The 72089-nt window shown below is 43.1% G+C and overlaps 2 protein-coding genes across 5 annotated transcripts in view; both read right to left on the reverse strand.

Annotated features, from left to right (window-relative positions):
• The window catches only part of LOC138789595 (dual specificity protein phosphatase 10-like), an 8509-nt gene extending 7343 nt beyond the window's left edge, over window positions 1–1166 (reverse strand). The window contains exons 1-2 of the mRNA XM_069968320.1: window positions 1009–1166; window positions 1–368 (exon numbers count right to left, since the gene is read on the reverse strand). The exon at window positions 1–368 is cut by the window's left edge and continues 321 nt beyond it. Of these exons, the coding sequence (XP_069824421.1) occupies window positions 1–364 (364 nt within the window). The 5' untranslated portion in view covers window positions 365–368; window positions 1009–1166. The remainder of the gene's footprint in view (window positions 369–1008) is intronic.
• Window positions 1167–11850: 10684 nt separating this feature from the next.
• CDHR5 (cadherin related family member 5) lies at window positions 11851–53778 on the reverse strand. 4 transcript variants are annotated; one of them, XM_069965597.1, is made up of 15 exons: window positions 53619–53778; window positions 38483–38646; window positions 37756–37806; window positions 36106–36198; window positions 33987–34079; window positions 32920–33030; window positions 32515–32685; window positions 30369–30459; window positions 29358–29455; window positions 28711–28917; window positions 27331–27447; window positions 22315–22381; window positions 20859–21512; window positions 17456–17619; window positions 11851–12436 (listed from the first exon to the last, which is right to left on the reverse strand). In XM_069965597.1, exons 1-15 carry the CDS (start codon window positions 53677–53679, stop codon window positions 11969–11971), a joined length of 2610 nt encoding a protein of 869 aa, XP_069821698.1. In that variant the 5' UTR covers window positions 53680–53778; the 3' UTR covers window positions 11851–11968. The 4 variants fall into 4 exon arrangements, with proteins under 4 accessions (XP_069821698.1, XP_069821697.1, XP_069821696.1 ...); XM_069965596.1 differs by having other exon boundaries at window positions 20619–21512; XM_069965595.1 differs by having other exon boundaries at window positions 20421–21512.
• Between the last annotated feature and the right edge of the window lie 18311 nt (window positions 53779–72089).

The following is a 72089-nucleotide window of genomic DNA, read 5'->3' on the forward strand; positions in this document are numbered from 1 at the left end:
ACGTCACTATGGGGTCACAGCTGCAAGATGAACCCACAGACTTCCTCGGAGGGCGAAGCAGCCGCCAGCAGCCTCGGCAGCCACATTTTAGAGGGTGGAGAGCCCAACGGAAGCACGAAGGTGATCGGGGGGAAGGTGATGGGGGTGAAGCCCTCCGACGAGTACAAGGTTCCCGAGGCCAGCGAGGAGGTTGGAGTTGGGGTAGCAGTCCAGGCAAAGTGAGGTCAGCATGGGATGGAGCCCTATGTCCCAGCTGCAGACCTCGCACCTCAGGGGCCATTCTTGAAGGGGCAACAGAATGTAATGGAAGAGAGCGAGGACGAGGCAGGGGGACAGAACGGTCTTCTAGAGGCACTGGGGGCATGATGCTGAGAAGAAGAGAAAAGAAGAAAGAATTACAGACACATTGACATGGAGCATTGCAGTCTGCATTACGTCCTACCTTATAAAGCCTAGCAGTGTTTTGGAGCCCGCTCGTCTAGATCAGCGCAGAACGCAATGCTGCATCTCATAGGCAAATCCAATTTATAGCAAAAACCAGGAGACGACATAAGGCTGCTAGGTGGGATCTAGATACCAGTCAATGACTACGAGCAGGCGTGTAAAGTGTGGTGTAAAGAGCGGCTGGATGAAGTGCAATGCCGGTCCCTGTGTCCCTTCCTCTCCTTCCTATTTGGAGCTCTGCAGTAGATGCTTCTCCTCCTCCTAAACGTGAGCTCCATCTAATCTGTAGATCACATAACATAATGCGGGGTGTCCGCCATATAACTGCCTCCAAAAATACAGCCCCCCAGAGCATGAAGCCCATAGAGACATATGCATCACCTTACACAGCATGCACACAGTAGTATGTAGTACATATATACAGTATGCTCATAAATCTGCTATATACACTGCTGCACTGTGATGCTATGGAAGTTACAACTACTGCAATGTGCAGCTCCCCGGTCATCAATAACCCAGTCCATAGAGCCAGTGCCACCACTACTGCTGCTGCACACACCGTACCTGTGTCAGCTGCTCCCCGGCTCCTCGGCACACCCCGGCTGTGTACTCGCCCTCATCTGTGCTTGTCGCCTCCCGGGTGTCACGTCCTTTGTGTGTGCGCCCGTGTCAGCGCGTGTGCCTGCTGTGTGCACGGGGTGACACTGAATGGCGAGCCCCGCCCCCTCCACACGAGATGACATCACCGCCAACCAATCAGCGATCGCCCACATTATACGAACAGACAAACCGGCCCCGGCTAATTACTACCGTACACATTCTGCTGATTGTAGGAGAATAGAGCGGCGCAAAGACTGCCGGGAGCGGCGGGGAGACGGCAGCCGGGACCACACTGATAAGGGCCGGGGAGCCTACTGATCAGCAGCTAGGGACCCCACTAATAGCAACCAGGGACCCCACTGACCAGCAGCTAGGGACCCCACTAATAGCAACCAGGGACCCCACTGATCAGCAGCTACGGACCCCACTAATAGCAACCAGGGACCCCACTGATCAGCAGCTACGGACCCCACTAATAACCAGGGACCCCACTAATAGCAACCAGGGACCCCACTGATCAGCAGCTACGGACCCCACTAATAACCAGGGACCCCACTGATCAGCAGTTAGGGACCCCACTAACAAGTGCCAGGGAGCCTACTGATCAGCAGCTAGGGACCCCACTAATAACCAGGGACTCCACTGATCAGCAGCTAGGGACCCCACTAATAACCAGGGACCCCACTGATCAGCAGCTAGGGACCCCACTAATAACCAGGGACCCCACTGATCAGCAGCTAGGGACCCCACTAATAACCAGGGACCCCACTAACAAGTGCCAGGGAGCCTACTGATCAGCAGCTAGGGACCCCACTAATAACCAGGGACCCCACTGATCAGCAGCTACGGACCCCACTAGTAACCAGGGACCCCACTGATCAGCAGCTACGGACCCCACTAGTAACCAGGGACCCCACTGATCAGCAGCTAGGGACCCCACTAATAACCAGGGACCCCACTGATCAGCAGCTAGGGATCCCACTAATAACCAGGGACCCCACTGATCAGCAGCTAGGAACCCCACTAATAACCAGGGACCCCACTGATCAGCAGCTACGGACCCCACTAATAACCAGGGACCCCACTGATCAGCAGCTAGGGACCCCACTAATAACCAGGGACCCCACTGATCAGCAGCTAGGGACCCCACTAATAACCAGGGACCCCACTGATCAGCAGCTAGGGACCCCACTAATAACCAGGGACCCCACTGATCAGCAGTTAGGGACCCCACTAACAAGTGCCAGGGAGCCTACTGATCAGCAGCTAGGGACCCCACTAATCACCAGGGACTCCACTGATCAGCAGCTAGGGACCCCACTAATAACCAGGGACCCCACTGATCAGCAGCTAGGGACCCCACTAATAACCAGGGACCCCACTGATCAGCAGCTAGGGACCCCACTAATAACCAGGGACCCCACTAACAAGTGCCAGGGAGCCTACTGATCAGCAGCTAGGGACCCCACTAATAACCAGGGACCCCACTGATCAGCAGCTACGGACCCCACTAATAACCAGGGACCCCACTGATCAGCAGCTACGGACCCCACTAGTAACCAGGGACCCCACTGATCAGCAGCTAGGGACCCCACTAATAACCAGGGACCCCACTGATCAGCAGCTAGGGATCCCACTAATACCCAGGGACCCCACTGATCAGCAGCTAGGAACCCCACTAATAACCAGGGACCCCACTGATCAGCAGCTACGGACCCCACTAATAACCAGGGACCCCACTGATCAGCAGCTAGGGACCCCACTAATAACCAGGGACCCCACTGATCAGCAGCTAGGGACCCCACTAATAACCAGGGACCCCACTGATCAGCAGCTAGGGACCCCACTAATAACCAGGGACCCCACTGATCAGCAGATAGGGACCCCACTAACAAGTGCCAGGGAGCCTACTGATCAGCAGCTAGGGACCCCACTAATAACCAGGGACTCCACTGATCAGCAGCTAGGGACCCCACTAATAACCAGGGACCCCACTGATCAGCAGCTAGGGACCCCACTAATAACCAGGGACCCCACTAACAAGTGCCAGGGAGCCTACTGATCAGCAGCTAGGGACCCCACTAATAACCAGGGACCCCACTGATCAGCAGCTAGGGACCCCACTAATAACCAGGGACCCCACTGATCAGCAGCTAGGGACCCCACTAATAACCAGGGACCCCACTGATCAGCAGTTAGGGACCCCACTAACAAGTGCCAGGGAGCCTACTGATCAGCAGCTAGGGACCCCACTAATAACCAGGGACTCCACTGATCAGCAGCTAGGGACCCCACTAATAACCAGGGACCCCACTGATCAGCAGCTAGGGACCCCACTAATAACCAGGGACCCCACTAACAAGTGCCAGGGAGCCTACTGATCAGCAGCTAGGGACCCCACTAATAACCAGGGACCCCACTGATCAGCAGCTAGGGACCCCACTAATAACCAGGGACGCCACTAATCAGCAGCTAGGGATCCCACTAATAACAACCAGGGACCCCACTGATAAGCAGCAAGGGATCCCACTAATAGCAACCAGGGACCCCACTAATCAGCAGCTAGGGACCCCACTAATCAGCAGCTAGGGACCCCACTGATCAGCAGCTAGGAACCCCACTAATAGCCGAGAACCCCACTGATCAGCAACTAGGGACCCCACTAATAACCAGGGACCCCACTGATCAGCAGCTAAGGACCCCACTAACAAAAACCGAGAACCCCACTGATAAAAACCAGGGACCCCACTGATAACAATCTGGGACCTCATAGATAACAACCAGGGACCCCAAAAACAGCGGCCAAAGACCCCTGTGATAACAACCAGAGACCCCACTATTGCAGCCACGGATGGTCTATCCTCAGGATAACTTTGTAATATAAGGTTATTTTAAAAAAATAATTATATATATATATATATATATATATATATATATATATATATATATTCATTCCTATTTTGAATGTGTACATTGGCAGCAGTAGGGGGCAGCACAGTGTAATAGGGCCTAGTGATACTGACCCTCCCCTATGGCTATTGTAATGTATGTCAGCAAGTTACAGATGGCAGAGACTGACAGCTTCCCCCACTGTAATGTGTATTCTAATGCTAATAAGCTTCAGGGGGCGCAGTATCGTTAACGACAACAAAGCTTCTGCAGCCCTGCAGTACCCAACACAGCCACTGGTGGCAGCAGAGAGGCCATGCTGCCCCTTACTGCTGCCAGTCAATAAAAACATGAAAAAAAAAATTCTTTAATAGTCTTTAGCTAGTCTCATGCACTTTTTTGCAACCTAAGGTGTAACTGTACTTGCCATGCATGATATCACATTCAATTTTATTATAATCCTATGGGATTGCAGGAAGATTGCATGGGATTCGACAGTAGTGAAAACCATTTATTTTTTGAAGGGATCTGATACTGCAGCCGCATGGAATCACATAGGCACATGCAATTTCACACAACCCCCATAGGAATACATGACATGCAAGATCGCATCATAACATCATCACGTTAGAGAAACAGCTTAGCTAGTCACTTTTACAAATGTTTCTAAAACGGTATGTGTGATGTATGTAACGGCAGATGGATTCCACAGTGCAGCCACAAAGGCTTAGGACCCTGTCCGTGTTTTCTCATTTTATGTTGCAGCCTTGTGCAGCCCCCATCATTCTGCGTGCAGTACCCCATATCATCATAATGGAAACAGAAGGGTAAAAACCTTTGCTGATTTATTGAACAGGAAAAACTGAAATATTGCATTGACATAAGTATTAGGGTCCTTTACTGAGTTCTTGTGGTTGAGCCACTTTAGGACATTCAGAGTTATCTCTAAGGGCAGGGGCGGATTAACTTTACCATAGGCCCGGGCTGTTCACCAAGCCTGGGCCCCCCCACCCCACTGTAACTATGGCGGCACTAGCGTGGTGTTCATAGTACAGGACAGATAATGTCATGATGTCCTGATTTGTGCAAAATTGCCATAAAAAACAGATTTTTTGCAAATCATGGCGGAAGTGTAGCCGGGAGACAGTACACCACTGAAAGTATAAGTCTTTTTGGGTGTTATGGGCCCCCAGGAGCTCAGGGCCCCGGGCTGCCGCCCGAAACGCCCCTATTATAATCCACTGCTGGCTAAGGGCCCTATTACACAGGACGATTATTGTGCGGAAAATCATTATATTGTTTGAATTTAAGCGATAATCGCCCTGTGTAATTGCAGGCAACAATCGAAAAATCGTTAATGTGTTGTTGATCGTTGATTTAGATCTGACCCTAAAATCGTTATTAATCATTCGGTAATCGTTTGCTGTAATTCCACTTACGTTCACGTTTGTAACTAACGACTGTCGTTCTGTGTAATATGCTGAACGGTTTCAGGTTAACGATAAACCGATCTCGTTTTCGATCATTTATTGTTAGTCGTTAATGATTAAAAATCGCTTAGCTATGTTCTTAGGGGCGGGGCTTATGGCACAATTGTGGGCGGGGCTTAGTGACACTGAATGAAGCCCTGCCCAGGTGGCAATATCCGCAGATGATAAAAGGTCACTCTTAACTGGAACAAGCACCATGGCGTATAATACAAAATAAGGTATAAAAACTGCATAATCTACCCTTTACACCTGTGTGGAGAAGTCATAATGCAAAAAGGGGGTGACTGTGTCAATTTAAGGTCAATGGTGAGCCTATAGTAGGACCGTAGTAGCTACTATTTAAGTATGTTTTTCAAAATGCCTTAGGAGGGGGTGAGTACCTCCCCGGCTCCATTGATGGTGCCATGCCGAGATTGGTAATCTGGCGGACCGAGCAAATGCCTGCTGGGCCACCAGGAGTACCAATCCGTGGGCCGCCATAATTGTCCCTTTGCAGCGCTGTTCACTCAGCCGCCCTGCCAGTCCCCTAGCCAGCCCCCGCACTGAGGCCCCTTTAAAATTCTGTGTAGTAGACATGCCGCGCTACTACAGGCAACCCCTGACAGCTGACGTCACTTCCTGGACACGCCGCAGAGGAACCTGGAGGGCAGAGAAGAAGAATCTGCCGGGAGCTGGAACAGGAGGAGAAAGAGGACGCCGCTGCTGGGGAGCGATGTGACAGGTGAATGTGCTTTTTGTTTTGTTTCTGTTTCATACAGGGGCTGGACAATGTGGGGCTGGACAACAAATATGAGAATCTGCCAAATGTGGATGTTATAAAGGGGGGAGGGATGATTGCAAAGGAGGGGCCTTTATATAGGGATGTTACAAGGCGGGGGGGGGGGGGCTATTACTATTACAAAAGGAGGGGGGATTTTTCTATATGGGGATGTTACAGTGGGAGGGGAACTATTCTATATGGGAATATTATAAAGTAGGGAGGGGGGTTTGGGGGGGGGGGTGTTACAAAGGGGTGGGGTGCTATTCTATATCTTACAATAGTGGGGCCTATTGTTTATGGGGATGTTACAAAGGTGTTTGTGCGTGTGTGTGTGTGGGGGTTATTCTATATGAGGATGTTACAAAGGGGAGGGGGACTATTCTATGTAAGGATGTTATAAAGGGGGGAGCTGATTCTTTATGGAGATGATACAAAGGGGGGAGGACTACTATTTGGAGGCACAAACTGGGATTAACTGGTTATATGGGGGCACAGAGGAAGCAAAGGTTACTTTGTAAAGCAATACTCTTGGGGAGTTTGAATATAGATGTGGGTGATGCCGGAGTAAGGAGCCTTAAACGGGTTATCCAGCGCTACAAAAACATGGCCACTTTCCCCCTACTGTTGTCTCCAGTTTGGGTGGGGTTTTGAAACTCAGTTCCATTGAAGTAAATGGAGCTTAATTGCAAACCGCACCCGAACTGGAGACAACAGTAGGGGGAAAAGTGGCCATGTTTTTGTAGCGCTGGATAACCCCTTTAAATGTTTGTCTGGTAGATCCTGCAGAGAGAAGTCACAGCCAGAAAAGCCTTCATAATAGCCAAGCAAGAAAAAGCGAACAACTTCAGCAAAAATGGCACTTGCAAGTCATGCAGAGAAGACGCCTCCTATGAGTCACTGGATGAAATGACACTATAGTCACTCCATTTATAATATTTTTTTTCATTACCAGCTGAAGTGTCACAGCAACAGCCGCAGCCCCGCCATGTATGTCAATCAGTTAGAGCAGGAAGGAGCAGGAGGTGCAGCCATGGCTTAGCTCCTCCTCTGACACTTCAGCTGGTAATGAAAAGGAAGATTATAAAAGTTTACAGTGGAGTAAAGGTCCTGTCACTTATACTGTATCTCCCCCACACCTGGTATAGACTTTACAGATTCCCTTTAAGGGCATGTACATACCTAATCCACTGTGACTTTGATGCTGCTGTAATACATAAATATGCAATATCAAATCCACATTAGCCTATGTTGTATCATTATTTTTATGCGTTGATGATGGGGTTCACATATTTAAGGAAGTCGTGAGGAACATGGTGAATTAAAGCAGAATTCGTTACAGCGTTTAAAGTACACTGCTATCTATAAAATATCAAGGAGGATACACTATGTGGGCTGATAGGGGTTGAGTGCTGGGGCTGAATTTAAGTCCCAATCCGGCCCTGGATGGTGCCCAGATTCCACTGCTCCTGTCCCTGGCCACTTTTGGTCTAGAGATGGGATTTGGGACATAACATCGCAGGCCCGCTCAGTCAGGCCCCCTTCACACGTCCAGTTTTTACTGTCAGGAAATCCTGATCAGGAGACCTCAAATGTCATCAGGAAAGTATCAGGATTTCCTGACATTAATCCGTTTTTACCATCAGGAAAAACCTTCAGGATTTCCTGATGAGAAAAAAAAAAAAGTTCTTAATATGGTCTAGTATGCCAACACACATCACACGTACCCACACAGCCCCTAGTGTACCTAGATGGCCACAGGCTGCAGAACTACAACTCCCATCATGACCTGTCAGTAGGGCATGATGGGAGTTGTACTTCTGCAACCTGGATGGCCACAGGCTGCAGAACTACAACTCCCATCATGGCCTGCCAGCAGAGGCATGATGAAAGTTGTACTTCTGCAACCTGGATAGCCACAGTCTGCAGAAGTAAAACTCCCATCATGAGTTTTAGTTCGGGGGGGGGGGGGGTGCCAGTAGCTGCGGGGGCTGGCGGGCTCTCAATAATCCGGAATCGCGGGCACATGTACATCAGGAAAGTGCCCGTGATTCCGGTGCTCCCATAGACTTCTATGGGGCGTCCAGGCTGGAATTCTGGATAAAGATAGGACATCCGGAAGGGTGTCCGTGACTAATTAAAGTGTATGGGTCCGGACGTGTGAAGGGGGCCTCAGTCAGTAGCAGAGGTGAGACACTGCTACAGCCACTGGCTGGCTGCTACACGGCTACAGCCACTGACTGGCTACTTTACCATTACAGCCACTGACTGGCTTAACGGGTTTGCCACGTCATGTCCAAAGTCACGTCTCTAGACCAGAAAGTGTCTGGGGACTGGAGAAACCAAATGCGGGCACTTTTTACATATGGCTGCCTCACATTAAAACATTTGCAATCTGCAATATTAATTCCTCCATTCATTTTCAGATTTCCTGCTCCTAGATTCAGAGTTTTCTCAAGCAGATGTGCCCTCCCTATGATGCCTGCTAGGTGGAAGGTCTGTGTGTCCAGGAATGTAGAGATTGCTGTGAGCGCTCTTCTCTCTCTCTACACTTGTACACAGTCTATGTGATTTTCCCTCCTACCCCTGTAAAATGGCTGTTACATTGCTTACCACCCTATCTAAAGCCTAAGTGAGCTGCCTTCCATGTATGTTCTTCCTATTCTCCACATGTTTGTCTTCTCTATATACCCCCTCCTTGCCATTGTCTCTAACACTGAATAAGGAGAAGGACAGACTAGAAGGCCAACTCTCTCGTAAAATTTTCTACACTCTCAGGAGGGCAGACAACCTTATGCCCCTATTCCACGAGTCGTTTGGAGGAGCAAACGAGCGCTATTAGTGCTCGTTTGCTCCTCGTTCCCCGCTCGCTGCCGCCGCTATTCAACGCGGCTGCAGCGAGCGGGTGAGTGCGGGATGGGGCGGCGGGGAGCTGCGGGGGGGCTGCCCGGGGGATCGCTGATCGTCCGGGCAGCCCATAGGATATAGCAGCGACTGCAGCCGATGCTCCTATTCAACGGAGCGACGGCAGCAGATCGCTGCTATATCAGTCGCTTGTTTTTCAACATGTTGAAAAACAAGCGACTGCAACGATCAGCCGACATGAACGATGTCGGCTGATCGTTGCACTCTATTCCACGGGACGAATATCGTTCGTAGCGGCCGATATCGTCCGAATACGAACGATATTGCTCCTCTAAACGACCCGTGGAATAGGGCCTTTAGGGTCCTATCAGAAGGCCTGATCATCAACTCTAAACGAGAGCCGATCTGCTAGATCAGCACTCATTTACTGAGCAATTACACCTCAGGCAGCAAGGGCTGCACAAACATTGTTAGCGATGTCCGTGCAGCTCTTGCCTTTAGTGTAAAATAATAAAGTGTTAACTTACCTTACCATGTTTCCCCGTGTCCTCGGGCCTTCCCCGGCGTCTGCAGCTCTGCCTTCCGGGCTGGTGTCTCGGCCAGCGATTGGCCAAGCGGCAAGGCCTGTCAGTGCAGGGGCCGGAACAGAAGGCAGAGCTACAGACGCCGGAGGTTTCAATTTTTGATTTAATTTCTTTTTTTTACATTACTAGTGATGAGCGAATAGTGAGATATTCGAATATTCGATATTCGTATGAATATCCCGCAAATATTCGAATATTCGATTGAATATTCGATCCCATTAAAGTCTATGGGAACAAGTATTCGATTAATGAAAAACATCTATTTGACCATTTGGAGGGTAAAACGAAGCTGGGGGATTTGAACGCTTATCGAATATTTTTCGAATATTCACGGGATATTCGTACGAATATCGAATATCTATTCGATCGAACAGTATTCGCTCATCACTATACATTATTATAGGGGTGACCATATTGTCTGAGCTGTTTTAACAGTATATACAGATGTGCTTTACAGCAAGCCCCATAAACATAGGCAACAATGGACAGGAGCAGTCCCATTGACAAGTATAGGAAATGATCACTTTCCAGCAGCCTCTTCCCTATCATCACAAAGAGTACAAGAAGTGTAAAATGGCAAGAGAATTTAAAATATAGATAGTAAAATGGGAAAACAAAAACAAAAAAACACCAGAAAATATGTTTTGCATAAAAACTTGGTTCAAAGGGAAACTAACGGAAGCTAGAAGTCTCTTTTATTACCTTCATGTTCAACACTGTTGAAGGGGTCAGTAAGGGGGTGTGGGGGGAAGGGGGCACTACGGCCCTCAGTACACCAATTTTCCCAGCCAATCCTCACAAATATTCATCTGGCGCTCATCCCTGCATTGATGAGCTCTGGAGTGACGTCAGTGAATATTAATGAGGAGGTGGTGGATTGGCGCATTAAGGGTGGTACTAGGAAAAAAGGAGAGGTCCGCAGCACACACTTCTAAGCTTGGAAGGGAAAGATTCCACAAAGGTAATACACATGAGGAACTAAGTGCACAGTGAAGTTTCTTTTTTCAGAAGGAGAGGTGACCAGATGTAAAGAAAAAATTCTGATTGTTTCTATATACTGTATATTTAGCACAGGCATAAGGCTGACTCAGAATAATTAGAATTTTACATTGCTCCTTTACATACAGTAGTTTGTAAACTTTTCAGTCTATACATGGTTAATCTCACTATTTGAACATTTCCTTAGAACCAACACTTTATACTTACAACTATTATTAGCACAATACCCAAGATGCCTGTTACAAAATCAGAGAGGGGGGAAAAGAATGGAATTATTTATTCTCTGGTGATCCTAGAATCCCCATGTTATTTACTGCCCCCTAGGGGCCCACACTGGTATAACACTTGCAGTGTTACCTTGAATCTTTCTGTATACTCTTTATTTCAGATTAGATTTCATATTACTAGGTGTTTAAAGCGAATGTACCACTAAGTTGATTCTAATGGAGTTGCCTGGGGTGGGCTGGTGCTCGAAATAGAACATCGCCGTGCACGGGAACCCGGGAAGATGATCGAACAGGGCCGAGGTTCAGGTCCGTATGAACCCGAACCACCGGCATTTGATCCCGCTGTCTTCCCGTTCCGTGGGGAAGGAGACAGCCCAACTACCGCCTGGAAAACAGGGATACAGCTTGGTAATAGTCAAATGCTGATGATTCGGGTTCATACGAACCGAAACCTCAGCCCTGTTTGAAAACCTCTGAAAAAAAAAAAAAAAAAAAAAAAAAAAAAGGGCATCTGCATCTTTGTGCCGGTCTATATTTGCTACGTACAAAGCAATGTACGTAGTGGTACACTTGCTTTAAGTATGTTAAGTTGATGGCAAATATAATATGACTTAAAGGGGTACTCCGGCCCGGGGGTTCGGCTGCTGAATGACTAAGCTGCCTTGAGACGTCACATCTCATGCCGCAGCTCACACCAGGAAGCGGCCCCAGGACGAGGGTATGGGGCGGCGCGATCCGGGACCCGGCGCTGGAACCAGGGAGGTAAGTTACTGCCGCCGTCTATAACCACCCCCTCCACGGCAATAGCTTAAAAATACCCCTGGGCCGGAGTACCCCTTTAATATTTTTTTTCTTTTTTTATGATAACTTTGGCCATGATGGACAACAAGTTATTACTTTGTCAATAGCAACCAGATGAAGAGTTCCTCACAATCTTATGCTATGTAGGTAGATGTGCCAACAGAACGGTATGAAAATTCATAATGGAGACTGCATGATCATCAGTATTGTTCAGAATTGTCAATCCTTGCAATGTACAGTCTGCAATTTGACACCAATAATCTTATATTTCCATATTTTTTGTCATATTATTTACAATGGCTTAACAGATGTTTAGAGAGCAGTGAAATTATTTGAGTCATTGTTTGTATTACTGAATGTTGGATCAAGTTCATCATTATCATCGTCGTCCTCATCATCACCATCATCCTCATCATCTCCTTCAGTATCATCATCATTTGCTTCCCCGTGTTCAGCTCCCTCAATCACCATTACTTCTGGGGCAGCATCCTCCCTAAACCACACCGATTTGTAACCTCCTTCTTCCTTCAAGTCTTTAGTTAGGATGGACTTCACCTTCTTGCCATCTGAATCGGACTCCCCATCTTCTTCCTCCAGTGGTGTACCCTGTGCTGGAGCACTACTTGTCAGGACTGTGCTTACTCCTACAGCTGAATATAGGTCATTTCCAGAGGACACGTCAGAATAGACACCATTGATGCCAGATTCCAGATTTGAAGGTATTGTTATACTCTGGTTATCATCATCATCTATAAGCTGATCTCCAGAGTCTCCAGAATTCTAGAATAAATATGGAATATCTGTTATTTAATTTGAAATGATATCCATGAACTACAATCCTCCCTGTATCTTGTATAAAATAGAATTTGTATGCATAGCTCATAAAGGTGAGCACTAAATCCACTTCATAAACAAAATTCTAGTTGCTTATAGCCACCACTAGGGGGAGCTTAAATGATTACAGCAGAGCTGTCCAGTCCAGTCAGGAGAATCGAGTAGGGAGAAGTGTACAGTACCGTATTTCATGATCTCTGTCCAAGCGGCTCCATTATAAGACTATGGGGCCACTGGATGAATAATATAAAATTTATACAAGAAAAAGGTCCTATGTATCACAGGAAAAAGATAAATGGGATCCAAAAAATGGAACACGAAAAAACATCATGGTATTATACAAACCCATATGTACAAAAAAAAAAATTGTTTCTAGTCATTAACAACAGGAAACTGTTTGGTCTTGGACTGGTTAAAAGAGATATTCCGATCATAACTTGCATAGTTATACTTGTAGGACTCGTCAAGTTACATATCTTTACAAATATATTCATTTAGCAGACTTACCTCCTTTTCCTGATATGGCCGCTCTTTCCCTTCTATTGATTACAGCTTGTTGTCTAGGTTACCGACCACCACTCAGTGTATCTATCCCTATAATGTAATTTTTCCTGTGTGTTTCCTTTGGCTTATCTGACCTCTGCTACGTTAGAGGTCATTAACAAGTCCGTAAAATTTCGTCCGTACACTAGTGTGAACTTTTTAGACTGTTCAGGACCTTCCAACATCATAATCATGATGCAGGGACCTCCCTGGTCCAGTCTGCAGAACACCGTCTGTGTACTGTTGGAATTCTATGGGCGTGTGAACAACCCATAAATTTGACTTTCCTGGTTTTTCACCTGTCCTGACCTTTTGGCTTGCGGCTCAACTTTTGTTTGGATTACATTTTTGTACCTCTGCTGCCTGCTTATGTGAACTTGCCCTGTTTTACCATCCCTACTTTTTTGTCTGTTCTGTCTGCGTTCTGTGTTCACACATACCTTAAGTCAGGGACGGTCACCCAGTTGTCCTCAGTGGCCTAAAACTGATTATTGCAAGTAGGCAGAGACAGTGGATGGAGACAAGTGTAGGGTTCACTGTCAATGTCTTTCCTGTCCCTAAACTCCAGAAGAGGTAACCGTCCGCTGGGTTCTCCCTTGTCCACGCCAGGGATCCTTCTCTTCAACAGTCAGGGTAGTTACCACAGCAAGGAACTGACCACCAGTAGGACAAAGAGCAGGAAGCTAAGGTATCCGACTGAAAGTCCTCGGTGATTTCCAGGAAACCTTGGAATGTCTGCTTCATCCAGTGGTAAAGGCCTGGGGCTCATACTACCCAACCTGGAACTCGTTGAACTAGGTAGGGCAGAAGGTGGACAGATATTTATCTAAATGTGAGTACGAGTATTCTTCAACTTCTTCTTCTACAAAACACTATCCCGGCGGAGTACAATAGCTACCTGGACAAGGCCCTCAAGATGGTCCCTACATGTCCGAAAAGCTACTTCTACTTCTTCCACCTACTCTCCACTTTCTGTCACCGGCACCTGCTCTCAGAAGTTGTCACCACTGCTGTTTTTGAGTTGTATTGCACTGAAGTTATTTCAAGTAAACTGTCATCTGGACTCTGTCCTATTTTTGTGTCGCCGCACCTAGACCTACACTTGGGCTATCCTCTTTTTCAAGTGCAGTGCCCATGTGTCCAGGGATGGGTACTAACACCACTCCTGGCCACTGTGACAAGTGCCCAAGTGAACCCCAGCCCGCCTTGCTAAACCAACACCTAACAGCTAACCCCAGGCCACAGCAACAAGCTGTAAAACGATGGAAAGAAAAGAGCAGCATATCAGGAGAAGGTAAGTTTGTTAAATGTATTTGCAATAATATTTAACTTGATAAGTCCTACAAGTATAATTATGTTAGCTGAGATAAGGAAAACTGAATTTGCTCTTGTCATGGTTGCAAGCCTGAATTTTAACATTTAGCATTTGACTCATGCAGGGGATTCGGAGCTCCAACCACAATAAGGATATCTAATGACATTCATTAGCACAGACCTGTTTTGTTAAAGTGATACTGTCACTCCAGTTTTACAATTGTTGGACAGTTGTCAATCACTTAGCATCCATTGAGCCCCCTCACCCTGTCTTGGTCCAATGCTGTTATCCACACTCCCCATGTGATAAGGCAGCGAGACAGGGTCCAGCAAACGTTAAGCCCCGCCTTAGTGACACTGCCCGACAGTCATAAAAGCACACAGGAAAATTGGAGTGACGGTATCACTTTGTAGAAAAGACACTTGCCGTTTACTTAACTGCAGAATGAAAGAGGTACTCTGGTGAAAAAAACAACAAATCAAGTGGTGTTAGAAAGTTATACAGATTTGTAAATTGCTTATATTTAAAAATCTCCAGTCTTCCAGTACTTATCAGCTGCCGTATGTCCTGCAGGAAGTTGTATTATTTCCAGTGTGACACAGTGCTCTTTGCTGCCACCTCTGTCCATGGCAGGAATTGTCCAGAGCAGGAGAGGTTTTCTATGAGGATTTACTACTGTTTTGGACAGTTCCTGTCATTGACAGAGGTGGCAGCAGAAAGCACTGTGTCATACTGGAAAGAATACACAACTTCCTGCAGGACATACAGCGGCTGATAAGTACTGGAACACTTCCAGTACTCCAGGCAGTTTTTTTTAAATAGAAGTATTTTACAAATCTGTATAAATCTCTGACACCGGTTAATTTTGAATAATTTTCCCCCAGAGTACCCTTTTAACTTTTCTATAAAGAACATTGGTTTATTACAGAGACAAGACACAGCCAGCAGCCCTTGTCATTTTCCTATATATTTCCACAAGGACATGAAATTGGATTTTGTCTATTTTGCATGTATCTTTCTGTCTGTACTGCCTGAGGATGTGCTCCAGAAGAAGCTGGATAGACAATAAGCTGCTTCTTCAGTGCCTATCCATCTGACGTATGGTGTTTGTTATACACACTGATAACCAGGCCCGCTTCTGCCATGAGGCGGAATGAGTATTCCGCCTCAGGCGGCAGATTTTGCGGTCCTGCAGGGGGCGGCATGCCCAGCTGATAATCTGGCGGACCGGGCAAATGCCCACTGGGCCGCCCAGATTATCAGTTGTAGGGCCGCCTGCCAGGCCCCTCCAGAACATACACTACCGCCCCACCTCCCTGGAACACCCAGGGGATGCGGCCGCCGAAGCTCTTCAAGGCGGATCTGCCCCTTTAAAAGCAGGGGGATCCGCTACCACTAGCTGTTCTAACCAGTCCATTGAGCTTCCGGGACAGGTCACCTGATGCACGCCGGCCCCGTAAGCTCACAGCTCCAGCCCCGTGCGCCGCACCTCTCCCGCGGTCCTGTGCGGTCAGCTGTTACATGTATGCCACTGAGCAGGAGACTAGAGAGGTGCGGCGCGCGGGGCTGGAGCTGTGAGCTTACGGGGCCGGCGTGCATTAGGTGACCTGTGCCGGAAGCTCAATGGACTGGTTAGAACAGGTAGTGGTAGCGGAGCCCCCTACTTTTAAAGGGGCAGATCCGCCTTGAAGAGGTCCGGCGGCCGCGGCCCGTGGATGTTCCAGTGAGGTGGGGGCGGTAGTGTATGTTGGTGATGGGCTTGCTGCGGGCCCGCACGCGCGCGGGGGGGGGGGGGGGGGTTGAGTGCCAGTGAGGGGGGCGGCAGCCTGAGGTTTGCCTCAGGCGGCACAGACCCCAGAATCGGCCCTGCTGATAACAACACTATGGGCTCTTTTTAAAGAAAAATGGTTGGAAAGGTTAGATTACTTTAGAAAGATAAATATCAAAGGTTTTTGCTATGAAAGTACACATGGTCTTTCTATGGGGCATTTTAAATTTTTTGTGGGGTCAATTGGCCACTTAACAGGGTTTGTATGTTTCAGGAAAAAAAGCTTATTCATGTTATAGTAGAAGAAAAATGTTAAATGAACTCATTAAGTATGTTCTTGTTAGACAGTCATTGTAGCCCTCATTGACCATGTGATTATAACAAAAGTCCACATCTTAGTAGAGATACATTACTGTCCTTCCAAGAATATGTTTATTCCTCAAACCTCTGTTTTAGAGAGCAGCGTCGGACTGGGGTATCTGGGGCCCACCAGAGGAAATGATCCTGGGGGCCCACCAATGAAGAACCATTGAAAAACAACATGTCAGTCAGTGTTAGTGCAAGTCCTTAACCTGGGGGCCCACCGGAGGATCCTCTGGTACTCTGGTGGGCCAGTCCATTACTGATAGAGAGGGTCCTCCAACATTTCTCTTTATATAATGTACATATTACAGGCAGGCATTAAACAATGTGGGGGAAATTTATTAAACTGGTGTAAAGTAGAATTGTCTTAGTTGCCCCTAGCAACCAATCAGATTCCACTTTTCATTCCTCACAGATTCTTTTAAAAATGGAAGGTGGAATCTGATTGTTTGCCAGGAGCAACTGAGACAATTCTACTTTACACCAGTTTGATAAATCTCCCCCCATGTTCATCCACCAATAGGGTTTCCTAACAATACAATTTTAAACAAACAAAAAAAAATTCACCTATGTGTTACTGCTGCTGCTCAGACATTGCCTGGTCCCCATTGCTCACCACTTCCTGTTCTCTTTCTTGAAGCAAGGAATTAGCTGCTGAATGAATACTGGGCTGAAGTGATTACTTACTTCGTCCTCACCTGAGCAGCCACTTCTTTTAGTTTAGATGGAGACCATGGTGGACATGGTGAGCAGAGGCAATTGGGCACTGTCTGAACAGCAGCAACAGGGGATCATGCCGGATGAGTAACTTGTTTTATTTATTTATCCCAGTCTCTGCTTCCTCTCTCTGGCTGTACAAGTAGAATTGTTAGTGACATATATGTGTCATCTAAATAAGCGCAGCATCTACTTACCATATTAGGCCAAACAAATATCACACAAAAAAGATGAGGAGTCTAAAATATGGGATACTCACACTTCCTGGCCTTTTAGTAATTTTACTCCATATTGTGTTTCCATAATTCTTATAAATAAGGAAAGCCAATCCAACCAAACACACAGCAAGGATGGCTCCCAGAGTTGCACCAAGTATTGCCATGTCATTCGCAGTGTAATATTTAACTTGTGCTCCTTCAATCCCTGTTGAATAAAAACATAAAGATATGTAAAAAAAACCAAACATGATGAATTGATGTAGATATTTGATAAAATTGAATATAATGAAGAGTTACTTTTTTAAGCAAAACAATCACAAAAACAAGATATGAATAACAATTATAATAAGTAGTAATAGTTTTAAATTAATTTTTTTTTCTAGGGAGGCATTTTCTTCCCCAATGGAGCCAAGGATGAGTAAGACATTTGCTGCAGTGTCAACGTGTAACTGGTGGGGGATCGGGGCAGGTCATTATGCTTTGTTTTTAACTTGCACTCTGACTGCATTTGAAAAACACAGTCCCAATGGGATCATGTTGTCATAGGGACTTATTGGTTAAAAAGAAAAGCTGTAAGATGCCCATAGTTATCACAACAATGTTTAAAAACACATCTTTTTGAGAATGCCACTAGGTCTGATTAGTCAAGAGGCACCATGTGGTTGCAGCTGAGACTACATGAGGTTGTGTGCCCCCCCCCCCCCAGTGAAAAATCTGGCGCAGGAGGAGGCAACGCCTCCTCCCTGCCTTGACGCCCCCCTCCAGCCGCCTTTCAGGCGAGTGGGGATTGCTGCTGGCGTATGCCAGGGAGAAGGCAAGAATTTGCCCCTTTTCCCTGTCATCCTTGATAAATCTCCCCCAGAGAGCACACTTTTAAATGCTACACCATGAAGCACAGTACTATGAGCGAGAGGCATATATGAAGTTTCTGGCCCCAGTGCAAAATCTGTAAATGCCTTTTTTAATATGTAGCTCATCAAGTACTAAAGCTAGATATGACTGCTACATCTGCACCCCCTGCATCTATTACCCTGCTATGATCATCTTCTAGATTGTCTTCATTAAGGGATTTCTAGGGGCTGGCTAAGGGCCCTATTCCACGGGCCCGATCAATGATTTTAGGTTTGGACCTAAATAAACGATCAGCTGATGACACGATCGGCTGATCTTTTTCTCTATTCCACCGAGGCATAATCGGCCGAATTGGGACGATTTGGCCGATTATCGCTCCGTGGAATAGGCCCCTAACCCTGGGCTTGCCATCCTGGGGAACGCACTCTGGGCACCTTACATATGAACAAAAAGGCTTGTATCTTGGTGCTGGATTTGACTATGGAGAAGATAAAGGGTATGGCTGGAATCCTAATGAGAAGTCTTATGTAGCCACCAACTTATTTTTACTCCTTTTTTATCTTTACAGGACAAAATATAATCAACTTATACTTAAAGGGTCCAGGAAATTAATTGAAACTGCTGATTGCAAGGGAAAATCTTTTTATTTTTTTTATTTTTTTTTTTTATTTTAACCATGTACAGCAATACCTTCATTAGTACACAGTACACCATCTACCAAATGGTTAATTGATTTGTACCAAATTCTGACGTCCACTCTACAGGGTGCAGCAGAAATCTGGAATCATCTGACCAAGCAAAGGCTAGGCCCCTCCAATGAAGTGGCCATCCGGTGTAGCCAGATGGGAAAACAATACATATGAGGACAACAGCTAAAGCACCACTAATGGGACAGCCACCACTGCTCACCAATGTTCAGGGCAGAGTCTGGTATTTGCTTTGTGCAGTATTTTTTATTACATAGCACAGAATTCCTCTGTTGGTCTCTGGTACCATCAGAATTTAGTATACTGAAAATTCCTCTTTAGTGTGATTAATATTTCATTTTTTATATGGTTGAAAATAAAAGATGGGTTTCAGAATGGTTCATGATAGACGTTGTGATTGAAGGAATGAGTGTATAGAAGTAGTGCAAAGTGGAGCAGTTGCTTATAGTGTCCAAGTAGATGGCTTATAGTGTCCAGGTAGATTTTATTCATAGTGAATTGTGTTTTTTTTTTCTTGGTGACTATGGACACATGTAACATAAATTATATTAGTTTTGAATGAAAAGTAAGAAATGATAAGAAAAATAAAATGATACAAGGCCAATGACAGGCCAAGAGTATATTCCAAGCCTAAGAAAACTTTATGTGAGTTCATGTATTTCTATTCTCAGACCAATCATATTCCAATAAAAGAAGCAATCTTAGGGGTTGCTATAGGCATCTGTTTCGCTGTTCCTTTGCATAAAGTTAGACAAATCTCCCCTTTTGAAGGGAGCATTTGGTGCCTTAAATAATAGATTGCTTGGGGGGGTCTACCTGCTGCCAATATGCAGGGGAAATATTAGCTAAAAACACGATAACTTAGTTTCGTTTCTGTGTTTTTGTTTGTGTCTAAAAAAAGAAGCTGAATAATGGGGAAAATGTAAGTGTAACTGTGTTGTAATGTCCCTAAATTTTTTTAAGGCTCTTGGTAAAAGTTTCCACACCACCTCTTCCCCATCTTCCTTGTCTGGTTTACATTGCTCCTACACCGTCTTGAGCGACCCCACGATCCGCCACCAGTCAGACACAGTGTTAGAGCGCTCCCCAGGGGAAATGCTTATGTTATTGACATGGTATGGCCCCCCAACCCCTCTACCATCCCTCAGAGGGGAGTGTGGGGGAGTCATTGCCCTGCGAATCCCTCCTTGCCTATCAGTCTTTGTGACCTCTGGCTGTTTATGACCTCCAGTCCCAGCAAACTTGTAGGTGCATTATCTCCTCCATAGCTAGTCCCTCGTCTGAGCACTGAGCATTTAACCCCTTATTCAGAAAATTCACCTGGAATGATAGGTATGCTCTTTTGTGGTGTGAGATGTATTATTACTGTTTGTGCTAATAGAAAAATGTGTAGCGATGTCTGTTGAAAGATAAATGTGTATTCTTTTCTGAGAGTTATAGGTAATACCTGACTCTGGGTTTTTAGTTGTATTGCCTGACCCAGTAGTTGTGCTTGTAGTGGGGCTTGTACCACTGGTAGTAGTCCTTGTCCCTGTGGTGGTACTTGTTGTCATCCCAGTAGAGGCAGTTGTAGTTGTAGTGGTACCTGTTCCTCTAGTGGTGCTTGTTGTTGTCCCAGTAGAAAGAGTTCTAGTTGTAGTGGTACCTGTTCCCCTAGTGGTGCTTGTTGTTGTCCCAGTAGATGGAGTTGTGGTTGTAGTGGTACCAGTCCCTCTAGTGGTGCTTGTTGTTGTCCCAGTAGATGGAGTTGTGGTTGTAGTGGTACCAGTCCCTCTAGTGGTGGTTGTTGTTGTCCCAGTAGATGGTGTTGTGGTTGTAGTGGTGCCTGTTCCTCTAGTGGTGCTTTTTGTTGTCCCGGTGGATGGAGTTGCGGTTGTAATGGTACCTGTTCCTCTAGTAGTGCTTGTTGTTGTCCCAGGAGATGGAGTTGTGGTGGTAGTGGTGCCTGTTCCTCTAGTAGTGCTTGTTGTTGTCCCAGTAGATGGAGTTGTGGTGGTAGTGGTGCCTGTTCCTCTAGTAGTGCTTGTTGTTGTCCCAGTAGATGGAGTTGTGGTGGTAGTGGTGCCTGTTCCTCTAGTAGTGCTTGTTGTTGTCCCAGTAGATGGAGTTCTGGTTGTAGTGGTACCTGTTCCTCTAGTAGTGCTTGTTGTTGTCCCAGTAGATGGAGTTGTGGTTGTAGTGGTGCCTGCTCCTCTGGTAGTGGTTGTTGTCGTCCCAGTAGACGGTGTTGTGGTTGAAGTAGTGCCTGTTCCTTTAGTAGTGCTTGTTGTTGTCCCAGTAGATGGAGTTGTGGTTGAAGTAGTGCCTGTTCCTTTAGTAGTGCTTGTTGTTGTCCCAGTAGATGGAGTTGTGGTTGAAGTAGTGCCTGTTCCTTTAGTAGTGCTTGTTGTTGTGCCAGTAGATGGAGTTGTGGTTGAAGTAGTGCCTGTTCCTTTAGTAGTGCTTGTTGTTGTGCCAGTAGGAGGAGTTGTAGTTGTTGTAGAACTTGTCAAAAGAGTGTTTCTTGTTGTTGTGCTTGTAGTGGTTGTAGTGGTGGGTACTGTACAAAAATAAATATTCCAATTATCTCAATATCATTTTGTTTATTGTACTTTAAAGTTCTGCAGTGTATTATAATACAGTATATTACTATTCATAACACAAAGATCAAACCTTGTTCTATTATACATGAAGCTTTGTAATCATTTATTATATGTATTCTGCTTTGTTAAAATTATGTGATAAGTATCTGTCCTGCCGTAGCCAACAAATCTGTTATAAGACATGTGCTGGGCAGGGATATAGTAGGTATAATAAATGAAGCCTTAACCACTTTTATTCTATGATCCCACTTTGGGAACATAGTGAGGAATGGTGTCTTGGTATAATAATAGTGGAATTCTTTTTTTCACCTTTCTTATTGAATCAATTCTTTTTTTATTGAAAGTTTTGAATTGGTTGAACCTTTCTAGTTTAGGGTAGAACTTTCCCTTTCTATCTGAATATTTGGAAATGGATTCATCAAGATGCTGGAAACATTCTGTAGAGATATTGGTTCATATTTATATGATTTATTTATTTGCCATTGGCAATACAGCAGCCATCTATGTGCTGCAGCACTGTTCATAAACTCACTTTCAGTTATGGTTTTGGTGGAACAATCCTGGGAACCAGGAAGCAAAAGGCACCCTGATTATATCATGTTTACTTGACACAAGGTATTCTTTACACCATGCTACATGCTGGACTTTTAATTTCACAGAAAATATTAGATATGTAATAAAGAAGACACTGAATACATTTTTTACGATATCTCAATAAATTTTCCAGCAACCTCACATAGAACAGTGATAGGCACTTACCTGGGGTGATCTCAATCGTCACTATGGTGGTGGTGCTTTCAGATGTCGTGCTATCAGTTGCATTGACCTTTTTTGAAAAAAAACACAGTATCTTTATAGAATAATCGCAAGACTGCAACAAGAAACATCTTATACACTTATACTTCAAGATAAAGGCATGCACATTGTCCAGTCAGTGGACATAGCCCTGTGTAAGTGAACATTGCCTTTAGGGTCTAGTGTTTTTATTAGAGCAGGAGTCATAGGTAGTAGATCCTTTTTTTAAAGCTTTTTTCCCTCATTGAATCCTATTTAGCACCTGTTCTGAGGTTTCTTATGGACCTGTACAGACAGATCCAGTTTTTCCACACTTGATATAGGTCTATTGGAGAAAGTTAGCATCCATAAGGAACACAGCTAATTGTTTAACATAGAAGAACTTGGCCTACGTATAAAGAAAAAAAACCTTTGCAAAAAGATAACCTTACACAGAGGTACAGCAATCTAAAAAGGATAATATTATTGTCATATTATGTACTTATGCTATATATTTTTGCTATGAAATTCTATGCAAAATGCCTTAAAGTAAATGTACTATCAGGCCTGGGCTGAAGCACTGGAGGCGGAGGGGGGGGTGGGGGGGGGGCTCCATTAGAATGAATGGAGCCGTATCACAGAGGGGCAGGGGTTTCCTCCCACTGGGAGTGGGTCAGCCCGCCTCCAGTGCTTTAGCCCAGGCCCGATGGTACGATACCTTTAACCCCTCCTCAGCCTGTTTTGGCCTTAATGCCCAGGGCCTATTTTGCAAATCTGACCTGTCTCTCTTTATGTAGTGATAACTCTGCGGTGCTTTTAACTATCGCGTTTATTCTGTGATTGTTTTTTCATGACATATTCCTCTTTATGTCTGTGGTATACTTTGGTTGATACACTCAGTATTTTTTTTGTAAAAATCACAACATTAGCGCAAAAATTTGAAAAATTTACAATCCTTTATATTCAAAGTTCTCTTTTTCTGAGAAAGACAGTCATGCCACATGAACTAATTATTACTGCAACATCTATGACATGTCTACTTTATAGTGATGTAATTTGGTGAACGTCTTTTTACTTGTTATGATGTTAGAGGGCTTGAAAATTCTGCAGCAATTTTTCTAATTTTTAGGAAAATTTCAAATTCAGACTTTTTTAGAGACCAGTCCAGTTCTGAAGTGGATTTGTGGGGCCTGTATGTTAGTTATCCCCATAAACCCCTCCACTGTAAAAACTGCACCCCTCAAAGTATTCAAAGTGACATTTCATAAGTTTATTAACCCTTTAGGTGTTTTGCAGAAATTTAAGCAAGTTGGAGGGGAAATTTTTAATTTAAATTTTTTTTGGCAGATATTACATTTTAAATATTTTTTTCCTCTAACACAGCAAATACTAACTGAGAAATATCACTCACTATTTATTCCCCTTATTCCAGTGTTTCAAGAAATCCCCCATATGTGGCCGCAGTGCGTCACCTGACTGAACCACAGGCCACAGACATGACAAAGACCTGGTGAATTTTGGGGCCTTTTTTTATTTCAGGTTTTTTTTAGCCATTATATCATGTCACAGAGGCCTTGCGGTGCCAAAATATTTGTGTTGACAAGTTGACGTTTCCATCGGTACCATTCTTAGGGACATGTTACACCCTGATCATTATTTATTTTATTTTATTATGAGGTGGTACGAATAAAAAACACAATTTAGCAGCTGTTTTTCACCATTTTTTTGTACGCCCTTTACTATACATTACTTATTACATGTTAACTTCATTCGTCAGGTCAGTACGATTACAGTGATATACATTTTATACAGCTTTTGTTATACTTTATGGCATTTATACTATAAATACTGTTTGTGTCTTGCATAGTGTAAGAGCAGTAATATTTTTATTTTTTCGCTAATGAAGTAATGTGAGGGCTCTTTTTTTGCGGCATAAGCTGAGGTTCTTAGTGGTACACCTTTTGGGTACATGTGATGTTTTGATAGCTTTTTTCTATTTTTTTTAAGGGGCGGGATTAACAAAAAAATCGTCATTTTGGTTAGTTTCTTATTTATTTTTTGAATGGCGTTAATGGGGTGGTATAATTAATGTAATGGGTTAATAGACGGGGTCAGGTACGGACGTAACAATACCAAAAATGTGTATCTTATTTATAGGGGATCATTTATAAAGGGGGATAGGGAATGTGTATATTTAATTAATTAATTAATTAATTAATTATTAAATTATTTAATTTATTTGTTTTAATTATTTATTTATTTATCTATCTGTGTGTGTGTTGTTGTTTTTTTACTTTTGCAGGTACATATATATTGCATTACAGCACATAAGCTGTGCTGTAATGCATTATAGAGTGAATGAGTGTCAGTGCTGCACACTGACACTTATTCAAACGATCAGGTCCCTGCATCTGATTCAAATGATCTTTGCAGGGACCGGATCGTTCAGCAGTAAAGGGAGGGTGAGTGTATTGAATCCGGGGGGTTGGGACGACAAGGGGAGGGAGAGGACGCGAGACCAGGAGGAGAGGAGAACGGGGAGCACGGAGGGAGCTAACATGGGGGAACATGGAGGGAGCTGACACGGGGCAGGCACGGGAGGAACACGGGGGGGGGAGCACGGAGGGAGCTGACACGGGAGGAACACGGGGGGGAAGCACAGAGGGAGCTGACACAGGGGAGCACGAAGGGAGCTGAATCGGGGCGGAGGCAGCTGGATCTGGCGGGGGGAGCTGGATCGGGACCAGGAGGGGGCTAGATCGGGGCGGGGGAGCCTGGACACTACATCGGGAAGCAAGGGGGGCTTGAGGGGAGCATTACAGCAGTGGCGGCAGGAGGAGGCAACGTGCTGCAGCCTCTGTCTGTCGCCCGATCACGAGGACACAACAAATCTTCCCATAGACGCTGCGGTCACAACGACCGCAGCGTTTATGGGGTTAACTGCCCGGGGGGGAGCACTGCTCCCCTCTGGGCAGTGGCAGCAGGAGGTGGCTGTGTGACACAGCCTCCTCGTGCTTCCGGATCGTATATAGGGACAGCAGGGGAAGGCAGAGAAGGCATGACGTCCAGGGACGTCATGTTGCAGAATGGCACTGCTTTTCATGACGTCCCTGGACGTCATATTGGGGGAAGGGGTTAAAGAGTCACTGTCATTAATTTTTTTTTGCAGAAATCAATACTCCAGGCGATTTTAAGAAACTTTGTAATTAGGTTTATTAGGCAAATATGCCATTATCTGCGTGTAAAAAGCCTTTTCGGAGGGCTCCCCCCCCCTCCTCTCCTTTCTGTCAGCCACTGCTCATTATCAGGAAATCTAGACTGTTTTTTCATCATTCAGATCTGTCTGTTCTATGAAGAGGGGAGGGGGGAGGAGGAAGGAGTGAGATTAGGGGCAGCTGAGAGCCTAGGGGTCACTAGTGACTGCAGAGGAGAGAGCCTGTGATGTGAATGTAAATTAACTCTTTGTTGTCCTGTTTTGCTGCCTCTACTTTCTCTCTCCATGGGAAAACCATAAAGTCTGTCATTTGGAGTAACTTTTGACATCAGATAAAAGGTACTGATTACACCTGGTGTCACTCCTGAAACCTCCTCTGCTTCATTATAGTCTATAAATCATAAGAAGAAGATATTCGGCCTGAAAACATTTTAAGAATTTAAGAGCGTCAGCCTTTGATTTCAAGCTGGAGAGACATTGGGTGATACAACAATGACCAAACATGTCAAATAATGGCTGAAAAAAGGTTTGTGTTTTTGAACGGCAAAGTCTACTACACGGCACAATAATCCAGGGGAAGCGAGAACTGACCTGTCAGCTCAGCGCGCACTTCCCTCTCGCTGCCTGTGTTATAAGATGCACATTCAGCAAGCAGGGAGGAGTGTGAGGGGCTGCCTGAACAATCCTTAGATATTTTGGGCTGTCCATGAACATCAGTGGCAGTCTGCTGTCACCGATCCTATTACACAAAGCATATTGAAAGACAACAATCAGCCACATTTCAACATGTCCTATTACATGGACATGTTTACTTAGTTGTTTACTAAGGATGTTTACTTAGTGTGCCTAATTAACCCTTTTAGGACCAAGCCCAAAATGACCCAGTGGACTGCGCCAATTTTCATTTTTGCATTTTTGTTTTTTCCTCTACCCTTTCTAAGAGCTCTAGCACTTTCACTTTTCTATCTACAGGGCCATGTCAGGGCTTGTTTTTTTTCAGGAACAGGTGTACTTTGTAATGGCATCTTTCATTCTACATACCATAACATGTATGATGGAACCCCAAAAATATTATATAAATATAAATTGATGAAAGCGAAAAAAAAAGTGTATGAATGCAATATGGTAACTTTTGGGGGGTTCTTGTGTCTACAATATGCACTATATGGTAAAAGTGACATGATACCATTATTCTATAGGTCAGTCCGAACACAACCATATGCAGGTTTACACAGATTCTATTATGTTCTTTTATATATATATATATATATATATTTTATGAAATCCTTTTTTTTTGCAATTAATTATTAATAAAATGGGGTTTTAGTTTTTCATCTATGAGGCTATATGGGGTGTCATTTTTTGCGCCATGATCTCTAATTTTTATTAATACAATAGTTGTGAAGATTGGACGTTTTGATCACTTTTTATTAAGTTTTTTTTATATATATAATGTAACAAAAAATCGGTAATCTGCACACTTTTTTCCCTCTTTCGTTTACGCCGTTCACTGTTCATGATGACGACTGATATATTTTAATAGATTGGACAATTATGGGGTTTATGCTCATAAATATCCAGGACTACTGGGCTTATAATGGAGAGGACTACTTATTGTTCATATTATTCAGGAGGATATCTCTGGGTCAGCTGCACAGAACAATGTAAGTGATACATCATTCTGTTAAGCTTCTCTGTCACTACTTTATGCTACTTGCTGAGCCTCTTAAAGGTAATTTCAATGGGTTCACTTACTTTGTCTTACAACTGTACTTTACAGAACTTACTAGTAAAACGGTGGTGCCAGGAGAGGAGAATACAGAGTTAGTTAAAATGTATCCATCACGAAGAACAATAAAATCTGTGCTGTTTTCTATTCTATATGTGACCACTGGATTGAAACCCTGAAAAACAAAGAGAGTTAACATATAAATATACGTCTGATAAGTGTCTGATCAATTATGCCTAATAGATTAAAATATTTAAAGGACGTTCTCCCACAAAAAGACATATGAAATAACACGTGTCAAACAGTCAAATGTTGGGCCTGGTTGTATGGTCGCATTATGATGCTGGTTGCTTAACCCAACCGTCGTCGCACTTAATAGGGACAACAACGTCTAAGTAACTAATAGACAGGTGCCGATCTTGTTAAGGCCGTGGTGCTGCACCCCTGTGATACAACTGGTTGTCATGGCAGCCAGCGGTCTTTATAAGCAGGTTGTGAAAGGAAATTGGAAAGCCAAAAATACACAGCTATACAAAAGTATTTTATCGTACTCTACCAGCAGCCCCTCTGTTGCCTTCAATGGCTGTGTCAGAAACTGCAGGGCTGCATATCAATATCTATTCTATTACATGTCATAATTAGAATAGACAGTACAGTTGGGTAAGCTGTCTGCGTCACAAGCGCGGCAGCATTGGCAAAGTGTAGCAGAGCTGTGATTAACTGTTCGCTATGCTAAAGGTTGCTGCTCCTGTTGAGTTCTACATAGCATTGATCTAAAGTCTAAAGTTTGCTTATAATAATCCCCCACAGGGGAAAAAAAATTCTAAAGAAATAAAACATGAGAAAAAAAATCTATTCCCTAATAAAAGTTCAAATCACCCTCTTTTCACATTTCTCTTTTAAAAAGAAATGTTAAAATAAATATAAGCATGTTATTGCCATGTGTGGAATTGTCTAAACTATTAAATTATAACATTCCTGATTGGTGAATTTTGGAGAAGAAAATAGAATAAAAAGTGATCACATCTTTGGAAATGTAGTACCAACAAAAACTACAAATCACACAGTAAAAAACTGGGCCCGATATATCCCCATAGACCCCCATAGAAAAATATCAACATTATAGGGTTCAAAATAGAGCAGTTTTCATGAATTTTTAAGAACAATATTTACATAATTAAAAGTAGTATAACAAAGAAAAAGTAAGGCTGGAATCACACATGGCAGTCTTTTGGATTCAAATAGGATGGAAAATGTAAAGAGAGGACTTGTACTTCTCTTTCCTGTTAGATCCTCTTCAGGTTTTGGCACAAAAAAACTGCACTGGCAGCTTTACCTAAAAACTGCCATGTGTGATTACAGCCTTGTAAAAGTTGAAGATCATAATCGTAGTGTAATCATAATTTTAATTTGAACAACTAGGAGATACTGTCCATACATCCAGAAAATCCAGATCCGCAGCAAATACTTGGAGTTGTCTAGTCTGGTCACCAGAGTCCAGGACAAAGCTTCTCAGTCCTGCATTTGTGGGAATGGTTCCATAGTAATTGGACTGCTGAAATGTTGGTGGGAAATTGTTCTTTTCCTTTACTTCAATCTGGACGGTGGTGGTGGCATATTTTGTATTATCATCGGCCTGAAATGCCTGGAACAAAATTTAATGTTCTTTTTACTTATTGGCCAAATACAAAAACAGAATGCATGACTATAAACTGTATTTAAATATGTAATACATGATACTTTATTGTATATGCCTATATAAAATATATTACCACTATACTGATTTCATTCCTTTTTCTACTTATCTGGATTAATTCTATAAGTTCACTATGTTCAATTTATCGGAATGAACACAATTGATAATTTACCCCATCAATCTTTATCGATCATCCTGTGATGTGTCATGGATGGTGATGTGACATCACATGGCCATATCACAATGTGAAGCTACCAAGGGTACTGTATGTGCAAGTTTTCCAGAACACCATTTTCAGAACATATTTTATAATTTGTCTATCACACTGTCCTAAAATCTTTCTAAAATGGTTTAGCATTTCTAGTGCTCTGCAGATTATCAGTACCTACCATAACTTGCAGCAGGATTGTTCCCAATGTTTCTACTGGCTTGTTCATTGTAATGCTTCCATTTGCCATGTCCATATTAAATACACTGTTATCATTCCCTGAACAAAAAAACGATCAAATGCCTTTGTAAAAGATTCAACTATAATAACAAGGAGAATGATTAAATGCTAAAGGATCCCTACCACAGCTGCTGCATAAGAGATTTATGATAAAAGTTTAAAAAAACTATTTTTCATAGGTTATATCTTATCGGACCTTATCTACTTATCACCAATGTTCCCATAACATCTTTTACTCTTATCGCTTATAGAAACAAGTTTGTTGATATGTTGAAATTCACAATGCCCAGTCCACAATTCCCGTTATACCTTACAGTTGACACAACCCCCCACCCCCCTCCAGCCAGGCATAGGTGTAATTAGAGGTATTCCACTCAAGTAAAATACATGCTGAATCATCCCCCCTCCTGGAGACTAATAAATCATTCCATACATGTCATTAACTTTTCTGTTTCTTTCTTCTAGTTCCGAGCTTGCTGCTTTGTGCTGAAGACGCAGAAATCTATATCTGAGCTGTTCTCTCTGTCTCCTCCGAACTCTCTTACGAGACGGCTCATGTAATCAGTTTCCCTGTCTGTCTGTCTCTGCACTCTGTAATGCCGGGAGGGCTAATCTAAGGTCGACCTACTTTTTGCTGGGATTAACCCTTTTCGCCTTGCAGAGAACAGAAATAGTGCAGATACAGCCAGCCAGGGGGCTGTTTACATGATGTTTTCTATGTCTTCAACAGAAAGCAGCAGGCTCAGAATTGGAGGAAGGAGATGGAAAAGATAATGACATGTATGGAATCAAATGTTAGTTTCCAGGAGGAGGGTAATTTAAAATGTATTTGAACTGAGTGGAATAACCCTTTAAGTTTTTTTTGTATGGCCACCTAGAGGTGCCGCGGACATTAAACTAATGACATCATGCCATTTGTCACCATATTTATTACATTCAGATTTTTACATACCACCAATAAAACTGTAGAGAATAGTGGCGCCAATGCCATAATCCCCATCCACGGCATATAGAGGGCCAGGCAACAACTGTAGCGGATGGGTCTAAAACAAAAAGGCAAATAAATTATATTATTCTGGTGGTCATCTGCTGACATTCTGCTTGCATCTCTTTCATACGTGGAGTATCTGTCTTTAAGGATTATCTGCATATCTTTCAAATGTAAGAATCTTCTGGTGTAAACGCAGCAACAATGAAACATGAAACGATGAACGAACATTTGTATGAAAATCATTCATCCCATCTTTTGAGCTGACCTTAAAATCATTGTTCAACATTCTCAAGTCTTTCAGTGTAAACACTTATTGTTCACAGTATATAGATACAAACGCAATTACTATCATTCACAATATATATATATATATATATTTATATATAAATGCAATTACAATTATATTTACAATTGCAAGGACGGTTCTATTAACGACTTTCATAGCAGTTTATCTTCTTGTCTAAATGCCTATCATTTAAAAGTAAAAAAATCATTGCTTGTTGTTAAAGGATTTATCTGTATGTGTAAAAGGACACTTATCCACAGTATAAGCTACCAGTACCTTCTAGATTTGTGTCTTGTCATTACATAACTCCATATATTGCTACATTATCTGGCTCACCATCCACCAATGTAGTTCCCAAGCCCTGAGTGTCACAACTCACAAAATAGAATAGTAAGATTTTGTTATGACAAAACCTTGAAGGTATCTGATAAGGGTAAAGCTCTAAGTTCAATCTGAAACATGACGTTAGTTGCGTACAGTTTAGTTTATTGCCTTCCCGGTTGACGTACATGTGTGTATGGCATCAAGGAGCAAAGTCGCACTCATTTACTCCAGCTTATCACCCATACTACAGTGACACAGCAACCACCCAGCATAGCATCCCTGCTCTAGTAAATCAACTTTACACAGGATTGAAATATGGTTGCTTATTAATGGTGGCTATGTGTGGGGTGGGTTTAGTTTTGGTCATTTGTTTTTTTTATAGGATTGTTGTTAGTTTGTTCGGATATGCTCTGAGAAAGCACTCTGCAGAGCTCGAAACACGTCTTCCATAAATACAACGTGTACAGTAACTCACAGAAGTGGGAGCACCCCTCACATTTATTATATTTAAGTATATTGTTTGAAGACCTGACATTTGATACCATGTAAAATAGTCAGTGTATACCTTGTATAACAGTGTCGATTTGGTGTGCCCTCAACACAAGACCATTAATTTCTTAACCCCTGCAAGAAAAGTAAGTACACCCCTAAGTGAAAATTGCCCAACTGTGCCAAAAAAGATCAACATTTTGTGTGGCCACCATTATTTTCCAACACTGCCCTAACTCTCTTGGGTTTGGAGTTCACTAGAAGCCCTCTTTCCCTCCTACATAACAAAATCTCAGAGCTGGTGGATGTGTGAGACCTTAGAGACCATACATATAATAGGGTTTAGGTCTAGAGACATGCTTTACCAGCCCAGCACCTTTACCCTCAGCTTATTTGGCAAGACAGTGGTGGTCTTGGAGGTGTTTGGGGCGGCTATCATGTTGGAATACCACCCTGTGACCTTGTGAGGGGATCATGCTCTGCTTCAGTATGTAACAGTACATCTTGGCATTCACGCATCCCTCAATAAACTGTAGCTCCCCACAGCCGGGAGCACTCATAGAGCCTATTCCTTGTGAGCCCTATACATATGTACACTGGTCATGACCAAGGGGGCCAAGGTCACTAGTGGGAGAGGTAACTGGCAGCAGCATATCTCTCTTGAGAATAAAAGAATTAGGCATCTGGAAATCCAACTGATCCTTCCTTCCCTTTTCCATGTGACATTGGGACTTGCCCATACACATTACCTGCAGAGATGGATAGGTTCACCTGGCATTTATCTAATGTGTATGCATGCAATGTGTTCTTCAGAGTAAATTGGACACATGCCTGTGAGACGCTTATGTATATTCCATGGACATGCCATTAATGTTTATCATGATCTCACATGTATTCACAGTCACTTTGTGTATATATGAAACATAAGGAAGTATATGCGAGGTACTAGATTCACCGATGTGTAGATAAAATTCACACTACATTTCCTAATGCCATTCCGTCACTTACGGCTTGCTCAGAGCGATTCACGCTGCCTCTGTAGCCATTGTTGATGCAGATCTTTGTCCCGATGGGGGTACAAGGCTGGAAGAAAGGCGGCTTATCATCGGAGTCCAAAATTTCAATAACTATTGATGTTGTGGCTGTGAAACTAGGATAACCAGTGGTACTTTCATTGTCCTGAAAGAAAGAAATGATGACATGTTCAGGTAACATATCCACAGGATGAAAATGAAGATATGTCATGCATATGAGAAAGGTAAGTGCTGTACATGGGGGCACTCTCTGCTGGGTAGCCTTATATTTGAGGAGGACTGATAAGATAACTTGCTATATCTGGCTATGGCACCAGTTCACCTGGCCCTTGTACAAAGACTGTGTCTGATTTTACCCATAAGCATCAATACAACTTACCCGTGCAGTGAGATTTAACCATATGAAGGGGTATAGGTCATAATCCAGAGCTTTATTCACTACTAGAAGTGGATTAGTTACAGACGTCAGTCTAAAATAAGCCGAAGCGTTCTAATTGGGGCAGAAAAAAAAAAAGAAAAGATTAGTATGTTAAAAAAAAGAAGAGCAGTAATTGTTACATTTTTAAAAAATCGGCTAAAAAAGGGGTTTTCCCCCTTAATCAATAGATTGCATGTTGCTCAACTAACCCATCACTTGCTATTGGGGTTTGGACTGTCAGTCCATAGGGTGGTATCACACAGGCAAACCGCTGCCCAGTGCAAGCACCAGTCAGGTAGATCGCTGCTTATGTATGGGGAAGTCTATAGAGCTCGACCTCTTACTTCCATCATATTATACAGGGAGATGTATGACTTGCAAATTTTTAAAGGGGTTATCCAGCGCTACAAAAACATGGCCACTTTCCCCCTACTGTTGTCTCCAGTTTGGGTGGGGTTTTGAAACTCAGTTCCATTGAAGTAAATGGAGCTTAATTGCAAACCGCACCTGAACTGGAGACAACAGTAGGGGGAAAAGTGGCCATGTTTTGTAGCGCTGGATAACCCCTTTAACTAAATTAAAAGATGTGATCTGCTGACAAATAAGAATATGTATATTTATCAGCCGATTGCAGATGATATCAGCCTGTGAGTGAAGGGGCTGTAGCACTGGCCGAGCATTACAGCCCATTCACTGATGTCCTCTCTGCACAGTGACACTGCAGACTTCAGCAGGGGACAATGAAGTACAAACAGCAAATTTAGAAGTAAGCAAAGGAGTAAATGTTTTTAGATATTTTACCTTGGTCCCAGCCCCTGTACAATTTTTTTCCTTTGACATAGAACTATATATGGGACTTAGATGTGTGATACGGGCTGGCCGTTTTACTATACCCTGTTTCCTTTGACTAGTATAACCAGAAACAAGCAGCAAACAATGCAATAGAACATCATGAAAATGAGACACTAACCCCCCCCCCCCCCAAAAAAAAACAAACAATAACAATAGTAAATATTTGTTTCTCTTACTGTGTCATTGGCAATCAGCTCATAGTAGAGGATATCCCCATCGGCATCTTCAGCCACTATTGCAGTACCAACGCTGCTCCCCACTGTGGCATTCTTAGGAAGTAATTTATAGACATGTAAAATGGTAGCTGAGTTATGACCTATATCATATATCATACAGTCTAATTGTTAATGTCTCATTCCAGTCCTGGAATTTGCTAACCCATATGTCAATAGATCTGTATGGGTCTATTGGATCTTCTATAGCTTCTGGTTTGCAAATGTACAGAGGCAACAATAATAGTTTTTGATTTGTATGAATAATTCCCAACATGCAACAGTAACAATAAGGATACGTCCTGTCTGTTATATGGCTGTTATATGTTTAAAGAGCATTTTTAGATTTTAGATTTAGGTTGTTCAGGTAATGGTTAGAGATGAGCGAACCGGGTTCGGGTTCGAGTCCATCCGAACCCGAACGATCGGCATTTGATTAGCTGGGGCTGCTGAACTTGGATAAAGCTCTAAGGTTGTCTGGAAAACATGGATACAGCCAATGACTATATCCATGTTTTCCACATAGCCTTAGGGCTTTATCCAACTTCAGCAGCCACCGATAATCAAATGCCGAAAGTTCAGGTTCGGATGGACTCGAGCATGCTCAAGGTTCGCTAATCTCTATTTAACATCCATCCAGATAAGCTTATAAGGAAGTTGCTGTCTTTGTGGCCTTTTAGTGTAAATTTGAAGCCTTAAAGGGAACCCGTCACTATGAAAATGCTACCTATCAGAACTATGTTATAGGGCAGAAGGAGCTGAGCAGATTGATATATATCTATATGGGAAAAAATTCTGCATAACTTGAAATTTATTGTGTGAAATCTCTGATGTTTCCATGCTAAAGAGTCCAGTCCATTGGGTGACACCGCCCACTGGACTCCTTACCACAGAATGAGCAGGGATTTCAATTAACATGTTACAAGTTATACAGAATCTTTTCTCACAAAGATATATATCAATCTTCTCAGTTCTTCCTGCTCTATAACATGGTGGCGATAGATTAGATAGCATTGTCTTGGTGACAGGTTCCCTTTAATGTCATTTGGATTAACTTTTGACATATCAAACATGTCTGAAGTTACTGATTGCATACGTTCTCACTCTTAAAACCCAGGAGTGAGACCTTGTGTGATCAGTAACCTCTGATGAGATGTCACAAGTTATTCCATATGACATTAAGGCTTTAAAGTGACACTGTCACCCCCTTTTTGCATTTTGACTGCTCTCCACAGGTGTAAAGGGTAAATTTTTCCAGCTTTCATTACTTATTTTATATTATACGTCATGGTGCTTGTTCTGGTAAAAAGTGTTTTTTATTATCTGTGAATTGGGATATGTGGGCGGGGCTTCGCGGCGTAAGCGCCACTTAGCCCCGCGCCATCCGTGACATCATCGTCTCATAGGCCCCGTCCCCTAAGTGGCCATTGATGTGGGTCAATCTAGGGGGTGGGGCCTAGATCTTTTGGCTGGCCCTTCCAATGGCTGTTGTGGGGGCGGGGCCTATGCGGCGATAACGCCACAAATGGGGCGGGGCTAAGTGGCACTAGGGGCGGGGCGATGTGGCGATGTGGCGCCCACATATCCCAATCCACAGATAATAAAAAACACTTTTTACCAGAACAAGCACCATGACGTATAATATAAAATAAGTAATGAAAGCTGGAAAATTTACCCTTTACACCTGTGGAGAGCAGTCAAAATGCAAAAAGGGGGGGACAGTGTCACTTTAAGTACAAAATTCTCTCTTAGCTCTGGGCTATGTCAAAGTTTCTAATAATTTTATGGGTGCCAGTTCACTTATGCATATAATACAAATTTAAAGGGGTATTCTGCAAAGATGTATTAATGGCCTATTTTCAAGATAGGCCAACAATATGTGGTTGGTGCAGTTCCAGCACCCAGCACCCTTGCTGATAAGCTATTTGTCAGGCTCTGTTAAACAGCTAACTGGCAGGGGTGCTCAGCGATGGATCTCCACCTATCAGATATAAGATTGATCCAAGACCTCATTGCATACATGTTCCCAGTATTTGTGCTAGGTCTTTGTTTTAACATAAAAGAAGTGTTAATTATATCTCACCTCGGAAGCAGTTAAATAATATCTCTCTTCCTTGAAGATTGGAGGATTGTCATTTACACCAAGAATTTCTACAATAACTGTGTCTCCGGGAACCTAATAATAAAAAAAAAATACATCAACATATATCTAATTTGACAATCAGTTACCTGTGTCATCATTTTTACCAAGCCCCCTGTGATAGTCTATGGAAACCCCAATAAATTAACAAAAAGTACTGAATTAATAAAAAACATCCAACATTTATTGTCACAGATTGAAATTATTGTAATGTACCACTAGGTCCGCTGCAAAAGGGTTTGTTAGGAATGTGTGGTGAACCAGGGGGGTGCTTAGCAAGGGTGGGTGTTGCTGTACAGCTGCAACACTCTTCACGGGGTTTAGAGTGGTATATGGTTTTTATAATCTCACAAGATCATGCAAACATAAGGGTCCTTTTACACACACAGATATCTAACAGATTATCTGATAGATTTTTAAAGCGAAAGCCAGGAATGAATTTGAAAAGAGGAGAAATCTCAGTCTTTCCTTTATGACCTGTTCTCTGTTTATTGTCTGTTCCTGGATTTGGCTTCAAAAATCTGTCAGATAATCTGTGTGAGTAAAAGGACCCTTAGCAATAGTGAAAGACAGGCATCTTGTGTTGGAGATCACTGAGTAAAGGCCGAGCAGCGGGTGAAGGATCATGGGAGCCAATCCTGCTGCTCTGCATGTCAGGAAATTGCAGACTCTTTTGAAAAGAGGCAATGCAAGCCCATTAAAAAATGAAATATGGGTCATGAGTGGGCAAAAAAAATAATTAAACATATTTAGAAAAAAAATAAAAATAAAGGTTTAAATTATGTAATATTTTTTTTAAATAGCCCTTGATTGGTTTTCTTTAAACAACAGTTTAAACAACATTCTTTAAACAACTCACTGAAGTTTCTTAAAGGTGCAGTAACAGCAGTAGGAGTTCTAATCACTTTGTGTCGGTGGTAATATACTCGGGAGAAATACCTGGATCTATGGCTATGAAGAGCTGCCTTTTCTGGTCAAGGGCACCGAGTGATTGAAGGAGGAGCTAGCTGTTGGGATTACGTGTTAGGTCCTAGCAAAGTGCCGCAGAGTGAGTCGGTTTTAGTTGCTCTTTCCAAACCTCTTGCTTTTGTAGCTCCTCTGTTACATATGTTACCTGCGGCAGAAGTCCTGACTGCCTGTCAGCACCCTGCCAAATGCACAGCGCTGACAGGTGGGCAGGACTTCTAGCGCAGGCAGTATCTGTAACAGAAAACAGAAGAGGACAGCACACATCTGGAGAACTGCAGCAACGGGGGAGCATGTGGAAGGTGAGTAGGCTGTTTTTTTCCCCATTTATTGCCATCATGGGACAGTGCGGTGCCCATGGTACATTTAATATGAGACTGGTGCAGAGCCCCACAGGTGGGTTGTGGCCAAAGGCTGGGGCCTGGAAAGTCTCTCAGTAGGGGTCACTAGTTTTGTTCCTTTCTTATACTTTGATTAGACTGAAACTGGCTGGAGAACTCCCCACATGGCCTTCTCTACTACCACCTATAGACTGCAGGGAACTTGCCCATTGGTGGGAGACTAATAGACCCTAATAGAGACGGAGCAACATAACATACAGGTAGAGACAAACAGGATCTTACTCACAGGCACGCCGTTTAGTTGGCAAAGAATATCGACTCGTATCACTTTTTCTACCTATTAATACAAAGAAAGTTTAAATGTAATAAATGATAATTAGCTACATATATTTATAACTTGGTAAAGAGGATTAATGACCTAAAACTGCACTTGTTGCTATGATTATTACATAATAAATGCAATTACATAATAAATGTGAAAACCCAATTTCAGTGCCATACAGGGCTCTGTAAATAATAATAATGACATTTCATTGCCAATAGGTAGAGCAGTCTACTTATATGTGAATCCCTATGCAGGTGGATATATCTGCTATGCTGTAATTATGTTGGATTGACAATACCCAGGATGACGTATGATAAGTGTTAAGTGGACTTGTCAAGCTGTTTGTGTTTGGCAATGTTCTCCAACCTAAACATGCTCCTGGTGGCTGGAGAAGTTGGATGCTGCCCTAGGGCTGCCAGGAAAACATGGATACAGCCTATGGATATACCTGTTTTCCAGGACTCCCTAAGGATGCATCCAACTTCTCCAGCCACTGGGAGTACTATGCCAAGTGTGTTCGCATTTGGAGAATGCCAACAAACCCAAACAGTTTGGAGAGACTGCCCAACACTACGTATGATGAAAGGCTTCCAATCACCGCTCACTTGCTAGACTGGGGAATTTTTGATCAAATGCATCAAAATATTTTAGCAGTGGCGACAGATGCCTGGCATTCACACTGACTTACCTCATAGTCTACATGTTCAGTTAACACTAGATTTTGTCCTTTTAGTGCAAATTTTTGAGTGTTAACTTCTGCCACGTAGCCAGGGTCTGTAGTTATTGTTGTTACCACAGTGTCTATGGGTGCATCTTCTCTAATAGATGTAGTGGTATCAGCAGCCTTACAAGCTGTAGAAAAAAATGACAATGTTATCATGGAAAGCTACTCTACCGCCATGCCCTCTGGAATACCACTGTGGCATATAACCGTAACATGGGGAATGTTATGGTTTGTAATACACACATATAAGACACATATAAGGGTGCTTGTGTTACAAGAATTCCAGTCTTTGGAAAATCATCAATTGAAAAAAAAAACCAATATTAAAACATTAAAAATATTCTAGACAAACTAGCACATTATTTTTTTATATATATAAATGTACAACAAACTATAGTAGCACTGTAAATTAACATAACCTTTGTGACTGTCTATTGTGTTGTTTCTTTATGTTTTTGTGTTTTCCTGCTTTTATGGTTAAACAGGTCTGAATATTTGCAACACTGCATAAAATGAGAATTGTGGGCTGTACCATACATTCTAACAGATTTGGGGTTCACAAAAGTGATGCTAATGTATGGTGCTATAATATTTTGTTGTATATTTATTCAAAAATATTTTGCTGATTTGTCTATAATGTTGTGAATATGATTTTTGTTCATAAAGCATGCGAGTGGAATACCCACAGCAAAACTGAGGCTCAGTGGATCGTTCCCTTATATTGGTTAATCATTTCGCTTAGGATCTGGCTATTCAGACCATGACTGATCAAGGAAACGTAAAAAGAGATGTGCCTTGCCATGCGCCTCTCTCCCAGCTCTGTGCCTAGGTGAGGTGGCCACATAGACTTACATAATGCTAGTATTTCACATGTAATTCCCATATTCTACCACTAGATGGCACATGTATATCACAATATACAATATTTTTGTAATTTTTTACTAAGAAAACTTTTTTGTCACAATACAGTACATACTGTATTCATAACATAAGTATTCTGGCTACCAGCATTTCCAATCAGAATGACAGGAATTTTAATTGAATCTTACTGCCTTATTACTCTGTTGTGTTTAATCTCTAAGGAGCAACTAAAAAAGCAGGAGATGGGGTTCAATATAACTAGGTGGCATCTCAGGATCTGCATACAGTATTCATCCCTACCTCCTTATACAGGAATTACTGCACTATTCATGGGACATCCTGATGTGGGCATAAAGTCTTGGCCATAATATACTGTACATCCAAGGAGACTTAATAAATGATGGAAGAAAGGATTGAGACAAGCAGCACAAAACAGATCCTATCGTGTACAGAACAAAAAGAATATCAACCAAAAATCTATAGTGAAACCATAGGCAAACAGACATGTTGTACGCCCTACTTTAGCCGCCCCACCTGTGGTTATTGACATTGCTTACTATTGTTTATTTTGTCTTTGTTTAATGTTTTTTACATACAATTAACCCTTAGGGGACACAGCCAGTTTTCATTTTTGCGTTTTCGTTTTTCCCTCCTCGTGTATATAAGGCCATAGCGCCTGCATTTTTCCACCTAGAGACCCAAATGAGCCCTTATTTTTTGCGCAACTAATTGTACTTTGCTAAGGCAGATGTAATTTTTGCCTAAAATGTGCCGGGAAACCAGAAAAAAATTATATGTGTGGTGAAATTGAAAAAAAAAACGCATTTCTTTTATTTGGGGGAAATGTGTTTTTACGCCATTCGCCCTGGGGTAAAACTGACTTGTTATGCATGTTCCTCAAGTCGTTACGATTAAAACGATATGTAACATGTATAACTTATATTGTATCTGATGGCCTGTATAAAATTCAAACCGTTGTTAACCAATATACGTTCCTTAAAATCGCTCCAGTCCCGGGCTTATAGCGCTTTTATCCTTTGGTCTATGGGTCTGTGTGAGGTGTCATTTTTTGCGCCATGATGTGATCTTTCTATCGGTACCTTGATTGCGCATATATGACTTTTTGATCGCTTTTTATTACAATTATTCTGGATTTGATGCGACCAAAAATGCGCAATTTTGCACTTTGGGATTTTTTTGTGCTGACGCCGTTTACCGTGTGAGATCAGGAATGTGATTAATTAATAGTTCGGGCGATTACGCACGCGGCGATAGCAAACATGTTTGTTTATTAATTTATTTATTTATTTTTATTTATAAAATGGGGAAAGGGGGGTGATTCAGAATTTTATTAGGGGAGGGGGTTTTGTGTTATTAAAAATACTTTTTTCTTTTACTTTAGACATATACTAGAAGCCCCCCTGGGGGACTTCTAGTATATGTACTCTGATCTCTCATAGAGATCCATGCAGTATAGTTATACTGCATGAATCCATGAGATCGGTGTTCTATTACTTTTGGCTGCTGCAGCCAAAAGCAATAGAATGCCGAGCCGGGATCAGCGCCATTACGGAGCAGACCCCGGCCCGGTATGGATGCAGGGATCGCCCCCCCGCAATCGCGCCGCAGGGGGGCGATCCCCCCACTAGACCACCAGGCATGTATAACCGCAAGTATTTAGAAGCAGCTGTCAACTTTGACAGCTGCTTCTAAGTACTTAATTAGCGGGCACGGCGATCGGACCGTGCCCGCTAATAGCCGCGAGCCCGGGCTACACGCGGCACCCGGGATCGCGGCAGTTCAGAGGGTGGTCGCCGCGCGACCCCCCTCTGAACTCCCATAGCGGCACGAGGACGTTAAATAACGTCCTGGTGCAGCTATGGGTTAAGGCCCATCTACATCTGTATTATAGGTTACAGCCTCCTCTGTAAATTCCAGTACAGTCTGCAGCAATATTTTGTCTGGTAAAATACTTAATACTGCTTTGACTATATTACATAGTCATAGTCAATACGGTTGAAAAAAGACACATGTCCATCAAGTTCAACCAAGGAGGGGATGGATACAGAGAAGGGGGAGGGGTGATAGGTTCTATATATATGCATTTATATTATTTTGCTCTAAGAACTTGTCTAGGCCGGTGTCATGATCGTGCCTGAAAAGGCATCAGTGCCACCCTCTGCGGTGAAGATCCGACCTCTGCGCCAAAGACTGCGCTTTTGGCCATTATCCGTTCCTTGTTTTACTGTGTTTTCTGTTTGTGTCTTCTGTGTTCCGGTCCATGTTTTCTTAGTTCTCCCTGCACTTTCCTTGCTGTGGTCTATTCACTAATTGTGTCTGCTGTGTTGTGATTGACAGGTCTCTTCACCTCTGGCTTTCTATGATTTCTTGTGTGTTTCTCCTGCTCCACCTATCTGCTTGGAGTCCAGGACTTCTGTTCCCTTATAGCTTCTCCCTCCCTTCACTCAAGGATCTTGATAGTTTTGCAGCTTGTCTGTTCTGCTAGATTCAGCCTTTGTGATATTGTCTGTATTCCTAGTTCCTGATCCCTTTGCTTGTTTCTTGCCTTTGTCTTTTGGTTCAGTGTTCCTTTCCTTGTCCTCTAGTTTCCTGGTTATTGTCTCTGGTTTCTGTTTCACCGTGTACCTTGTTTACTGCCTGTTATTGCGTTTAGTTCCTTGTAAAATTAATTCCATGGCCCGATGATCGTTGAGTGAGGGCTGCAAGGACATCGTTACCGATGTCCTTGCAGCCCTTGCAGCAGCAGTAATACATTACCTGCAGGTCTTCTCCGTGCTGTCTTCCTCCCCGGGTCCCGCGCTCTCTATCTTCTGAATGGCCGGTCAGCTGACAGGCCACACTCAGCCAATCACAGGCCGCGGCGGTCCCAGCCTGTGATTGGCTGAGCGCTCCGTCAGCTGACCGGCCATTCAGAAGATAGAAAGCGCGGGACCCGGGGATGAAGACAGCGCGGAGAAGAAGACCTGACAGGTAATGTATGATGCTGCTGCTGTCAAATCGTCGGTTGCCCGCCGCGCACCGCTATTCAACTGTAGTGATGCACGGTTGGGGAACGATGATTTTAGGTCTGGCCCTAAATGAACGATCAGCCGATGACACGATCATCGGCTGATCGTTCTCTCTATTGCACCGAACGATAATCGGACAAATCAGGACAAATGGGGCCAATCCCCTCGTTACTGTGGAATAGGGCCCTTAGAAGCAGCTGACCGAAATTGTGTGCTATTCTGTAGCCTATTATCTACAAGTACACCCAGATCCTACTCCATCAGCGACTCTCCCAGTGTAACTCCCCCTAGGACATATGATGCATGCGGGTTATTAGTACCCAGGTGCATAACTTTACATTTATCCACATTGAACCTCATTTGCCAAGTGGACGCCCAAACACTCAGTGTGTCTAAGTCATCCTGTAACATCTGCACATCCTCCATAGACTGTACTGTACTACAAAGCTCGGTGTCATCTGCAAAGATAGAAACATTGCTGTTAATTCCATTCTCAATATCATTAATAGACAAGTTAAACAGAAGAGGGCCCAGTACTGACCCTTGGGGTACACCACTTATTACCGGGGACCATTCGGAGTAGGAATCATTGACCACCACTCTCTGGGTACGATTATTAAGCCAGTTTTCAATCCAGTTACACATTAAACTTTCCAAACCGATAGACTTTAACTTATCCATCAGACGTCCATGAGGAACTGTGTCAAACGCTTTAGCAAAATCCAGGTACACGATATCCACAGCTGCGCCTCCATTCAGGCTTCTACTTACCTCTTCATAGAAACATATTAGGTTGGTTTGACAGCTTCTGTCCTTAGTAAAACCATGCTGGTTATCACTTATAATACTATTAGCCACTACATATTCCTGGATGTAGTCCCTTATAAGCCCCTCAAATAGTTTCCCCACAATGGACGTTAAGCTTACAGGTCTGTAGTTACCTGGGGAAGTTTGAGAGCCCTTTGTGAAGATCGGCACTACATTTGCCTTACGCCAGTCCCTCGGCACAATACCAGTAAGCAAAGAATCACTGAATATTTCATACAAGGGTAGAGAAATTACAGAACTGAGTTCCCTAAGAACTCTGGGGTGTAATCCATCAGGCCCTGGAGCTTTGGTTACATTGAGTTTATTTAATTTATCTTGGACCATATCTATAGTAAACCAGTTCAGTACATTACATGTGTTAGCAGCACTGGCCCCACCCACCTCAGTACTGGCCCCACCCACCACAGCTCCATCCTTTTCTTTTGTATATACAGAACTGAAGAAGCCATTAAGTAACTCAGCTTTCTCCTGATCCCCAGTTATTAACTCCCCGTCACCATTATTTAGGGGTCCTACATGCTCTGACCTTGGTTTTTTTGCATTAATATATTTGAAGAATTTTTGGGGGGTTTCTTTTGCTATCTATGGCTACCTGTCTTTCATTGTGAATTTTTGCTGCTTTTATTACATTTTTACAGGTTTTGTTGACTTCTTTGTAATGTTTAAAGGCTAAAGCTGCCCCTCTGACTATAAAAGGGTCCATTGGGGGTCTTGATAACTTGCAGCAGGTGTTATTTGCACATTTTTGTTACTGACAGTTTAACCCTTTTCTAGCATATTGGGACAATACGATAAGGCACAAAACAAAAGGAGTAACACTCGGCACTACTGTAAGAAGCAGAGAGTCTAGGGTTCCAATAGCTGAAAGGGTGATTACAGCAGGTGGTGCTCAGCAGAACACGCAGAGTTAATAGTATCAAACAAAATTCAGTGAAGTGAAGGAGAAACTGCGGCAACTCACCGTTCTGTAGCAAATTCTTCTTTATTGATGAAACAGTCTTGTACAAAAAGGCATCAGGGGGGTGAATGGGAGGACGTACACACGGAGGTACAGTTCACACTATGTTGTTTGCACAACATTGTTATACACATTGTTCTCTGCTGCCATCTCTGTACCTGACAGGAACTGTCTAGAGCAGCAGCAAATCCCCGTAGAAAACCTCTCCTGCTCTCCAGACTGGAAAGAATACACCACTTCCTGCAGGACATACAGCAGCTGATAATGAGTAACAGTAGCAAATCTTCCCAACAGAGAAACTGAACAGTTTCAACAGACTTTAGTTTCAAACACAATTCTTGGACAGCTGTCCCTTTAACTCAGGCCACTTAGCCACACTTAAAGGGAAAGTGACATAAGAAAACGACCCATTGTATAAATGAATTTTTTAGGATTTTCTTTTCTCATTTTCCATTTTACTATCTATATTATAAAACAATCCAGAAATCTTGCTATTTTCAGCCTGGATACTAAGCCTAATAATAAACTGACACTTCCTGTTCTACAAAGATCATTTTCCAATAGTTTCCTCCTTATCATCACATACAAGATCACATTGAAAGGTGAAACTAGTAGATGACATTAGGTCATTCATAGAGATGAGCGAACCGGGTTCGGGTTCGAGATGATCCGAACCCGAACGTTCGGTATTTGATTAGCGGGGGCTGCAAAACTTGGATAAACCTCTAAGGTTGTCTGGAAAACATAGATACAGCCAATGACTATATCCATGTTTTCCACATAGCCTTAGGGCTTTATCCAAGTTCAGCAGCCACCGCTAATTAAATGCCGAAAGTTCGGATTCGGATCGACTCGAGCATGCTCGAGGTTCGCTCATCTCTAGTCATTCACAATAGGTAATGGTCGGAGCACAGCCCCCACCCCATGCACACCAACCTCTGCCAAGTCACAGAGCATGTTTTGAAAACTCTCCCATAGAATTCACCATGGCTCCATAACCCCAGGCATACTCCAATCACAGCAGTTTATCAATTAACTACTGGAAACACTGCATTTTTCTGTTTGTTTCACTGTTTCCTTTTCAGTACAATTAATTTTAACAGACAGAAAAATGCAGTCAACCACATTTGTGTGCACGTAAAAAAAAATTCACGTAAAAAACTATTTTTCCTTTTTATAATGTCAATGGGAAAGGAATTCTACAGGATTTAATTTTTAATCAGTTTTTTTTTTCCTTTTTAACTTATAAGTTAAACAGAAACGACAAATGCAGTGTGAACCTAGCCTAGCTTGTATCACTCACTTGCATAGCGGTAATAGTCACATTATAACACAATGGTCCAGATTTATCAATCTGTCTGAAATTGAAACAGTCTGGTTTTGCCCATAGCAGCTAGTCACAGCTGGTTAAATAATAACAATTTTCTTAATGTAGTGGGGAAGCAGCCAAAGACAAACTTGCAAACAAACTTACAGTTTAGTAGAGCCCTTGCAGGGTTGAAGTAGTAGCACAGAATAATAACCATACTCTACATTCTGTTTGTTACAGTAATTTGCAAAGCATTGAAAAAAAGACTATAATTAAAATAGCTATAATAATATACTCTACTAGGATTAGCACTATGTTCCTTGCGCACCTCTGCCGTACTGTACTGTTATGGTTCCAAGTTGCATGTTGTACTACACCTATACTGTATGTACTGCTCACTATGACATTCATTTTCTTCACTTGTACTGCCATCTGTTGGTCAAAATGAACATTCACAAAAATACATAAGTAAGGCTGGGTTCACACTGCGTTTTTGCCACCCATTTTTTTCATACATTTTTGCAAAAAATTTATGGAAAAACGGATACAATTGTGTGCGTACGTTTTGATCCATTTTTCCATTGACTTCCATTATAAAAAAAAAAACAGTTCAAAATGCATCCATTTTTTAACATACATAAAACATACTTGACCATTTTGTATGTTACAAAAAAAGTTTGTCTCTTTTTAAAATGGAAGTCAATGGAAAAACAGATCAAAAAGGATGCACACAATTGCATCCGTTTTTCCATCCATTTTTTGCAAAAACAGATAAAAAATAAACGGATTGCAAAAATAGTGTAAAGCCAACCTTAGCATGCTGCACATCAAGAGTCTAAAAGATGATACTAAACTGGGTAAAGTAATCAGCACAGAGGATGATAATATCTTATCACAGAGGGATTTGGAGAAGCTAGAGGCTTGGGCGGTGAAATGGCAAATGAAGTTTAATGTGGATAAATGTAAGGTTATGCACTTGGGCCATAGAAGTAATAAGTACAGTTATGTGCTAAATAATAAAACACTGGGTAAAACTACTTCCGAAAAGGACCTGGGGGTATTGGTGGACAGTAAACTCAACTTTAGTGATCAGTGCCAGGCAGCAGCTGCCAAGGCTAATAAAATAATGGGGTGCATCAAAAGAGGTATAGATGCTAAAGATGAGAATATAGTTTTGCCTCTTTATAAATCACTGGTCAGAACACACATGGAATACTGTGTACAGTTTTGGGCACCGGTATATAAGAGGGACACAGCTAAACTGGAGCGGGTGCAGAGGAGGGCAACTAAGGTCATTAAGGGAATGGGTGGGTTACAGTACCAGGACAGATTATCAAACTTGGGGTTATTTACGCTAGAAAAAAGACGTCTTAGGGGCGATCTGATCACAATGTACAAATATATGAATGGACAGTACAGAGATCTTTGTAGTGATCTTTTTACTCCTAGGTCTGTAACCATGACAAGGGGGCATCCTCTACGTCTAGAGGAAAGAAGATTTTATCATCAGCATCGACGCGGGTTCTTTACTGTACGAGCGGTAAGACTGTTGAACTCTCTGCCACATGATGTTGTCATGGCTGATTCATTAAATAAGTTCAAGGGAGGCCTGGATGCTTTTCTTGAACAATATAATATTACAAGTTATGGGCATTAGATTTCCGGTGATACGTTGATCCAGGGATTATTCTGATTGCCATTGGAGTCGGGGGGGGGGTTCTCCCTGTGGTGGGGCAATTGTCGTCTGCCTCACAGGGGTTTTTGCCTTCCCTGGATCAACACAGTAGGGTTCCCCTGGGTTGAACCTGATGGACTCTAGTCTTCTTTCAACCTTATTTACTATGTTACTATGTAGATGTGCAATAGGTTATTCCATTAAATTTGTAACCTCCTCAATAGTTAATTCATCAATTAGTCCTGTGGGTATGGTGTAATATATGCTGGTATACCAGTACGCTGGCTTTCCAATGTATACCACAACCACAAAGCTAGTTTCAGGTATGAACCTGGCCTTAGAGCAGCCCCTGTCACATCCATGTATTGCTTTGGCAGCCTGTTATTTAAATGTGAGTAATGCTGTACTAAATTTTCCTTGTGGTGGCGCTGCTGGGGAAATGCGCAGTTGCTCCTGGGGTCCTGACAATGTAAAGCTGATCACTGGGGATTATAACAGCAGACAACTGGTGATCAGATTATACTCCGGGGACAGTTATAACAAAAACATAAAACATGTGCACACTAGACAACCCCTTTAAGTACTATAAGTTTTCAACTTGCCTAGAGAAGTAAGCATAATAAAGTCTAGGTGTTAGTACTGCTGGCAAACAGTTTGGAAATGTTTAGCAGAATTGTAGAAAATGAATGGCGCTCGAGCAATGGGGATGATTGCGTCCGCATTCTCGCGAACATACATAGGTGATAGCAAGCTTAGGTGGGAAAACCCCTTAAAAAAAGTTTTGAAAGTTTGCCATCCAAACCAGGAGTTTAGCAATGCCTCCAAAACAAATTTTAGACTGTGCACATTTTGGGGGGCATTTATTAAGTCCGGCGTTTTTTACGCCGGACTTAAAAATGCCCCCGCAGCTCCGGCGCTACGGAGATTTATGTAGAGGCGGACTGCCTCTACATAAATCCCGTGCGCGCTGGTGCGCACCGCCAAAAGCCTACGCCAGCTGAGGACTGGAGTAGGTTTTCGGCGTATATTTGGGCGGAACGGATGGTAAATCGCGCGGACTCTGAGTCCGCGCCCTCCGTTCCGCCCACTACACGCCCCCTTTCCACCCCCCTGGCGTACTCGGCGGAAAGTGCCGATTTGCGAATATTTTATTCACAAATCGGCCATTTGCGTGTAAAATAATATGCAAATCGGCACTTTCCGCGGAAAATCATCCGTTCGCCGGATGATACATGTATACATGTGGCCCTTAGTGTTCTTACTTTCTTCTCTCCAGGATCAGTATTCATTATAAATGATATCAGGAGTGGAATGATAGAAAGAAGGTTGTTTTATTACCTTCATCCTCAGCGCCGTTTTATTGATATGTTAATTGTTAATTTCTGTTTCTCTATTGCTGATACAATGGAGATCTCCACCACACTTTCTAAAAACAAAGCTGTCTGCCAAATTGTAGTTCCAGTCACGTTCTGTGGTCCATCATAGAGGCAATGCAGCAATATTGCCAGTATATAGCTGTCCTTCTATTTCTATTGTATGCCATAATCATATGTGGACATAATACACATGCAACTGGCTTACTATCAGGTATGGTATTATACTGCATCATATGTTGTTATATTATGTACTGCAAGAACTACAAGATGGTGAATGTAGATCTCTTAGCAATGCCGCCACACTGGTTGCAAAAGAGTTCTCTGTCTTCTGGGCTGACAACCACTGAGGAAGGTACAGGTATTAGCAGGTGACTGGTACTGGCAGAGTGGTGCTTGTGGTGATGCCAATACACTGCCTCACCATGTGTAAAGCCATAAAACGCTTGGTCTTTGGCCCTGAAAGGTGAGTGTGGGGACGGCCTGATAAGGAGCTGGTAAACTGGATACCAGGAGGCATGTAGAGGGTTATCTGTGTAGTGAGGACAAGTCTTGGTGCTGGTTTGGACTTCGTGCTGGTTTGGACTTCACAAAGCAGAAGGGAACTACATGTGAAGGAAAAAATCAAAGCCCCCTATATACAAACTCTCAGTCTCAAATCTCAACTAGTAACATAGTAACATTGTTAATAAGACTGAGAAAAGACAAGAGTTCATCAAGTTCAACCAATAGAAGCCCTACTTTATTTATCACAGGAAGAAAACTTCCTTCCCGGCTCCAATGGCAATCAGAATAATCCCTGGATCAATGTTCTCTCACATGAAATCTAATGTCCATACAATGTCGGACTGGGCCTGTGTCAGTAGGCCCTGGCCCCCCATGCACGCAGCACACTGACTGTGGAGTGGCAGGGCCCCCAAACAGTGATGTAGTGCTGCCGCTTTATGAGTGCGCTTTCATCTGACTGGGCCCTCACTTACCCAGTCAGATGACAGCGTCAGTGTTAGGGCACTCCCTCCAGGACCAGCATCGCTGTTTGAAACTGTATGCACTCGCGCTACCTATGAGCGCATACAGTTCCTCCAAAGCAGCACTGTGATTGACCCAGCCAGGAACAGAAGCAGTTGGCTCCTGTGTAAATCATTCTTGTGGCCAGAGGCAGTATTATGCAGTGATGTGCCGAGGTCACTCATGAGGGACGTCGGATAACAGCGCTCAGTCACATGGTCCTGCAGCCTGCCCTGCGGCCTTCTTACCCTCCAGGGATGTAAGCCGATACAGGGATCACTGCGGTTCCTGCCACCCCCAGGTGCTCCCCTGCCCCCTGTAATGCCCGGCTGCTCCCCCTGCCCCCTGTGACGCCCGGCTGCTCCCCCTGCCCCCTGTTACCCCCAGCTGCTCCCCCTACCCCCTGTGACCCCCAGCTGCCCCCCCTGCCCCCTGTGACCCCCAGCTGCTTCCCCTGCCCTCTCTGATGCCTGGCTGCTCCCCCTGCCCCCTATGATCCCCGGCTGCTCCCCCTGCCCCCTCTGATGCCCAGCTGCTCCCCTTGCTCCCTGTGATGCCCGGCTGCTCCCCCTGCCCCCTGTGACCCCAGCTGCTCCCCCTGCCCCCTGTGATTCCCAGCTGCTCCCCCTGCCCCCTGTCCCCCCCAGTTGCTGCCCCTGTGACCCCCAGCTGCTCCCCCTGCCACCCACAGCTGCTCCCTCTGTGACCCCCAGCTGCTCCCCCCCCGCCCCTGTAACCCCCAGCTGCCCTCCTGCCCCAGTCACCCCCAGCTGTCCCCCCTGCAGACAAGTTGTGTCCAGAGAAGTCTTCATGATGGCCGTGCCATATGGAGAAGAAAGTGAAAAGCGAGTGACTGCAGTCAGAGAAGACGCCACCTGTGAGTCATTAGTAACTGCATTGTAATCATTTCTATAGTGTGCAGAGCCTGTGTACCATTGGTGTATAAATGCGTCAGTGTATGGTTTGCACTAGTGTACTGACACAGCCCCGTGGGTACTACATTACACTAGAGTGAACTTTTAAACTGCCTAGGAGCTCCCGACATCCTAAATGATGGGGGTTCAGTCTTCAGAATTCTACAGATGTGTGAATGACCCCTTATTCACTATGTCGTGGTATTGTAGGTTGGTCACGGTGAGGTGATAATATTTTTTTCTTATATATATATATATATATATTGGTAATATTGTTCTTGGTTGTCTGGATTTGGTTACTAATAGAGATGAGCGAATCGGGTTCGAGACGATCCGAACCCGAACGTTCAGCATTTAATTAGCGGGGGCTGATGAACTTGGATAAAGCTCTAAGGTTGTCTGGAAAACATGGATACAGCCAATGACTATATCCATGTTTTCCACATAGCCTTAGGGCTTTATCCAAGTTCACCAGCCACCGCTAATCAAATGCCGAAAGTTCGGGTTCAGATCGACTCGAGCATGCTAAAGGTTGGCTCATCTCTAGTTACTAACAGTGTGACAGTATGGTGGTAATATGGTAACAGTGTGACAGTATGGTGATAATATGGTAACAGTGTGACGGTATGGTGATAATATGGTAACAGTGTGACAGTATGGTGATAATATGGTAACAGTGTGACGGTATTGTGATAATATGGTAACAGTGTGACAGTATGGTGATAAAATGGTAACAGTGTGACGGTATGGTGATAATATGGTAACAGTGTGACAGTATGGTGGTAATATGGTAACAGTGTGACAGTATGGTGATAATATGGTAACAGTGTGACGGTATGGTGATAATATGGTAACAGTGTGACAGTATGGTGATAATATGGTAACAGTGTGACGGTATTGTGATAATATGGTAACAGTGTGACAGTATGGTGACTTCCCTACACTGAGCCCCCACAGATCTATGTATTCTGATCTCCCACAAAGCATCCAGTGTATAATGCACCTAGGACCCAACTACAACAGCTTCAGGCACTACAACTCCTAGCATGTACTAACAGTCCTCAGGATATGCTGGGAGTTGTAGTACAGTAGTACAGTAGTACTCTGATAACTTCCGCTGTAGACAGATGTGTTGCTGGACCTTCAGGGCCGATGGTTGTCACCCACAGATTGCAGCCACCGGGAGCCTCTGCACACAGTGATTTATTATAGGGTTGTCCTCTCAGAAACTACAACTCCCAGCATACCCTGAGAGCTTTTTAAATGGAGGTTGTTCTGAGAGTTTTAGTTCAACTGAAAATGTTATTTACAAGGGATTTTTTACAGATACAGATGAATCCAGGAAAGGACTGGGTCAGCATGTCATGTCTCACTGGTTCTATATAAGTGGCCCCAAGGATCATTTCCTCTGGTGGGCCCCAAGTACCCTAGTCCGACACTGTGTCCATAACTTCTCTGACTACATCAATTGTATTGTAGATGATATGTCTCCATAATATGTATGAAAAGAGTGATTATACAAAGGAGAATGTGATCTCCTGGCTTTTCATTATGGCACAGGAGTCAAAACAAATTACCATAAAGCAGCCAATAGGCACATACTCTAAGCAGGGCAGAGGTGCGTTAAAACCTTGACAAACAATACAACCCTAACAACACAGCTATTATTAATTCTATCAACAGTATTCTGTTCTAATGTAAACCAGACCATACATCTAAAAAGGGAATATTTTTTGTCTTAAGCAAGGGGTGTAAAATATATCCGGTAGGTCCCAAGGAAGTTCAGAATATGGAAAGTTGATCATATTGGTTTCGATAATGCTCACAATGATGTCACAATACATAAATGATGCTCACAGTGTTGTTACAGTACAGGGATAACTCTCACACTAATATCACACTATAGGAAAATTGCACAGTGGGTGTCACATCTGTGAGATATCATGCACAGTGATGTCAGAGTACATGAATAATGCACACAGTGATGTCAGAGTCCAAGAATAATGCACACAGTGATGTCAGAGTTCAAGAATAATGCACACAGTGATGTCAGAGTCCATGAAAAACACACACAGCGTTGTAAAGGAAAGTGGGATAATTATACAGTGATGGAATACTCCCACAGCATCCGGAATATAAGCAATGTCCAAGCTTTATTTACACCAGCTGGTACAGAAAATGCAACATTTCGACCCACAAGTGTCTATCAAGCATAAAGACCCCTGTGGGTCGAAATGTTGCATTTTCTATACCAGCTGGTGTAAATGAAGCTTGGACATTGCTTATATTGCGGATGCTGTGAGAGTATTCTTTTCTAAGTGGTTCCTGTGACCACAGTGGGATTGTGGACCCTCCTGCATGCATCAACTATTAAAGAACAAGGCACAATTGGACTATATATCTTGGTGCTGTTAAATACAGTGATATCACAGTATAGAAATAAACACGGAAGAATCTGTTGTCGCTAAACAAATAAATATTATTATTATTATTATTATTATTTTTATTATAGAAATAATGGCCACCATGATATTGAGGGACAAAAACACATGATACATGCTTGTATAACACCCACATGGACAATACATTAATGTGACAGTACATGAAAGATACATAAACTTGCAACAGAGAAGGAATAATGCCAAGGGCCACAGTGACGCACTCCCTTCTATAGCCATCATTTAAGTGACGCACCTCCTTCTAAAACCATCATGTAAGTAAAATGGATCCCCGTAGTTCCTAGGCCCCATATAAGCTACAATGCCGGCTATTCCAGTAGCTACACCCATGCCTCCAATAACTGAGAGTATATCGGGTGTAGAATATTTAGAGTATGTAAACTATGTTTCATATTGGGGTTACTATGAAGTAGAGAGTTAAACTGTAAAAAGAAAATCAAACAACTATTACACTACATATGTAACTCTGTTCCAGCATGTCATGTCATCTCTGCTCCATCACCTGTACTCAGGTATATGTTATATAGACATAGAATGTTGTGAGTATTACAACATACAACGTATGAGAAAAAGCTAAACAAGTACAATCATGTCCAGTCCTACATGATGGAATCACCAGACAGACATACAGTATAACGTGTTTCCCAAGACAAAACCTTTTAAACAACAGAAGTCATAGACATTACCTTGTGACATACATCCCACTGGGATCAAGAAGAGAATACACAGGGCCAATAGGGGCCCCATTGTAGACAGGACAGTCCAGATCTTCTAGAGACGTCCCTGCCTGGGTAGGTTAGGGAATTAGACAGTTCATGGAAAAGACTGAGCGCAGACTGAGCACTGAGCTTGTTGTTCATCATTAACCTTTGATTCCTTCCATGTTATTCGTTCACTTATTTATGGCTGGGCCGATAAGAATATATCTCATTGCACATTCATGGCACAATCCTCAGGAATATCTCTAACTACAGAAAAGGATGCGTAACTAAGAAAAAGGAAGTGCTCAAAAAAAGGGATTCTCTCCTAAAGTCATCTGTAACAGTTTTCAAAGTGGTTTTTAACCCTTTCACGACCTCGGGTCATAGATGTCTCAATGCCCAGGTCGTGTTTGGACATCAGCTTATGGGATCTCTTATGGGCCATAGCTCAAAAATACCCCCGGGTCAGAGTACCCCTTTAATTAACTGTGGAGCGGCGGGAGAGGGTTAAGGAAGTACTCTTTCTCTCCAGGCATACACTGGCAGTGTGTAACTGTCATTTAAATGTACTCAAAGGCTGTTTTGCAGCCCCCCCACCCCTTCAGAAGAAGCAGCTTCAGTATTTTGGTCAGTATATTTGGATTGAAAACAGAGGAAGGCTATGTTCACGCAAATTGCAATTAAAATTGAGTGGATGGCCGTCATTTATTGGCAAATAATAACTGTTATTTCAAAATAATGTCCGTTGTGGGCAGTTTCAGGCGCTAGCCCGGGGGCCTGAGCTCCTGGGGGCCCTTGGCCACCCAAAAAAGATATAGTGGTGTAATGTCTCCTGGCTACAGTTCTGCCATGATTTGCACAATTCAGAGCATCATATCATTATCTACTCTGTACTATGAACACTACGCTAGTACTGTCATAGTTACAGTGGGTTGGGGGGGGGGACCCAGACTTGGTGAACAGCCCGGGGCCTATGGTAAAGTTAATCCGCCCCTGGTTGTGGGCGTCCAACAGTGGGTGTTGCTATGGGGCCCAGCCATTTCTAGTTACGCCCCTACTGGGCATCATCAGCTGACAGATGACACTGGAAGTAGTGTAAGAGAAAAGAGGAAGAGAGCTAGAAATAATCCCTGAGGAACCACAATGGTATCGGGAAGAGAAGGAGGAATAGAGCCAGCAAAAGATACACTGAAGGATCAAATGATATACTGAGAGAGATTGGAAGAAAATCTGCAGAATCTTTAGCACTTAAAGGGAACCTGTCATGTTTTTTAGGCAGTAGAATCCATTAACAATACTTCTCCATTATATTGCTGCAATGGCCGTTACTAGTTAGAACTGTTGTTACCCGGTGATTACGCCTCAGGAAACATGATTGACAGGGAAATCCAAGAAACATACATGTATGAAAGTGGGCTATAAGATTTTATTTTACAATTTCTATAATACACTATGCTTAAAACCATTTTAATCCTGGTAAGAGACATACAGTACACAAACAGATCATCCCTTTTATTACAGACACAGATTATCACCTGGGATCTGCAATAGCTGTTTGGAAATATAGCCATGAACACTAAAGCTTCTAGAAGAATCATTCGTAAAGGAGCATTCATTGTAATACTGATAGATACAATAACTATCTGTGCTCTGTGACGTAATCATTGACAGTTCAGCACATACAATCTGTAGGTTTGTATGGCATTCCACTGTATGAGCACATCGGGTAAATGCTGATGCTGAAGGCTAAAGAGGAGGCTTCACACTTGCCTGGTTTGCAATTCCTGGCAAGTTTACCAGCTTAGATCTCTGACCTTGTCATTGATGCCACCAGCATTCACCAGTAGGTTAACCTAGCAGTAAAAACACATATCGGCTCTGTCTACTGCTAGACAGCATAGATCTGAGATGGGCAACTTTTTCAGCTTGGTATGTCTGTGATCATACCATGCAACAGAGCTTTACAAATCATTAAAGGAGAAGTCCGGCCAAAATTAATTTTTGATATGTTATTACTTATGGAAAGATATACAAATTTCTAATGTACATTAATTATGGGAAATGCACATATAGGGCTATTTCCCTTAATTTAGTAGATCAGGAAGTGTTAGGGCCCCATTCCACCGGACGATTATCGTTCGGATTATCGTTAAATCGTTCGAATCTAAACGATAATCGTTCGGCTGAAATGCAGTTAACAATTAACGACCGAACGAGAAATCGTTGATCGCTTTATAAGACCTGGACCTATTTTTATCGTTGCTCATTCGCAAAACGTTCGCAAATCGTTCGCATTGAATAAGCCTTTGTTTGGTCGTTTGCAATATATACGTACGCAATAGCGAATAAATAGCGAAGAAAAAAATTTTGCAATTACGATCATAAGTAACGATTATCGTTCCATGGAAATGACTGAACGTTTTTAGGTCTTTCGCAATAGCGGTCGTTTGAGATCGTTAATGATTATGCAAACGATTATGGAATAGGGCCCTTAGAATTCTCTCAGATACAGTGACGTCACGACGAAAGGTGTAATTCCTATGGAGTGTCCAGCAGGGGGCGCTCTATATGTAGAAGTCTATGGGACTTTATTGTTTCTATGGATGTCTATGTAAAGTAATGTAATGTAGTGTACAGTATGCTTTATTGAATGAATACATCTATGGAATACTTTGGGGAGTAAGTGTCCTTGCTCCCCAAAGTATTGCATAATCGTATTCAATCAGTACATTAGGATATCACTGTAAACCCTCGGATCCGCAGCACTCCCGCCGATCCGGACTATATACACTGAACTACTGCTCCCATCATCTGCTCATAGTATTAGCAGGTGATGGGAGTAGTAGCTGGGTTAAGGCTATCACTTGCCTGCAGGGGGGAGCCGCTCATCACGCAGGAGCACTCCCCCCCCTCCTCCTTCCGGGATTCGGGGCCAGCACGTGTGAGAGAGGACGGTCAGTGCGGACACCAGGATGCATTGGGAGCCGGTAAGTGTGGGGGGAGAGCGACGGCCAGGCGGGGAGTCAGCCCTGGGATAGGGGAGAGGTTCCCCAGATCCCGGAAGGAAGAGGAGGGGGGAGCGCTCCAGTGTGATGAGCGGCTCCCCCCTGCGCCCGGCGGCAGGCAAGTGATAGCCATAACCCAGCTACTACTCCCATCACCTGCTCATAGTATGAGCAGATGATGGGAGCAGTAGTTCAGTGTATATAGTCCGAATCGGCGGGAGTGCAGCATATCGGCATGTGGCAGATCGGCAGGCGGCAGGAGTGCGGCGGATCTGAGGGCTTACTGTGATATCCTAATGTACTAATTGAATACATTTATGCAATACTTTGGGGAGCAAGGACACTTGCTCCCCAAAGTATTCATAGATGTATTCATTCAATAAAGCATACTGTACACTACATTACATTACTTTACCTAGAAATCCATAGAAACAATAAAGTCCCATAGACTTCTACATATAGAGCGCCCCCTGCTGGACACTCCATAGGAATTACACCTTTCGTCGTGACGTCACTGTATCTGAGAGAATTCTTCTCCTGATCTACTAAATTAAGGGAAATAGCCCTATATGTGCATTTCCCATAATTAATGTACATTAGAAATTTGTATAACTTTCCATAGGTAATAACATATCAAAAATTAATTTTGGCCGGACTTCTTTAACTTTTCAGTCTATTGTCCTCTGTCACCAATTGTCACCAATGGTAAAAAGGTATAATACTCAGATGACCCATTAATCTAAATCTAAAGTGGTGGTGCTAAAGGGAAACTGGGAACTTAAAGGGAATGAATGCAGGTGGCATGTCGGACAGTACATTTGGACTAGGTTTTCTAATACAGACTAGTGATGAGCGGAGAGGCCAAACTGTTTGGGTTCCGCAATGTAATCCGAACCCGAACGCTCGACATTTGGATCCCGTGGCTACACAAGTTGGATGAAGCCCTATGGCTGTATCTATGTTTTCCAGGACTCCCTAGGGCTGCATTGAACCTCTAGAGCCACAGGGAGTCAAATGCAGAGTGGTTTGGCCTCTCCACTCAACTTTAATGTAAACCCTTTACCTTTTAGATTCTATTATTTCTTCATGGCTAATTGTGCGCTGCTTAAAAAACTGTGTAAACAGAAACAAGAACAGCCAATTGGCTTATAGATAAACCAGGATCTACAGTACTTTGACCTGTGGTTACAGTTGTTTTGGTGTGATAATTGCCTGTAACCAACTGTAAAGTTATACGAATGTACTACAGGTAAGCAAAACTATTCAGTTTACATTACAGAATACAGTGATTGGAAGAAAAGGAGCCATACGTCTGCAACTTTCAAAAGTGATGCAATTATAAAAATACTTTTTATTCACATAATTATTTGGGGGCATAATAAGGGAAATTTCACACCTTAGAATGACAATGCTTGCAAATCTTCTACAGTCAGTGATGAATATCAGTCATTTATTCATTGATCGCCTGCTTCCATGCCAACCATTTTTGGGTTCTGAGGAACATTGTTATAAATTATAGCTATGAGGTTCCTCATAATCCAAAGGATGCACAGTTCTATGGAGATAACTCTGGATGGACGAATCAGAAGAGGCTTGTTGTGCTAAACAGAGCTTATTATTTTAATGGCCCAGTTTAGGATATTCTTAAAAGGATAGACAGCACTTCAATCATTGCAAAACTTTATTAGTAAGTAAATTTAACAGCATAATAAGGAATATATTCACAGACTTACAGTTACTTCAGGAGAACAGCATGACATGGATATGGTTCTGTACCTTACACTTCCTTGACTCTCTCTACAGAAATATTTGTACTAAATGTATTTAATTCCTTGTTAGCTTCTAAACTGTAGAATAAAGCAACTTTCTTCAGTCTTAAAATGTCCTACCATTTTACGGTTTTCTAGTTTGACTGACTGATACCATCCATAGATATGACAGCACTGGCATCTCCTAGGTGTGCCAGCTCTCCGTACTCTAACTCTTTTCTCTGTGTCAGAGATAGTAGCAGAGGAGAGGGTTTGTATACAGCAAATCAGTGAATAGGGGGTTGACGCATCCAAGTCTTTAGTGAGGGCAGATCACACAAGCTGAACAGAGTGAATGGGAGGGAAGGAGTTTAAAAAATAATGTTTGGTTTAAGTTAGATAAAAAAGCTTAACACAGCATGGTAATAGATTGAAACTACACTAAACATAATAGGAAGTTCAGCCAGGGAAACTATAAGTTGCCCTTTGACCCTTTCTAGTCAATGAAGCACATAGTTATCAGACAATGTAAATGGTGTTCTCCCGATAACATAAAAGTAAACCAATCTTTTCCTCATATGAATAAACATATGCAAAGTAATCTATATAGCCCGTATATACTCATACACAGCATTTGTAAGCAAATTAGTATCTGGAAGTTTACAATTAATTAATAATAGATCATTCATTCTGCTGTCTGAGCCATTGCATTGACTTTATAGCTCTCCCAATCGTGATTTAACATGTGTAAAATATTCTTTAAGGCTCTGAAATAGATTGCCTAAGGGTTGGCAAATAAGTTCATAGTTTTCTTGGGCGACTTCTTTAGCATCACGGTCAGATAATCTGTAAAAGGTGTTAAAAAAAAGGTCAGTGTATTGTAATGCAGCCAATAACATCCTATCCATTGTAAAAACTTTCATCAATTATTACATCAAATCCATCATTTACCCACACTGTATCTAAGGATATGTTCCCACATAGTATTCTATAAGGATTGGCCTCACCCATTTAAAATGGACTAACTCCTGAAATAAGAGACATGCTGCTCAGCTTTACAGCACAATGGATTTATTGTGCAGTGGTAGCAAAGATTGTGAATGGGAGGACAACAGTCATATTCATAAGAGGAAGATTTCGTACCAAAATCATATGGGAAACAGATCACTGATCTCAGGGAGACCAGCTAAAGAAAAAAACTCTGCTGGCTGCCAGCTAAAGTGCTCAAGATAGTAAGATAGTGAATTCCATGGTATATTGCTCCAAAATCATGAAACAGATATGGGGGGGGGGGGGGGGGGGTATGTATGTAGCTAAAAAGTTGTTTTTGATGTGTAAAATAGGCAGATGCAAATACATTTTCGCTTTTGTCCATTGTACGCCCATTGCACAAGGGGGGCAGGGAGGGGTAGAGAGGGGACAGAACGGGGGGGGGGGGGGGGGGGGGGGTCCACTGAATTCATAATTTTTCACTCAAAAAAATGTTAAGAAAACCTACGCCAGCTCAGACATGTTACCCCAACCCTACAGTATGTCATGCTTACCTTTCACTCAGATAATTTTGGTACAGCCAGTTGTAACAGGCTTTTTCAGATCTTGTCTCATTGTCTTCAGAGCCAGCTTGAAAGTTCATTTCTGAAACACTAGACCCCAAACAAAGAGATGCTTTAAATAAGAGGAAAGTTTTTCTCCACACTGTTCAAGGAAATACTTGCATGTCTATATGTAAGTGTGATTTTTTGACTATTGGAGTCCTGTTATATTATGTCATATGATTCAAAGTAAACACATAGGGGGACATTTATGAAGTCTGGCATTTTTTACGCCTGGCTTACAAATGACCCGCAGCTCCGGAGCTCAGGGGATTTATGTAGAGGCGCATTGCCTCTACATAAATCCCGATTGCACAGACACGCGGATTTTGACGCACGGACTTTGAAACCTGTGCCAGCTCAGAGCTGGCTTTGGTTTCAGTGTCATTTTTCCATCTCACCCAACGTGCGTTTTGCGTTTTTAAAAAGGTCTAGTGGGAACATAACCTAGAGTATGATCTGCTAGATCGGCACTCGCTTACAGAGTCTCTTACACGGCTTAACAATTGTGCAGGAAGGGCTGTATATATATCGTTAGCAATGTCCATGCAACCCTTGCTGTATATAGAATTACCTTTCCATGTTCTTTCTAACCTTTCCCTGCTTTCAGGAGCCACCATGGAAGTTTCTACACCCGCCTCTGCAGTGGCATGCCGCTCAGCCAATAATTGACCAAGTTGGGACAGTGCCATGGCCAGTGATTGACTGAGTGGCCTTTCACTTTAGAGACCTGCTAAGAAGTTCCAGCTGCAGGCAGCGGGCAGAGGGCAGAAGATAGAAGAACACCGGGGAGCATGGACAGGTATGTGTAAAATTTATAATTTTTTTTATGTTGAGAGACAACAATCAGCTGATAAATTCTTCTTCTGATCATTGTGTGGTGACCCACCACGAGTGTTTGTACCTCTCCTGTGCACCTCTCAAAAAGCTTCCTCTTTTCAGGTTAAGTGGTGATGAAGGATACTTTACAGTTTCACCACTAGATGTCAGTTTTTTATATTTTTATGTATTGCACAGCTGAAGTCAGTATTGGGTTAAGGTTTCTATTGTACCATGTGTTTTATTGACCAATAGGAGGTGCTCTCTAGTTCTAACCTATTATCTTTCATCTTTCTTTTGCACACACTCATCCCCACCACTCGCAGGGAAGTTCTCTTTAGGCCCCTGTTGGAGGAGTTACTTGGTGGAGGAAGTGCAGCCTCAGTTCTTGCCAGATTCTGAGAGAGGAAAGAAGCAAAACCTATGGTTCCTGCTGTAGTTAAGCCAGAGCCTAGCTGCTGCCAGGACTCCTGACAGGGACAACGTTCAGTTGTGTCTAGACACTCAGTGTGTACAGATGCAGTTAGAGACAACCAGTTCTTTATTTATTTCTACTATACCTACTAAGCGCCTTAAGGGTGCATTCACATGTACCGGATCCGCAGCGGATTTCACGCTGCAAGTTTGCAGCGAAATCTGCTGCGGATCCTGGTAGTGTAAAGGTCTATGAGGTTACATATCCGCAGCAGAATTTTTATTTAACCCCACACAGCCCACAGCCCTCGGGCCCGGAGCATACATTACCTGCTCGGTGCCGCGGCCGTGTGTGAGGCTCCCGGCTCCCTTTGCTCCCTATCAGCCAATCACGGCAGCACTGATGAGGACCGACAGGAGCCGGGAGCCTCACACACAGCCGCAGTGCCGAGCAGGTAATGTATGCTCCGGGCCGGGGGCTGTGGTTAAAGGGGCCGGGTTACATATCAGCAGTGGAATGAAAATTCTGATGCGGATATATAACCCAATAGACCTTCACACTACCAGGACCCGTAGGGGATTTTGCTGCAAACTTGCGGATCCGGTACGTGTGAAGGTCTATTGGGTTATATAGCCGCATCAGAATTTTCATTCCACTGCTGATATGTAACCCGGCCCCTTTAACCCCACGCCGCTCGCAGACCACAGCCCCCGGCCCGGAGCATACATTACCTGCTCGGCACTGCGGCTGTGTGTGAGGCTCCCGGCTCCTGAAGGGAGAAGGGTCCAAAACACCTTAGCCCACACCAAGAACACATCTATAAAGTTCAGGGCAGTATCCTGACTACAAGAGCAACTAGCCTGGATAAGACAAAGCTACCGCATAGAAGGTGTATGTATCCGCACTGCATGTAACTAGGACACCCCTGGACACTTAGCTAAACCCAGATAACCACGGCTGGGGCTTGTAGTACCCTTACAGGACGGGTCACTCGACACTGTAGGGCACAAGTTGGTCAGACAGTCTATACACAACTACAGGTATCTCACTATAAAGTATATCTCTTCAAGTTCAACAAACTCTTCCTTTCTACTCAACTCTCCAAGCACTGCTACAACTACCTCTCTTCTACTCTTCTTCTCTAAGTACCTCCTCAAGCACAAACAAGTTCCAGCACTAAAGTCTGTATCACAGATCTATCTATATATTTTATAAAAGTGTATTGTACTATTGAAGAATTCTACAGTTAAGCTGTTCTATTTTTACCACACTGGGACTCTGTCATACTTCGTACGCACCAGCACCCATACTTAGCACTGTACACCTTGGGTTGTCTTTCCCTGGACTGTGGGTGGTGGTATCGGGTCCGGGTGGGTCAGTCGCCACTCAGAACTACCATGACAGGAGCCCAAGGGACCCACGACAACCGGGCAGGTTACCAACCATTGGGGAACATAGCCAGCAAGCACTGGCGTCATGATAATACCATCTTTGGCTGAGCTGACACAGCAACACCTATACCTGTACCTCACCACAGTTGTCTATATTACATGGAGGGATAATCTGCCCAATTGGTCTGATTGGGCAGATTATTGCTTCGTATAATACGGCCTTTAAGCCACTCTGTATGCACCAACCCACCCCACCAAGTCGCTAGTTCCATCTATTTTAAAATGTGCCTGGTGCCTTGGTTACAGCAAAAAATGATCTTTTAATCTGTAGCAGGTGAGTCAAACTGGTGTGGCCTAGAGCGTCTTTGCCCCAGATCTGTGATTCCTCTCCTTTCTTCCTCCCCACCCTCATTAGGAACACCCCAGACAGGATTTCTGTTCATCGCTCATCTAACAGATGGTACTTTTGGTATGAAGGGGTGGGTTGGTGGATACAGAATGGCTTTAAGAGAGAGTGACAAATAACAAGGTAGAAGAGCCTTTAGGAAATCAAGGTATCCCTCATCTTTCTTCACAGCCCCTCAGCTGAACCTGATGGATTAGCAGGGAAAAGATAGAAGTGAATTTCACTGCAGACTCCCTGTTTAGTATTAACTATTTTCCAATTATTTCTAATAAAATAGCAACATTAAGAAAATGAGATACAGCACTGGAGTAGATTCTGATAAAGTATAACCTGACCAGGTTTTTTGTTAAATTTTAATATTCCTATGCAATAAAGCCTTGGATTTTATCAGAATAATTTCCGCTGCTGGATCCCATATCTTTGTTACTGCAGCTATTCAGCCTTATCTGTGTATATGCACGTGTGGATGAGTTGGCACATAACTGTTTTCTGCATTCCAGTAATATAAAGGAATTTCTGTTTATGCAATTTGCTTATATATAAGCACAGATTACCTACACTTTAACTAAATCACAGAGGCGTATCACACTTCTAAAACTTCACATTTATTTATTCGGCTAAAATGCTAAAAACGCCACATAAACCACATTTACTTCCAAATTGCACCTATCGGTGACTACTAGATAACAGTCGCCTGGATCATCCGATCCACATATTTCAGGCGACAAACACCCACAAAATAGTTATTATTCACAAACTGATGTAATAAAAGTAACAGTCATATACTAACTGATACTAAATTCCAATATCGTTACACACAAAAAGTATATTAAATACCCATACCCGACGCGTTTCCCCGTGGTGTGTATCCACGGATCATCAGGGGTTAAAGTGCACTGATCCTAAAACTCACGGTCACATAACATAAACAGAGAAAGCATAAATATATGAATACAGTTCTCACTGAAAGCTGTGACGTAGGTGCACTTAATGCTCTGTTTAACCCTATCAGCAAACAGAGACTGAACTAGATCCCACGGTCATGTACCATAAACAAGAAATGCAACGATAAATGCCCTTCTCATTAGAAATTATGACGTAGGTGCACTAAATACTCAATTTTGCCCAATCAGCAAACAGATAATAGCCTTTCATGGTTGTAAACTGAGGAGAAAAAATGTAATAATGCAAAAGATGGCTCAGCCGAGCCTCTTACTCCTTCCCCTTAGGACTGGTGTCCGGCCTCCATTGGGGCTGCAGTGGTGTACCGCGGGGTGTTGAGGTATCCTCAACACCCCGCGGTACACCACTGCAGCCCCAATGGAGGCCGGACACCAGTCCTAAGGGGAAGGAGTAAGAGGCTCGGCTGAGCCATCTTTTGCATTATTACATTTTTTCTCCTCAGTTTACAACCATGAAAGGCTATTATCTGTTTGCTGATTGGGCAAAATTGAGTATTTAGTGCACCTACGTCATAATTTCTAATGAGAAGGGCATTTATCGTTGCATTTCTTGTTTATGGTACATGACCGTGGGATCTAGTTCAGTCTCTGTTTGCTGATAGGGTTAAACAGAGCATTAAGTGCACCTACGTCACAGCTTTCAGTGAGAACTGTATTCATATATTTATGCTTTCTCTGTTTATGTTATGTGACCGTGAGTTTTAGGATCAGTGCACTTTAACCCCTGATGATCCGTGGATACACACCACGGGGAAACGCGTCGGGTATGGGTATTTAATATACTTTTTGTGTGTAACGATATTGGAATTTAGTATCAGTTAGTATATGACTGTTACTTTTATTACATCAGTTTGTGAATAATAACTATTTTGTGGGTGTTTGTCGCCTGAAATATGTGGATCGGATGATCCAGGCGACTGTTATCTAGTAGTCACCGATAGGTGCAATTTGGAAGTAAATGTGGTTTATGTGGCGTTTTTAGCATTTTAGCCGAATAAATAAATGTGAAGTTTTAGAAGTGTGATACGCCTCTGTGATTTAGTTTTTGATTTATACGTATCCAAGGCTTGTGGTTAGTGGCAATTCACTAACTTTTTCTGTGATAGGGGGTACCTACACTTTAAGGCTATGTTCACACAATGTAAATGAATGGGAAAACCGCGGCTGTTGTTTGTAGCATCCATTCATTTACAATGGTTTCGACAGAACAATGGCCGTCGTGCACACTATGAAGCACACAATGGCTGTCGTTCTATGGTGCCGTATGAATAATTGACGTGTCAATCATTTGCGACCATTGTTTGGAAACAACAGTTCACGCACCGTGTGACTGTCATACTGTGCACGGAAGTCAATGTTAGTCAATGGTTCTCTAGACATGGATGTAGCTATGAGAATAGACTTCATAGCAGCTAATGTGGACCATGGAGTATCAAAGAGCATTAAAAGTGAGCAAGTCAAACTGACGTATAACACGAGCAATGTAAGAACAGTTGTACACTTGTGCTAAAGGCCATGTTCACATGGCATAAAACACCGGCCGTTCTGTGACCCGGCAAGGTCACAGAACGGCTGGTGTCAGAGAAGATCATCCTGGCCAGTACTGCAGTACAGGCCGGATGATCTTCATTTCTGATTAATTGGGATACGGGAGCATCCGTGTGCACCTGCATCCTAATTCACTGATGCACACAATGGAGCGTGCAGTATTTTAATAAATATGCTGAAACAAATTTCAGTGGAGAATTTAATTAAATGGGTATTTCTACCTGTGGTAGTTATGCCCTATCCAGAGTATGCAAAGGACAGGTAAATTTCTCCGTACACTATAGACTTTCTTGGCCGAACCTGCTGCGTTCAGACGTCAGTGTAGTGGTATTGGGCACAGATGCTGTTGGTGGTGACAGTGGTCAGTTATGATGGCAAATCACGGCCAACCCTTTTGTTCACAGACATATAAGTCACAGTATAAGTCACAGTGAGAACAGAGAATACAGGAATGCTCGGCCATGGCGAAAGTTTCTGTGTGTAGGGAGGCCGGATGGCGGGAGTTAGATATAACTGACAGCTCAATGATCCTTCGGTAGTCAGGTATTAAAGGTGTATGGGGGCCATGGTGCATCCTTTGGTGCATACTGTGGATAGGGCATAACTACCCCTGGTGGGAATACTCCTTTAAGACCATGTGATATGCATGTGATTGGAGGAGCCAGGGCTTTTACACTTGGTTTTACAGTTCCTATGTAGCTTTATCTCTAGTGTCACCTATATACAGTATATCCAGTTAATTTACGGATCTATGCCCATTCCCTCACACATATATTCCTATTGGTGGAATTAAATGATCGTTATTGTGGTTTGCCCCATAAATACCTGCGTTTTGAAGTCAGTAGAGATTTCAGGTAGCTCCTCATGGCCACATCATTCTTTATCTTGCTTAGTTCACTGGTAAAAAGGCCATCGGCATGTCTCTTGACTCTCCTGTAACAGAAACAACAATAAACAGTAACAATAGAGTCACTAACATGGCATGTAATGGTCTTATAGATAGAACTAGTAATAGAAGCTTTGTCTTACAATAAGGGAACTAAGGAATAATAGAATCATGCTAGGATAGTGTTATATCATTTCTATTACTAAGGATTCAATGAGATACCATATAATAATATGTCTCATTGTGTGCAGTGTGATACGGGGGTATCTGGGCCCACCAGAGGAAATGATCCTGTGGGCCCAGCAATAAAGAACCAATGAAGAACAACATGCCAGTGAGTGTTAGTGCAGGTTCTAAAGCTTGGGGGCCCACCGGAGGATTCTCCAGTCCTCCTGTGTGCCAGTCCGGCACTGCTTGTGCGAATCATACAATAAATCTCTTTACAGAGCAGGTAGACCCGGGTCACTCCCCTGACCAACACTTGATGGACTTCATCTCCCCGATCTCACTGTGGTCCTACTTGGAGGCATCTTCCTGCCCCCGAGTACAGGCCCTACCAGCCCACAAAGTAGGCCGTAAGGTCTGGATAGCAGCCGGGAACAAATTGCAGTTTCGGGGAACCCCCTTGGAGGCTCCACTATGGAATAAACACTCTCTCTCGCATCTATTATCTCTCCCTGAGCAGAACTATTGGGTTCAGGTAGGGGTCCTATATGTGAGTGACATGTATATAGACCATGCCATACGTACTTTTGACTCCCTCAGGGATTCTTTTGGCATCCCACGTACCTCCTTCTTTAGGTACCTCCAACTGCGCCATGCCCTGAACGCGCAGTTCCCAACCCCAACGACTTCATTGTCCTCGCACCCCTTAATAGGTGTAATTAGATCCCAAGGCCCAGGAGGCCTAGTCTCTACTCTCTACTCCTACCTGATCACTGCGGTTGTGGCGTCCAGCCCTCTTCCGGCATTAGACAAGCAGAAAGCATATATTCCTACTCTGGATGAGGAGGACTGTGAGGCCCTATTAGAGTCTCACAGATTTGTATCCCCAGCAGCTAATAACAAACTTATCCAATTGTATTTTATCCACCAGGCATATTTAACACCCCAGCGATTATTTCGCATGGGCCGCATCCCAGCCCCCACATGCCCCAGGTGCCAGACTGGTCAAGCAGACTTCTGGCACATGGTGTGGATATGCCCGTCCATTGCCTCTTTCTGGAGTGCAGTGATCCAGCTACTGTCCTTGGTCCTCTCAATGCCAGTTCCACTGTCGCCGTCAGTATGCCTGTTTGGCTTGTTGGAGGAAGAGGTCTGGACGCCACACCAGCACACTTTTTTAAGGGAGACGTTGTTTCTCGCTCGTAAATCCATTGCCATCAGATGGATAGACCCTCGCCCCCCTAACCTCCACATGTGGAAAAAAACAAGTTAACACAGTAAGGCTGGGTTCACACTATGTATATTTGAGGCTGTATTTGGTCCTCATGTCAGGTCCTCATAGCAACCAAAACCAGGAGTGGATTGAAAACACAGAAAGGCTCTGTCCACACAATGTTGAAATTGAGTGGATGGCCGCCATATAACGGTAAATAACTTCCATTATTTCAATACAACAGCCGTTGTTTTAAAATAACAGCACATATTTGCCATTAAATGAAGGCCATCCACTCAACATTATGTGAACATAGCCTTTCTGTGTTTTCAATCCACTCCTTGTTTTGGTTGCTATACAGCCTCAAATATATACGTAGTGTGAACCCAGCCTAATGATGTATGATAAAATCATTTATTTGCTCCGTAAATGTCCATAAAATTTGCTAAAGTATGGGGAGCGTGGAAAGACTCCCACCTGACAATATCTCCCCCTGATAGGACTTAATTATGTTGTTTGTGTAATTGAATCACCTCTGTTATGTGAGTTTGTTACGATTTGTTTTTGGCTGTAATTTGCCTTTACGCAGTGCCTTCTGTTATACTTACCACCTGATGAACATGCTGGAACTGTCCATGTTATTCCTCCATTGACGATACATGTGCTATTTCTCTTTTGTACTGCTTTTTTCTACATTTTTAATAAAACTGAGTTAAAAAAAAAAAATCTCTTTACAGAGCTTAAAATACCAAAATAAATTATGGGAATGGATATTTACATGTCTGTAAGTTTTCCTATAGGATAATAAAGCTACACATTCATCAGCCTGGGGGCATACTTGTGTTTATATGTATAGTACGGATATACAGTATATCCAAAAAATTCTCACCGATCTGGAAAAGGAGAAGCGAATTCAAAGAGGAAAGTCATCATCATCAAGGAGATCAGTAAATGTGCCATCTTCTCACTGCCTGAAAATCAAACATATCCATTATTGTGTCTATAGGAAAATCAATACCAATAGGTATAATGGGCCTCTCTTACCATCGCTGTCTTTGATACCCATAGCACCCAATCACAGCACAACTGTCTTTTAACCAGAGCAGTTGAAGAAATTAAAGCTGAGTTGTAATTGGTTGTAATCGGTAGAGATGAGCGAACCAGCCAATGCCCGGGTTCGTATGAACCTGAACTATCGGCTTCTGATTCCCGCTGTCTGCCCGATCCGTGGAAAGGGGGAATACAGCCTGAGGACCGCCTGGAAAACTGGGATACAGCCATAGCCATAGGCTGTATCCCAGTTTTCCAGGCAGTCCTCAGGCTGTATCCACCCTCTCCACGGAGCGGGCAGACAGCGGGAATCAGAAGCCGATAGTTCAGGTTCATATGAACCCGAACCTCGGCTGGTTCGCTCATCTCTAGTAATCGGTTGCTATAAGCAATAAAGATATATATTTTTGCATTATAGAAGTGGTAGCGGTAGCCTTCAGCGGGGGACCTAAAATTGCCGCTGGAGGACCCTGGCCGGTATGGTGAAATAAAAATAGGCTCTTTATTATTTTCTATATAAGGGCAGCACTATATATTATATACATGCATTAGTGCCCTTTTAACAGCAAATAACCTACAATAAAGAATTATATATTAGGAAATAAAGAACATAATGGTCTGTGGATAACAGTGGACTGAAAAAATATAACTAAAAACAGAAAAACACCAAAGGACTCAAACAAACTGTGTAAAATTACAAAGAGCCTTCTAGTTATTATATAAAATATACAAACCTGTGTGCCGCTTTGTCTGAATGTGAGATACAAAATGCTTACCCGTCTAAAGTAGAGAATTACCAGGTATATATACCCAGGGGCAGTGGAAGCAGTGACCATGTCCATTCCTGTCTGTTCTATCTAATTACTTCCGTTAATATTTCTGTTCCAATAATACATGGAAAAACAAAACCACAGCAGTCAACGTAAAGTCTCATTTATTTCCTCACTAGAAAATAAAACTATTCATTCTTAATCCGCCGGTAAATTGTCTAATCCACGGCACACATGCCGCAGATGATTAATGATATTGACGTTATGGTCATTTCCATAAACTGTCAAAGTGTTACTTACTAATAGTTTAGTTATAGACGGCTGTAATAATTTATAGTATAAATGGGGATTAAGAAGAAATTAGATAATATAATGCAGCATAGTAACCAAATAAATGTTCAATAGACCTGGTGTCATTCTACTGATGCGGGTATAGAGTTTGAAAAGTTAACCAACAAGCTGGTAATGGTGGTTATATCTCATTATTAATATATAAAAGTATTATTAAAGGCTGTGGATCTAAATAGTCACTAACAGATACCACTGACTTTTAGGGAACCAATCACCTCTCTGATGGAGAGTGACTAGAACCCAGTACCGTGCAGGTGCCGTTTAAATAGTGTCAGTCGGCTTTCCATCATTGTGAAGAAGCATAGAGTATGTTGCACTATTCTTGACAGGGCTGCCCAACTGGCATTTCGGGCAAATACCAGATGGGCTGGTGTGTTAAGTAGGCTATGTTGATCATTGTATGACTTAAAGAGGTATTCTGCTCAAACATTACTTTTGATATGTTGCTGCCCATGGTGAGGCTAACAATTCCTTCCATACTTATTATCTATTTAGTCTCCTTCCCCAGTTCTCAGTTGCTGCTTTCTGCTGAAAACACAAAAATCTGTGTGTGAGCCTTTCTCTCTGTCTCCCCCTCCTCCCCCCTCCCTTCTGAGATGGCTGGGGCAAGCAAGTCCCTGACTGGCTTTATCTGCAACATTGTAGCTTCTTTGTAATGCTGGAAGTTTATTAGCAACTTGACCTCAGATTAACCCTCTCAGCAGTATAGGAGAGTGGTACATGCAGTACATGCAGTATGTGGCGGGTATATTAGGGCCCTATTACACCAACAGATTGACGTTGACACGTGATGGTGTCTCTGCTGTGTTTTGGTTGATCTCCCTGTATGTTTGTGGCAAACGCATTCTGCTATTAAAGTGGATCTGTCAATATAACTTTTAAAATTCAACAAGAAAGAAAAAAAGTGATGGCGCTGCCTGGCTCTCCACTAAATGGCACTCTCAGGCTGGGTCCGGTATGTGGTGGTGCTCAATCCGAAATAAACATGCTGTATGAACAATCAATAAAGGATAAAAGGAGGCACTCACCAGCAGTGTGTTCAGACCATCCGGCTTTTATTGCTGTGCGGAGGGGGAGTGGGGGAAACAAGGTGGGTGACCGCAGTTTCGCGGCTTAGTGGCGCTTTGATGAACCCTCTTCAAAGCGGCACTAAGCCTCGAAACTGCGGTCACCCACCTTGTCTCCCCCGCTCCCCCTGCGCACAGCAATAAAAGACAGATGGTCTGAACACACTGCTGGTGAGTGCCTCCTTTTATCCTTTATTGATTGTACATAACTTTTAAAATCGAAATCAATTGTAGATGAGAAATAAAGCAAGTTTGCCGTATACATTCCTTATTTGTTTTTGTTGTTATTATCATTATTATTATTATTTATTTATAAAGCGCCCTTAATTCCAGAGCGCTATACAATAGATAGTGGTAACAAACAGGAACATTACAAAATCAAAACACAATACATGAAGGAAAATGGCAGACTGGTACATGGGGGAAGAGGACCCTGTAAATCAAAGCTGAACTTACCAGAAATCCAGGTCTGGTCTCCAGAATGCAGATTTTCTGACTTCTGCTAGTTGTAAAAAACAGACTAAACACAGGAATTCCGGCCAGTACAGAGAGTCACGGCTCAATGTGTCCAACAATCACATGACTGCCTTCTCTCTGTGAGAGCTCAGATGGCCTGGGATACACAGAACTTCCTGTTTTCTGACTCTTTGAGAAAAAAAAGAGTCTGAAAACAGGAAGTGCCATGTTTCCCATGATAACTAAAAAAAAAATGTAAATTGCAAACTTACTTTATATCAAATCTACTTTTGGATTAGATTTTGAAAGTTAAAACCACAGGTGCACTTTTAAAAAAAAGAAAGAAAAAAAGGCATTAAAGGGTTTTTCCAGGCAAAAAATGTACAGCTCATCAGTCTCTGATTGGTACACAGCAAATGGGGCTAGAAGTAGTTTGTCTCTTTTCACTGTGTAGTGGTGGTGATCTGTAAGCTCCCATTTAAGTAAAACAGGAGACGATCAGGTGTAAAATACATAAAAAAGTATTAAACATGTTTAACATAAACCAAAGAGCAAGTAGGTCCCTGTTCTGTCCAATGCCGGGGCTGAGTTCAAGTCCCTGTCCAGCCCTTA

This window comes from Dendropsophus ebraccatus, chromosome 4 (genome assembly GCF_027789765.1).
Source record: "Dendropsophus ebraccatus isolate aDenEbr1 chromosome 4, aDenEbr1.pat, whole genome shotgun sequence".
Lineage (NCBI taxonomy): Eukaryota > Metazoa > Chordata > Amphibia > Anura > Hylidae > Dendropsophus > Dendropsophus ebraccatus.

Excerpts from the sequence above, each read along its gene's own strand:
- CDHR5 (XM_069965595.1), bottom strand. The coding sequence starts at position 53,679 with ATGGGGCCCCTATTGGCCCTGTGTATTCTCTTCTTGATCCCAGTGGGA. Across the intron at positions 30,460-32,514 it reads TGAATCGCTCTGAGCAAGCC|ACCCATCCGCTACAGTTGTT; the intron begins GTAAGTGACGGA and ends TTTTTGTTTTAG. Across the intron at positions 21,513-22,314 it reads GACGATTGAGATCACCCCAG|TACCCACCACTACAACCACT; the intron begins GTAAGTGCCTAT and ends ATTTTTGTACAG.